This window comes from Salmo salar, unplaced genomic scaffold (genome assembly GCF_905237065.1).
Source record: "Salmo salar unplaced genomic scaffold, Ssal_v3.1, whole genome shotgun sequence".
In the NCBI taxonomy this organism is placed as follows: Eukaryota; Metazoa; Chordata; class Actinopteri; order Salmoniformes; family Salmonidae; genus Salmo; species Salmo salar.
In genome coordinates, this window is record NW_025550938.1 from 540,377 (window position 1) to 609,917 (window position 69,541).

Here is a 69,541-nt window from a genome sequence, read left to right on the forward strand (position 1 = left end):
CAAAAAGCTATTTTAAAATCGGACATAGCGATTATATAAAGGAGTTCTGTATCTATAATTATTAAAATAATTGTTAGGTATTTTGTCAATGTTTATTGTGAGTAATTTAGTAAATTCACCGGAAGTTTTCGGTAGGTATGCTAGTTCTGAACATCACATGCTAATGTAAAAAGCAGTTTTTTGATACAAATATGAACTTGATTGAACAAAACATGCATGTATTCTATAACATAATGTCCTAGGAGTGTCATCTGATGAAGATCAAAGGTTATTGCTGCATTTAGCTGTGGTTTGGGTTTATGTGACATATATGCTTGCTTGGAAAATGGCTGTGTGATTATTTGTGCCTATGTACTCTCCTAACATAATCTAATGTTTTGCTTTCGCTGTAAAGCCTTTTTGAAATCGGACAATGTGGTTAGATTAACGAGAGTCTTATCTTTAAAATGATGTAAAATAGTTGATTGTTTGAGAAAATTGAATTGTGGTATTTTAGTTGGTTTTGTATTTCATGCCATTGGCTGTTGGCTAGGGGTTCCGCAGGCGGAACGGGGTTCCGCTAAGCGGAATGTTTGTCCTCAACAATTTAAAGGCAATGCTACCAAACACTAATTTAGTGTATGTAAACTTCTGACCCACTGGGAATGTGATGAAAGAAATAAAAGCTGAAATGAATCTGTACTATTTTTTCTGACATTTCACATTCTTAAAATAAAGTGGTGATCCTAACTGACCAAAGACATTTTTACTAGGATTAAATGTCAGAAATTGTGAAAAACTGGGTTTACATGTATTTGCCTAAGGTGTATGTAAACTTCCGACTTCAACTGTACTCATCTGCCAAAACAGCAGCTTCAGATGCAGTCCGTATGATGGGTACAATAAACATCATACTCCAACTCATGGTGAGCGTTATCTGTCAATATTAATGAGACTACGACATATGGAAAAGTTAGACCAGACAGTAAGCCTACTTCAGGCTGGTATTTTATGTCTTCAAGAGATACTGGACTGACAGTATGATGGATGGAGTAAGAAAGCGGTGGATGGATTTGCTTTATTTTAATAAATGGTAGGGAGAGGACGTGTCGGGTTGCTATTTTAATTAAGCGGGATAGTGTGCAGAATATTAGGGAAGTGCACACGGGTAAGGGTAGGCTTTTGAATGTTTATGCACCTAATAATGAGATTGACCGAGCCGTGATTTTTCAGTCACTTGAGCAACATTGTGTGTGTAACTGTATATTGGTTGTGGGATTTTAACATTCGTTTGACTAAACTGGACACGTCAAGGAGTACATTGTTGTGCTCTGATCCGTCTAGGCTAGTCTTGCTGGGGGTAATGAAGGATCATTGAGTGATGCATGTCGGGGTATACATCCAGGTGAGAGCTTTCTCAAGGAGGCAGGTTGTTTTAAAACGGTCTCAGGCAAAGCCGCATTGATTATTGTTTAGCGGCTGTAAATGTGGTGCAATATGTTCACAAGAATTGGTATGATTTAAATTTTTTAAGTGATCACCCCTCTCTTGGGTTCCTGCTGGGTCATAGTGTGCCTACTAGAGGGGGTGGTGTACGGTGTTTGAATGCTGAGCTACTAAAAAAAGAAATATATATTAATATGATTGACGATTGTTTTAAACGTGTTTATATTGGATTGTGGTGGGAGGGTCTAAACGAGAAGATTAGAGGGTTGAGTGTTGACTATTCAAGACAGAGAAATTTTATTTTAAAGAGGGAGCGTATAGCTTTGAATAAACGACTTGACATTGAGCTGGAAAAAGTCGACACGGTGGAGGGTTATGATGTGGCAGGCTTTATGGAAGCTCAGGCTGCTGTACATAACTTTGAAAAGAGTGCATGTATGGGGGCAATGGGGGGGTGGCGATCAAGGCTGTAGTGTGGAGGTTTTAGGTTTTATTGATGCTAAATTATCTGATGCTGAACGAAAAATGTATGACAACGATATGACGGTGATTGAGATACGGGAGGCTGTCTTGGCCAGTAATAGGGAGAAAAAAAAAGTCTGGGGTCAGATGGGCTGAAAAGTGAGTTATCATCAATTTGTGGATAATTTAGCACCTGTATTGTTGGACGTGTACATGGAACGGGCACAGGTAGTTCCAGAATCATTGTCCACAAGATCGTTAAATATTATAAAACAAATTGAGCAGGGAGAAGCTGGAAAATTTTAAGCCTTTAAGTTTATGGAATACTGATAAGATTTTGGCCAGGGTTTTCGCTAACCGTGTTAATAAAGCGATGGGGAGTATCATATCTGAGTCAGACGTACAGTGTTCCTGGGAGGGATATTACTTGTACAATAAGGGATGTTGTGAGGCATAGTGCTTAGCCTAGATTTGAACAAGAAAACTAACTTGTGAATGTAGGCATGTGAGGGATGTAATGGAAATGCATGGATGAAGGTAAAATGTGTGTAAGTGTTAAAGGTGCACCTAATCAAAAACAATCAACCAGATCAAAACAAAATGGTGCTTGTGGAGAGAGGAGAGAGAGAGAGAGAGAGAGGCAGGACTGGGCATCAGGACCTTTTATCACCTAGTTGATCCCAAACCCAGGTGCAACTTGTCACCTTAATAACGACCCAATCAGCTCCACCTGTCCCCAATCTGCAAATATAAACACAAACACAGAGAAGGAGGCAAGGAAACCGAGGGGGTGTAACACCCCATCCTATGAAAATCAGGAACTAACAAAGCCCTGAAAACAAAACCCACAACCACACCAATACACCTTGTCAAAAACCATAACTAATAAAGGTTCATACACAAAATACTATAAAGGTAAGAGGCCCATCGGATTCCCACGGTACCTGGAAGCAATTTAAGAGAAAGAAATGGAGACCAAGTGACAGGAGAGTAGAAGCCAGAGCAACAGTGTTAGGTCGCGTCAATTCGAATCTGGTATCAGAACAAAATAGTCAGCACATAGTAACTTCTGATTTCTTTGTACTTTAATTAATGCAAACACATTTATGGTAAATATGATGTTCGTATATACGGGGTCGCTGTGTCACCACGCAGGGCAGACAGAGAACTGAGTTACACATCCTTTGCTTCTCATTAAATACTCTGACAGAGATAGTTCCCGATCACTGCTGGCCTGTCAGAGGGAGAATGAGCGTGGTTTAAACTTACTTATCCTACCGTTGGCGTGCAGGTTGGTCCCAACCTCGAGACGCCTCCTGTTGCCGGGCGTAGTTATTATCTTTGGCAGTCGATTTATCTTGTGACTTCGCTATGCACAGTTCTCTAAAACCCCGACACCCCTCCGCATATACATTTCGCCGTTATCTTTTAACAAGCTCTTCCACATCCCTGATTTACAGCATCTGCATTCTTTCCATATGACTCACCATCCCATGAGCCCCTTCCTCTCACACAGCAGTATGCTCTTATCATATAGAGTATAAACTTAATATTATAGCATAGCTTTTTTGGTATATTATATAGGTTATGCAAACAAATAGTTGGGCAAACCCTAACAACAGGAAGGACAAAATAAACCCTGTACAGACCACCAACCAAAAATGAAAACAAACAACGAAGGCGTCCGAAGATCGACTAAATCGGTGCACGGAAAGCACACCAGCCACCACATTATCCACACTTTTTACATGTCGTACATCCAAATGGAACGCCTGCAGGAACAAACACCAGAGCATAATCCTGTGATTTGGGCAAAGCATGGTGTGCAGGAAAGTAAGTGGGTTGTGGTAAGGGCAAGGGCAGACAGGTCTGGAATGAACCAAGGACTATAGCTATTCCTGGTTCTACATTTTTTGAATGGGGCATGCTTATTTAAGATGGTGAGGAAGGCACTTTTAAAGAATAACCAGGCATCCTCTACTGTCATTCCAGGATACCCCGGCCAGGTCGATTAGATAGGCCTGCTCGCAGAAGTGTTTTAGGGAGCGTTTGACAGTGATGAGGGGTGGTCGTAGACCCATTACGGATGCAGGCAATGAGGCAGTGATCGCTGAGATCTTGATTGAAAACAGCAGAGGTGTATTTGGAGGGCGAGTTAGTTAGGATGATATCTATCAGAGTGCCCGTGTTTGCGGATGTACCTGGTAGGTTCATTGATAATTTGTGTGAGATTGAGGGCATCAAGATTAGATTGAAGGATGGCTGGGGTGTTAAGCATGTCCCAGTTTAGGTCACCTAGCAGCATGAGCTCTGAAGATTGATTTGGGGCAATCAGTTCACATATGGTGTCCAGAGCACAGCTGGGGGCAGAGGGTGGTCTATATAGCAAGCGGCAATGGTGAGAGACTTGTTTTTAAAGAGGTGGATTTTTAAAAGTAGAAGTTCAAATTGTTTGGGTACAGACCTGGATAGTAAGACAGATCTTTGCAGTAGATTGCAACTCCGCCCCCTTTGAAAGTTCTATCTTGGCGGAAAATGTTATACACTGCTCAAAAAAATAAAGGGAACACTAAAATAACACATCCTAGATATGAATGAATGAAATAATCTTATTAAATACTTTTTCTTTACATAGTTGAATGTGCTGACAACAAAATCACACAAAGAATCAATGGAAATCCAATTTATCAACCCATGGAGGTCTGGATTTGGAGTGGGAACCACACTACAGGCTGATCCAACTTTGATGTAATGTCCTTAAAACAAGTCAAAATGAGGCTCGGTAGTGTGTGTGGCCTCCACGTGCCTGTATGACCTCCCTACAACGCCTGGGCATGCTCCTGATGAGGTGGCGGATGGTCTCCTGAGGGATCTCCTCCCAGACCTGGACTAAAGCATCCGCCAACTCCTGGACAGTCTGTGGTGCAACGTGGTGTTGGTGGATGGAGCGAGACATGATGTCCCAGATGTGCTCAATTGGATTCAGGACTGGGGAACGGACGGGCCAGTCCATAGCATCAATGCCTTCCTCTTGCAGGAACTGCTGACACACTCCGCCAAACCGGTCATGCTGGAGGATGTTGCAGACAGCAGAACGTTCTCCACGGCGTCTCCAGACTCTGTCACATGTGCACCTGCTTTCATCTGAAGAGCACAGGGTGCCAGTGGCAAATTTGCCAATCTTGGTGTTCTCTGGCAAATGTCAAACGTCCTGCACGGTGTTGTTCTGTAAGCACAACCCCCACCTGTGGACGTCGGGCCCTCATACCACCCTCATGGAGTCTGTTTCTGACCGTTTGAGCAGACACATGCACATTTGTGGCCTGCTGAAGGTCATTTTGCAGGGATCTGGCAGTGCTCCTCCTGCTCCTCCTTGCACAAAGGCGGAGGTAGCGGTCCTGCTGCTGGGTTGTTGCCCTCCTACGGCCTCCTCCACGTCTCCTGATGTACTGGCCTGTCTCCTGGTAGCGCCTCCATGCTCTGGACACTACGCTGACAGACACAGCAAACCTTCTTGCCACAGCTCGCATTGATGTGCCATCCTGGATGAGCTGCACTACCTGAGCCACTTGTGTGGGTTGTAGACTCTGTCTCATGCTACCACTAGAGTGAAAGCACCGCCAGCATTCAAAAGTGACCAAAACATCAGCCAGGAAGCATAGGAACTGAGAAGTGGTCTGTGGACACCACCTGCAGAACCACTCCTTTATTGGGGGTGTCTTGCTAATTGCCTATATTTTCCAATTCCATTTGCACAACAGCATGTGAAATGTATTGTCAATCAGTGTTGCTTCCTAAGTGGACAGTTAGATTTCACAGAAGTGTGATTGACATGGAGTTACATTGTGTTGTTTAAGTGTTCCCTTTATTTTTTTGAGCAGTGTATTTAGGGATGGAGATTTCAGGCTTTTTGGTGGTTTTCCTAAGCCAGGATTCAGACACGGCTAGGACATCCGCGTTGGCAGAGTGTGCTAAAGCAGTGAATAAAACAAACTTAGGGAGTAGGCTTCTAATGTTAACATGCATGAAACCAAGGCTTTTACAGTTACAGAAGTCAACAAATGAGAGCACCTGGGGAGTGGAGCTAGGCACTGCAGGCAGGACCTGGATTAACCTCCACATCACCAGAGGAACAGAGGATAAGGGTACGGCTAAAGGCTATACGAACTGGCCGTCTAGCACGTTCGGAACAGAGAGTAAAAGGAGCAGGTTTCTAGGAACAATAGCATAGATTCAAGGCATAGTGTACAGACAAAGGTAAGGTAGGATGTGAGTGCATTGGAGGTAAACCTAGGCATTGAGTAATGATGAGAGAGATATAGTCTCTAGAGACTTTTAAACCAGATGATGTCATTGCATATGTAGGAGGTGGAACAACATGGTTGGTTAAGGCATATTGAGCAGGACTAGGGGGCTCTACAGTGAAATAAGACAGTTATCACTAACCAGGACAGTAATGGACGAGGCATATTGATATTAGAGAGAGGCATGCATAGCCAAGTGAACATATGTGTCCAGTGAGTGGTTGGGCTGGCTGGGGACACGGCGATTCAGACAGTCAGCAGGCCGGTGCTAACAAGCTAGCAGTTAGTTGACCAGGGCTAGCAAGTTAGCAGAAGGGCCTTTGGGGGATGTCACGATGGAGGTAAGTCTGTTTTTGCCTCTTCGTGCGGTGACATCTATAGACCAGTCGTGGATTAGTAGGGTTCCAAGTAGCTACTGGTCTTCAGCAGACATTGCGCCTGAGGGGCCTGTTGAATCCTCAGGCAGATTATGCCGGTATTCCAGTCGTAGTGGATCGGCGGGGTTCCGTGCCCGTACCGGCAGTAGAAGAGGTCCGGATATTGTAGCTTCAGCGGTAGCCCAGGAGCCCAAGCCGGGCTAGCTTCAGGCTAATTGGTGCTTGCTCCGGGATGGAAACGCTAGCCAGGAGTAGTCACCCGGGATTGCGGTTAGCTAGTTGCGAAGATCCAGATGAAAATATTGAGTTTGCGGTAGGAATCCGGGGATATCGAGAGAAAAAAAGAGGTCCGTTATGCTCTGGTTTGAGTCACGTTGTACGAACTGGCGAGAGCTTTCCGAGCTAAAGTTTAGCTGATGACCGCTAGCAGGTAGGTAGATAAATTGGCTGGCTAGCTTCAGTTGAGGGATTCCAGATCCGAAGTAAATAGAAATACTTTAGGAAAAAAACTGATCCACGCCACATTGGGTGAGGCGGGTTGCAGGAGTGTATTTAGAAGTTGAGGTTTAAGAAAATATTTAAAAAGATATATACAAGGCACACAAAAAGACAAAGACGTCTGACTGCTACGCCATCTTGGAATGAATCTGGTCTTCCTGCTGTCAGAGTGCTTTTGAAAATGTGAAACTGCTTCTTAGCTCTGACCCTGTGTTGGCAGACCCATGATTGGAACTGCCTTCAGCCTATATGTGGATGCCAGTAACTTAGGTGTAGTGTTGCTTCAAGCAGATGGGGGTGTTGAACATCCTGTTAGCTGTTAAACTTTTGGGAGAAATAACTATCAGTTTAATTATTCAGTGGGGGAGAAGGAGGCCCTTGCTTTAATCTGGGCGTTGCAGCATATGTGTGGTCCCTATTGTGGTTTACACTGACCACAACCCACATACTTTCCTGCACACCATGCTTTGCCCAAATCACCAGATTATGCGCTGGTGTTTGTTCCTGCAGGCGTTCCATTTGGATGTACGACATGTAAAAAGTGTGGATAATGTGGTGGCTGATGTGCTTTCCCGTGCACCGATTTAGTCGATCTTCGGACGCCTTCGTTGTTTGTTTTCATTTTTGGTTGGTGGTCTGTACAGGGTTTATTTTGTCCTTCCTGTTGTTAGGGTTTGCCCAACTATTTGTTTGCATAACCTATATAATATACCAAAAAAGCTATGCTATAATATTAAGTTTATACTCTATATGATAAGAGCATACTGCTGTGTGAGAGGAAGGGGCTCATGGGATGGTGAGTCATATGGAAAGAATGCAGATGCTGTAAATCAGGGATGTGGAAGAGCTTGTTAAAAGATAACGGCGAAATGTATATGCGGAGGGGTGTCGGGGTTTTAGAGAACTGTGCATAGCGAAGTCACAAGATAAATCGACTGCCAAAGATAATAACTACGCCCGGCAACAGGAGGCGTCTCGAGGTTGGGACCAACCTGCACGCCAACGGTAGGATAAGTAAGTTTAAACCACGCTCATTCTCCCTCTGACAGGCCAGCAGTGATCGGGAACTATCTCTGTCAGAGTATTTAATGAGAAGCAAAGGATGTGTAACTCAGTTCTCTGTCTGCCCTGCGTGGTGACACAGCGACCCCGTATATACGAACATCATATTTACCATAAATGTGTTTGCATTAATTAAAGTACAAAGAAATCAGAAGTTACTATGTGCTGACTATTTTGTTCTGATACCAGATTCGAATTGACGCGACCTAACACTGTTGCTCTGGCTTCTACTCTCCTGTCACTTGGTCTCCATTTCTTTCTCTTAAATTGCTTCCAGGTACCGTGGGAATCCGATGGGCCTCTTACCTTTATAGTATTTTGTGTATGAACCTTTATTAGTTATGGTTTTTGACAAGGTGTATTGGTGTGGTTGTGGGTTTTGTTTTCAGGGCTTTGTTAGTTCCTGATTTTCATAGGATGGGGTGTTACACCCCCTCGGTTTCCTTGCCTCCTTCTCTGTGTTTGTGTTTATATTTGCAGATTGGGGACAGGTGGAGCTGATTGGGTCGTTATTAAGGTGACAAGTTGCACCTGGGTTTGGGATCAACTAGGTGATAAAAGGTCCTGATGCCCAGTCCTGCCTCTCTCGCTCTCTCCACAAGCACCATTTTGTTTTGTGATCTGGTTGATTGTTTTTGATTAGGTGCACCTTTAACACTTACACACATTTTACCTTCATCCATGCATTTCCATTACATCCCTCACATGCCTACATTCACAAGTTAGTTTTCTTGTTCAAATCTAGGCTAAGCACTATGCCTCACAACATCCCTTATTGTACAAGTAATATCCCTCCCAGGAACACTGTACGTCTGACTCAGATATGATACTCCCCATCGCTTTATTAACACGGTTAGCGCAAAATCTTATCAGTATTCCATAAACTTAAAGGCTTAAAATTTTCCAGCTTCTCCCTGCTCAATTTGTTTTATAATATTTAACGATCTTGTGGACAATGATTCTGGAACTACCTGTGCCCGTTCCATGTACACGTCCAACAATACAGGTGCTAAATTATCCACAAATTGATGATAACTCACTTTTCAGCCCATCTGACCCCAGACTTTTTTTTTCTCCCTATTACTGGCCAAGACAGCCTCCCGTATCTCAATCACCGTCATATCGTTGTCATACATTTTTCGTTCAGCATCAGATAATTTAGCATCAATAAAACCTAAAACCTCCACACTACAGCCTTGATCGCCACCCCCCCATTGCCCCCATACATGCACTCTTTTCAAAGTTATGTACAGCAGCCTGAGCTTCCATAAAGCCTGCCACATCATAACCCTCCACCGTGTCGACTTTTTCCAGCTCAATGTCAAGTCGTTTATTCAAAGCTATACGCTCCCTCTTTAAAAGAAAATTTCTCTGTCTTGAATAGTCAACACTCAACCCTCTAATCTTCTCGTTTAGACCCTCCCACCACAATCCAATATAAACACGTTTAAAACAATCGTCAATCATATTAATATATATTTCTTTTTTTAGTAGCTCAGCTTTCAAACACCGTACACCACCCCCTCTAGTAGGCACACTATGACCCAGCAGGAACCCAAGAGAGGGGTGATCACTTAAATGTAAATCATACCAAATCTTGTGAACATATTGCACCACATTTACAGCCGCTAAACAATAATCAATGTGGCTTTGCCTGAGACCGTTTTAAAACAACCTGCCTCCTTGAGAAAGCTCTCACCTGGATGTATACCCCGACATGCATCACTCAATGATCCTTCATTACCCCCAGCAAGACTAGCCTAGACGGATCAGAGCACAACAATGTACTCCTTGACGTGTCCAGTTTAGTCAAACGAATGTTAAAATCCCACAACCAATATACAGTTACACACACAATGTTGCTCAAGTGACTGAAAAATCACGGCTCGGTCAATCTCATTATTAGGTGCATAAACATTCAAAAGCCTACCCTTACCCGTGTGCACTTCCCTAATATTCTGCACACTATCCCGCTTAATTAAAATAGCAACCCGACACGTCCTCTCCCTACCATTTATTAAAATAAAGCAAATCCATCCACCGCTTTCTTACTCCATCCATCATAATGTCAGTCCAGTATCTCTTGAAGACATAAAATACCAGCCTGAAGTAGGCTTACTGTCTGGTCTAACTTTTCCATATGTCGTAGTCTCATTAATATTGACAGATAACGCTCACCATGAGTTGGAGTATGATGTTTATTGTACCCATCATACGGACTGCATCTGAAGCTGCTGTTTTGGCAGATGAGTACAGTTGAAGTCGGAAGTTTACATACACCTTAGGCAAATACATGTAAACCCAGTTTTTCACAATTTCTGACATTTAATCCTAGTAAAAATGTCTTTGGTCAGTTAGGATCACCACTTTATTTTAAGAATGTGAAATGTCAGAAAAAATTGTACAGATTCATTTCAGCTTTTATTTCTTTCATCACATTCCCAGTGGGTCAGAAGTTTACATACACTAAATTAGTGTTTGGTAGCATTGCCTTTAAATTGTTGAGGACAAACATTCCGCTAAGCGGAACCCCGTTCCGCCTGCGGAACCCCTAGCCAACAGCCAATGGCATGAAATACAAAACCAACTAAAATACCACAATTCAATTTTCTCAAACAATCAACTATTTTACATCATTTTAAAGATAAGACTCTCGTTAATCTAACCACATTGTCCGATTTCAAAAAGGCTTTAAAGCGAAAGCAAAACATTAGATTATGTTAGGAGAGTACATAGGCACAAATAATCACACAGCCATTTTCCAAGCAAGCATATATGTCACATAAACCCAAACCACAGCTAAATGCAGCAATAACCTTTGATCTTCATCAGATGACACTCCTAGGACATTATGTTATAGAATACATGCATGTTTTGTTCAATCAAGTTCATATTTGTATCAAAAAACTGCTTTTTACATTAGCATGTGATGTTCAGAACTAGCATACCTACCGAAAACTTCCGGTGAATTTACTAAATTACTCACAATAAACATTGACAAAATACCTAACAATTATTTTAATAATTATAGATACAGAACTCCTTTATATAATCGCTATGTCCGATTTTAAAATAGCTTTTTGGCGAAAGCACATTTTGAGTACATAGCTCGGCAATCACAGGCTAGCTAATTTGACATCCACCAAGTTTGGGGCTCACAACTCAGAATTACTATTAGGAAAATTGGATTACCTTTGCTGTTCTTTGTCAGAATGGACTCCTTCTACTTCAACAACAAATGTTGTTTTGGTTCCATAGTTATATCCAAATACCGCCGTTTTGTTCGTGCGTTCAGGTCACTAGCCGAAGGGTAACGCGCGAGCGCATTTCGTGACAAAAAAAATTCAAAATATGCCATTACCATACATAGAAGCATGTCAAACGCTGTTTAAAATCCATTTTTAGGCTATTTTTCTCGTGAAATAGCGATAATATTCCAACCGGGCAACGTTGTATTCATTCAAAGGCTGAAAGAAAAAAATGGAGAAGTCTCGTGAACGCGCATCTCAGTCTCACTGTCCCCAGGCTGACCACTTACAAACAGAGCTGTTGTACTTTGCCCAGAGACAGCAGACACCCCATTACACTTTCTGGTGGCTTTAGAGAGCCAATGGAAGCCTTAGAAAGTGTCACGTTACAGCACAGATGCTGTAATGTCGATAGAGATGCAACAGAAGGACAACAAATTGTCAGACAGGGCACTTCCTGTATGGAATCTTCTCAGGTTTTGGCCTGCCATATGAGTTCTGTTGTACTCACAGACACCATTCAAACAGTTTTAGAAACTTTAGAGTGTTTTCTATCCAAATGTACTAATTATATGCATATTCTAGTTTCTGGGCAGGAGTAGTAACCAGATTAAATCGGGTACGTTTTTTTATCCGGCCGTGAAAATACTGCCCCCTATCCCAAAGAAGTTAACTTGGGTAGCCTTCCACAATAAGTTGGGTAAATTTTGGCCCATTCCCCCTGACCGATCTGGTGTAAATGAATCAGGTTTGTTGGCCGCTTTCTCAGTTCTGCCCACAAATTTTCTAATGGATTATAAAACAATAAAATCAGGCCTCTCCTTCAACAGATCAGTCAGAGGTGCAACAACCATGGAGAAGTTGAAGCAAAACCGCCAATAATACCCAACCATACCTAGGAAGCGTTGCAGCTCCTCCTTGGTGGTGGGCGGTGGAAACAGATCGATAGCGGCCACTTTAGCCCGCACCGGGAGGACACGACCCTGCCCGACCACTCTGCCGAGGTAGGTCACTGTTGCCTGGGCAAACTCACATTTGGCTGAGACAGGCCTCAGTCAAACTTTCAAAGTGACACTATAAAACAACCACATCATCTAGGTAAACAGCACAGCCTTCAAGGCCAGATATCACCCTATTCATAAGACGCTGAAAAATAGCAGGAGGCGTTGCGCAGGCCTAAACTCCTGACCGTATAGGAGAAAAGACCTGAAGGAATAATAAAAGCAGATATTTCACGAGCTCTTGATGACAAAGGCACCTACCAGTAACCCTTCAGCAAATGAAACTTGCCGAAAAACTAGGCAGCCAACCTGGTAAACACAATCTTCCATCCGTGGGAGTGGATAACAGTCTGGTTGTGTCACACTAACCTTCCGGTAGTCAGTACAAAATCTCAGAGAACCATCTGGCTTGCTCACCAAGAGACACGGGGAGGCCCAACTGGAGAATGATGGTACACCGATATCATTAACCAGAATGTACTTAACTTCAAACTTGGCGTCCCGCTAGCGGGACAACTTCCGCTGAAACTGAAGGGCTCACAATTCAAATAAATAATCTTAAATTATGGATATTAAACATTTAGGTGCATACAAGTGTCTTATATTGGTTGAAAGCTTAAATTCTTGTTAATCTAACTGCACTGTCAGCTTTACAGTGAAAGCATGCCATGCGATTGTTTGAGGACGGCGCCCCACATCAAACAGCGATTAAATATTCACTTTTTGAAAATCTTCCTCTGATTTGTCATCCAAAGGGTCCCAGCTATAACATGTACTGTCCTTCTGTTAGATAAAATCCTTCTTCATATCACAAAAAGTCGATTTAGTTGGCGCCATCGATTTGAGTAATCCACTCGTTCAACATGCAGAGAAAGGAATTCGAAAATCTGCGGCTAAACACGTTTCAATTTAGTCCTCAGGTACCCTAAACTATAATATTTCATACGGAAAGAAGTATGTTCGTGTCCTCTTCAAAGCACGTGTAAACAAGGATTTCCAAACTGGTGTAGTTGTACTAAAACTCATATTTGTTATTCAAGTTACAAGCCTGAAGCCTTGACACCTAGCGGAAGCCATACAGGAGCTGGAATTGGATATGCCCCTATGCTTTCCATTGTAAGAGCATGGGCTCTCAAAAAAAATAATATTCAGGTTGGTTTTCCTTTGGATTTTCTCATACCATATCAATGTGTCAGCAAAGCAAAACTGATTTGATCACTGATTTTCAGTCAACTCTGCTTGACAATGAGACGGGTGACCCAAGGGACTCTGAATTCAACCTACCCTGCAAAATACCACCATCAGGGCCCGGCACCCCCTGTTCATCACACTGCATGTGAAGGTGAAGTGACTGACCTCAGATCAACGGATTCCACCAAAAGAACAGGACTAACCAAGTCAGTTTTAGCACATAGTTCTGCTTTAGTCAATTCAGAAGACAAACGAGCATAATGAGGCTATTACAAATTGACATAGCAGAGCTGATTTGCCTTTCTGCACTCAGGGGTAGCAATCAGATCGGACAATTGGCTGCTGAATTTGGCCTGAAAAGGAGAACCAACAATGGGCAGCAGAGCCAGAACCTGGTCCCCTGGACTAAATTGTCGCGGCTCAGCAACCTTCTCATCCTCACCTGAGAGGAAGCTAGTTTTTCTTTAGCCATTTCACAAGCTACATATGACAACACATTTGGGGGAGCCTCAACCACCTTCCAATCCTTCTTTAATACAGCAAGAGGGCCATGCACAGTATGACCAAAAACAAGGTCATTAGGACTGGAACAAGTGCTCTCGTGATACTTCTTTAACAGCGAGTAGCAACCAGCGTAACCCCTCTTCCCAGTCACGTTTTAATTCAGTGCAGTACACACGTAACAGTGACTTCAAAGTCTGATAAACACTCAAGGGCCCATTGACTCTGCACATAAGCACTGGCCTGATTATGTTTTAAACACAATTGTCACAAGACTTGTAAAAATATGTGCGAAGTGAAGTTGGAACCCTGATGGCTCTGAATCAACTGAGGTATTCCAAAAATGTAGATGAACGGTGACAAAGCCTTCACAACCGATTTAGTGGTAATGTTGCGAAGTGGATAGGCTGCAGGATCTCTTAGCCTGACACCACAGTTAACATGTAGGTGCTACCAGCTTTAGAACGGGGTAGGGGTCCAACACAATCAATAAGCAAATGCTAAAATGGCTAGCCTGTAACAGTAATAGGTTGTAGCGGGATGGGCCTTAACATCTGATTAGGCTTCCCAGTCAGCTGACAAACATGGCATGTTTTGATGTAAGCGGAAATGTCTTTAAACGAGGCCAATAAAAATGACGTACAATTGGATCATAGGTTTTACTAACCCCTAAGTGATCAGAAACGTCATGAGATGTTTTCAAAACTAGATCAAAGCTTAGAAGGAACCGCGATCTGAACAATAGCATCACCCACAACTTTTGCTGTGAGGCGTCCATTTCCTCATCAACAACTGATCTTGAACGTTGTAACCCTGGGCAATACTCCTTACCTCAACCGGAAGTACTTGATCAAATAAACCTTAAGGTAGGATCAGCGGACTGCTCCATCACAAGATCACTACAGGACATGGATAATCCATTAAATTATTAACCTTTGCCTAACTGTTCGGTTACGTGTTGTATAAATTCCGTTTTGACCGTAGTGTCAGCACCGCATGCAGAGAATACCTCCAGGATTCGCTGTACGTTTTCATCGATAATCCCTACATGGGATGGGGTATGAGATACCACCAGAGGAGGTACATCACTACAGGCAAAGTTGTTACGAAAATCACATTAATGGGCAAAAAGGGACACACCCAAAGGGAAACTTCACCTTGCACTAGGTCAGATATAAGTTTGACTTTGTGCAAGGGTACAGACAATGTATTCAAACCTATCCCTTGAATCAGGACACTGGTTCCTGTCTACAAAGAAAAAGGAAGAACAGACTCCAAAACAAACGATTCAGAGGCACCAGTGTCTCACAGAATCTTTACTGGCACATCACTTCCCAATAGTGAAACATAACCCTCTGTGACAAATGGCGAATAATTAGTACTAAAAATGTTTGGACAATTCTTGAGCTTGCACAACAGGATTAACATGAGGAACAGGCACAGCTAACGCAACAGGTTTTACGTTTGTGCTGGCCAATCTGCTGAGCTTTTACCAAGAACAGGACATTCATTCTTCCAGTGGCCTTTACCTTGACAATAATTACAGATTTTACTTACATCATTCTGTCCACATGAACCATGTTCGGATCTAGATGGAAATGCGTCATTACCAGAACCAAAGGAGTTTGCTCACCGAAATCCACTTGAACTGTCCTCTGCCCCCAATCTCGCATACGGGACCCTCCAAAACTGCCTTTGTGGGTCAGTACGTACAGTTGAAGTCAGAAGTTTACATACACATAGGTTGGAGTCATTAAAACTCATTTTTCAACCACTCCACAAATGTCTTGTTAACAAACAATCGTTTTGGCAAGTCGGTTTAGGACATCTACTTTGTGCATGACACAATATTTCCAACAATTGTTTACAGCCAGATTATTTCACTTATAATTCACTGTATCACAATTCCAGTGGGTCAGAAGTTTACATACACTACGTTGACTGTAGCTTTAAGCGGCTTGGAAAATTCCAGAAAATTATGTCATGGCTTTAGAAGATTCTGATAAGCTAATTGACATCGTTTGAGTAAATTGGTGGTGTACCTGTGGATGTATTTTAAGGCCTACCTTCAATCTCAGTGCCTCTTTGCTTGACATCATGGGAAAATCAAAATAAATCAGCCAAGAACTCAGAAACAAAACTGTAGACCTCCACAAGTCTGGTTCATCCTTGGGAGCAATTTCCAAATGCCTGAAGGTACCACGTTCATCTGTATAAACACCATGGGACCACGCAGCCGAGATGAACGTACTTTGGTGCGAAAAGTGCAAATCAATCCCAGAACAACAGCAAATGACCTTGTGAAGTTGCTGTAGGAAACAGGTACAAAATCATCTATATCCACAGTAAAACGAGTCCTATTTCGACATAACCTGAAAGGCCACTCAGCAAGGAAGAAGACACTGCAATCGTACATTTTGGAGAATTGTCCACTGGTCTGATGAAACAACAATAGAACTATTTGGCCATAATGACCATCGTTATGTTTGGAGAAAAAGGGGGAGGCTAGCAAGCTCCCCGAGGAACACCATCCCAACCATGAAGCACGCGGTGGCAGCATCATTCATTTTAATTTCACCTTTATTTAAACCAGGTAGGCTATTTGAGAAAAAGTTCTCATTTGCAACTGCAACCAGGCCAAGATAAAGCATAGCAATTCGACACATACTACAACAACAGAGTTACACATGGAATAAACAAAACAGAGTCAATAATACAGTAGAAAAAAAGTCTATATACAGTGAGTGCAAATGAGGTAAGATAAGGGAGTTATGGTGGCAAAGTAATTAAACACTGGAATGGTAGATGTGCAGAAGATGAATGTGCAAGTAGAGATACTGGGGTGCAAAGGAGCAAGAAATAAATACAGTATGGGGATGAGGTAGATGGGCTGTTGTCAGATGCAGTGAGCTGCTCAAAGCTAGTGAGGGAGATATGAGTCTCCAGCTTCAGTGATTTTTGCAGTTCGTTCCAGTCATTGGCAGCAGAGAACTGGAAGGAAAGGCGACTAAAGGAGGAATTGGTTTTGGGGGTGACCAGTGAGATAAGCATGCTACAAGTGGGTGCTGACGCTATGGTGACCAGTGAACTGAGATAAGGTGGGGCTTTACCTAGCAGAGACTTGTAGATAACCTATAGCCAGTGGGTTTGGCGACGAGTATGAAGAGAGGGCCAACCAACGAGAGCGTACAGGTCGCAGTGGTGGGTAGTGTATGGGGCTTTGGTGACAAAACAGATGGCACTGTGATAGACTGCATCAGATTTGATGAGTAGAGTGTTGGAGGCTATTTTATAGATGACATCGCCGAAGTCGAGGACCAGTTAGAAGGTCCGTTTTTCGAGGGTATGTTTGGCAGCATGAGTGAAGGATGCTTTGTTGCGATATAGGAAGCCGATTCAATTTTGGATTGGAGATGCTTAATGTGAGTCTGGAAAGAGTTTACAGTCTAACCAGACACCTAGGTATTTGTAGTTGTCCACGTATTCTAAGTCAGAGCCGTCTAGAGTAGCGATGCTGGACGGGCGGGCAGTGATCGATTGAATAGCATGCATTTAGTTTTACTTGCATTTAAGAGCAGTTGGAGGCCACGGAAGGAGAGTTGTATGGCATTGAAGCTCGTCTGGAGGTTAGTTAACACAGTGTCCAAAGAGGGGCCAGAAGTATACAGAATGGTGACGTCTGCGTAGAAGTGGATTAGAGAATCACATCATTGATGTATACAGAGAAGAGTCGGCCCGAGAATTGAACCCTGTGGCACCCCCATAGAGACTGCCAGAGGTCTGGACAACAGGCCCTCCGATTTGACACACTGGACTCTATCAGAGAAGTAGTTGGTAAACCAGGCGAGGCAATCATTTGAGAAACCAAGGCTGTCGAGTCTGCCAATAAGAATGTGGTGATTGACAGAGTCGAAAGCCTTGGCCAGGTCGACGAACACGGCTGCACAGTAATGGCAGTTATGATGTCGTTTAGGACCTTGAGCGTGGCTGAGGTGCACCCATGACCAGCTCTGAAACCAAATTGCATAGCGGAGAAGGTACGGTGGGATTCGAAATGGTCGGTAATCTGTTTGTTAACTTGGCTTTCGAAGACCTTAGAAAGACAGGGTAGGATAGATATAGGTCTGTAGCAGTTTGGGTTTAGAGTGTCACCGTGGCAGCTTTCCAATCTTTGGGAATCTCAGATGATAAGAGGTTGAACAGGCTAGTAATAGGGGTTGCAACAATTTCAGCCATCATTTTAGAAAGAGAGGGTCCAGATTTTCTAGCCCGGCTGATTTGTAGGGGTCCAGATCTTGCAGCTCTTTCAGAACATCAGCTATCTGGATTTGGGTGAATGAGAAATGGTGGGGGCTTTGGCGGGTTGCTGTGGAGGGTGCCTGGCAGTTGACCAGGGTAGGGGTAGCCAGGTGGAAAGCATTCTCAAATATAGTGGATATATCGGTGGTAAGTGTTTCCTAGCCTCAGGACAGCTGGGAGGAGATGCTCTTTAGTGTCCCAGAACTTTTTCGAGTTTGTACTACAGGATGCAAATTTCTGTTTGAAAAAGCTAGCCTTAGCATATTTGTTCCTAACTTCCCTGAAAAGTTGCATATCATGGGGGCTATTCGATGCTAATGCAGAATGACACAGGATGTTTTTGTGCTGGTCAAGGGCAGACAGGTCTGGAATGAACCAAGGACTATAGCTATTCCTGGTTCTACATTTTTTGAATGGGGCATGCTTATTTAAGATGGTGAGGAAGGCACTTTTAAAGAATAACCAGGCATCCTCTACTGTCATTCCAGGATACCCCGGCCAGGTCGATTAGATAGGCCTGCTCGCAGAAGTGTTTTAGGGAGCGTTTGACAGTGATGAGGGGTGGTCGTTTGGTCGCAGACCCATTACGGATGCAGGCAATGAGGCAGTGATCGCTGAGATCTTGATTGAAAACAGCAGAGATGTATTTGGAGGGCGAGTTAGTTAGGATGATATCTATCAGGGTGCCCGTGTTTGCGGATGTACCTGGTAGGTTCATTGATAATTTGTGTGAGATTGAGGGCATCAAGATTAGATTGAAGGATGGCTGGGGTGTTACCTCTTGGGGCTAGGTGGGACGCTAGCGTGCCACCCGTGGTGCACTCCATCAACAGCAGGTGCATTTCAAGAGCGGCAAATTTGAATCCAAATAAATGTCAAAATTCAAATTTTTCAAAAATACAACTATTTTACACCATTTGAAAGATAAACATCTCCTTAATCTAACCACGTTTTACGGCGAAAGCATACATTTAGAGTATGTTAGGACAGTACATTTACAAGAGTTGTGTGTAATGTTTTGTCAAGTCAAAGACATGGTCACCAAAATCATAAAACCAGCTAAAATGATGCACTAACCTTTTACAATCTCCATCAGATGACACTCCTAGGACATTATGTTAGACAATGCATGCATTTTTAGTTCTATCAAGTTCATATTTATATCCAAAAACAGCGTTTTACTATGGCATTGATGTTGAGGAAATCGTTTCCCTCCAATAACCGGCAGTCAAGTCAGCGTCACAAATTAAATAATTAAAATTAGAAAACATTGGTAAAATATTATATTGTCATTTAAAGAATTATAGATTTACATCTCTTGAACTCAATCAACTTGCCAGATTTAAAAATAACCTTACTGGGAAATCACACTTTGCAATAATCTGAGCACTGCGCCCAGAAAAATACGCGTTGCGATACAGACTAGACGTCATGTTGGGGAGATCTAAAATCGAAAATACTATGTAAATAATCCATTACCTTTGATTCTCTTCATCAGATGTCACTTCCAGGTATCACAGGTCCATAACGAATGTAGTTTTGTTCAAAAAAGCTCATCATTTATGTCCAAAAATCTCCGTCTTGTTAGCACATGATCTAAGCCAGCCGGACTTCTCGTCATGAACGAGGGGAAAAAATATATTTACGTTCGTTCAAACATGTCAAACGTTGTATAGCATAAATCATTAGGGCCTTTTTAACCAGAACATGAATAATATTCAAGGTGGACGAATGCATACTCTTTTATAACGTATTGGAACGAGGGTACCCAACATGAACTCGCGCGCCAGGTGTCTAATGGGACATCATCGTTCCATGGCTCTTGTTCGGTCAGATCTCCCTCCAGAAGACTCAAAACACTTTGTAAAGGCTGGTGACATCTAGTGGAAGCAATAGGAAGTGCCAAAATATTCCTCAGCCCCAGTGTTTTTCAATGGGATAGGTTTAAAGTCAATACAACACATCAGGTATCCACTTCCTGTCAGAAAATGTCTCAGGGTTTTGCCTGCCAAATGAGTTCTGTTATACTCACAGACACCATTCAAACAGTTTTAGAAACTTTAGAGTGTTTTCTATCCATATATAATAAGTATATGCAAATTCTAGTTACTGGGTAGGATTAGTAACCAGATTAAATCGGGTACATTTTTTTTATCCAGACGTGCAAATGCTGCCCCCTAGCCCTAACAGGTTAAAATCCCCACCCACCACTAGAGGATCCCTCCCTAGCATGTGGGACTGCAAATCTTCTAAAAGTGTGCACCGGTCATGTTTGTCGTTAAAACCATACACATTTAGCATGTTAAAATCTCTCCCCATAAAAGTACAATTGGCTAAAAGAGCACGCCCACCTACCACCACCGTGCTCCCCCTCACCACCACCTGTGGGGTCTTGATTAAAATGGCAACACCATCGTTTTTATTAAAATTTGAGCCACTCCAAATGGAGGGCCCATGCTGCCACTTGTCCTCCCATTTCCTATAAGAGGATAAAAAGGGTAGACCACACTCCTGTAATAAAAACACATCTGAGTTAAACCTTTCTAAAAAGGATAAAACCGACTGAGCTCTTCTTTCTGTTTTTATGCTTCTCACATTTATAGTGGTGATGTTAAAAGCCATAGAAGGGGTGAGTAAAAACAGTGCTTAAAATAAAAGGCATTTAAACAGTTAAAAGGGGGTTACTTTTCTAGTGCCTCCTCTCTCTCCCGCCGGGGTAACGGGGGATGGCAGGGAGAGGAGGTTAAAACAGGACTTAAAAAGGAGATTGTGTTGGGGGAGTTGGGGGGGAAGGTTCTGGGTTCTTCCTCCCCCAGGGAGCTCTCCCATTCCACCTTGCCCTTTTTCTCGTCGCCTTGTTCGGGGTCGGAGAGCTCCTCCGCATTTCTTTTTCGTGGGGGGAGGTGTTCCTCCAGAATCTCCACCCCCTCTCCCATATCTCTCTCCGACACAGTCTCCATACTGTCTGACCCACTTGGGGAGTTCTCGCTCAAGATCTCTCCGGGACCGTCTTTCTCGGCCCTTTCTCCTTCAGGGGTCACATTAATCTGGGGCAGGGGGATTGGGGTTGTCCTCTCCTCCCACTTTTTCCACCACTGCACCTTCCGCGCCCTCCACTACCACCGGCTCCACCACTACTTCCTCAACCACCACCGGCTCCACCACCACCTCCTCGGCAACTGCCGTTCCCTCCCCTTGGCGCTCAGAAGCCCGGTCCGCGGCCGCCGTCTCCCTCTCCCTCCTTTCGGCCCTGACCTTATTGGCCCAGGAGAAGGGGCAGCCGCGGATGAGGTGGGACCGCTCGCCACAGAGGTTGCACGACCTTCCGTTCGTGCACTCCTCGTAGCGGTGGCCCACCTCCCGGCACTTCATGCAGACGACCTTTTTACAGGCCTCGGCCAGGTGGCCATGTTCACCACACTTACGGCACAGCTTGGGCTGGTCCTGGTAGTGAACATGGCCTCTATTCTCTCCGAGGACTATGGTGGATGGGATGGCTTTCAACCCACCATAGCCCCCAGGGTCCTCCCTCTGCTGGACAGTAACCCTCCAGGCCCCCTGTCCAGATCCCATCGGGATCCTGGACCAAGGGCCCCTTCACGTTGCAGTACCTGCCCAGCCATACTGCAACGTCCTCCGGCTGTACGGTTTCATTATACATACGGATAATAACGGTTTTAATGCTATTATCCGTCAGCTTGGTCACCTCAAACATGGCTGTGAGGGACCCCTGGATGTTCAGGGGAGTTCTGGAGTTTCCCCAGAACTCCCGCAGGAAGCTGGCGTTGGCAAAACTGACATCGAAGCCCTTCCCATAGGAGGGGAATTTTTTGTTTTATATTTTCCACAAGGGGGGAGGCACAAAAGGGAGAGACAAAATGAACCACACAACCAAACTAAGGCTAGAAAGCTAGCAGGCCCCGCCGGCAGGCCAGGCAGGCCAGTCACCCTCCACCAGCTGTTGAGGGGCTGATGAAAACAACGAGGACAAGGGCGTTCTTCTTTCCCCCATCACACGCTTGGCCACCCCTCCACACCCCCCCTCCCTATCACAGCCTGTCGAGCACACCCTCCTCTTCCCTTTCTTCTTTGGTGTTTGAGGTAGCGGGGAGACACCACCCCTCTTTCCCGCCATCTCCTCCACCATTCCCCGCATCTCTTCAACGAGGGCGCTCGACAAGCTGTCCCCCCCCACTCCTTCCTTCTCCGCTCCTTCTTCTGGTCCCGTCTCTGCTTCTCCTTCCATTCCCGCCACCGTTCCCTCATCCACCTCCTCTCTCGCCACTGTCCCAGTCTCCTTCTTCTCTGTTCCTTCCGCCTCCTTCCCCTCCTCTCCTTCCGTTCCAGCCTCCTTCCTCCCGTCCTTCTCCTTCCGTGCAGTCTTTCCCCCTGTGCAATTACCTTCATCCGGGCCCTTACTTACCTTTCTCCCCCATCCCCCGTTCCCCCTCCAGCTGCAGACGCGCATCGACCTCTGACGAGCCGGGCACTCACGCCACAGGTGTGCTGACGAGCCACACCCGTGGCAAGCCTTGGGCTCGTCACAATCCCTGGCCTCGTGCTCTCCCGACCCACAGAACTTGCATTTTCTGGTGTTGCACGAGGCCAGGATATGACCGTAGGCCATACAACGCCTGCAGAACGGGGGCTGACGGGCATAAAACAATGTCCCCCTGTCAGCCCCCAGGGAGAACATCGCCGGGGATGGAGGTAGCCACCCAAACCCTTCGGGTCCTCCCTGAGAAGTACCTGGAACCCTCTCCTCCCGTTCCAGAATCCCAGGGAGTCCCTGAGGTGCCTAGCTGAGGAGACATTGTCAACATATCTCCCCAGAAAGGCCCTCACCTCCTCATCCTTTACATGCGGATTGTACATGGTGACGGTGACCACCCTGAAATTGTTCCTCGCCAGGCTGGTCACCTGGTAATGGCACAGGGGTCTTGCTCCTTTCCCTTCCCTCACCTTCTTCATAATGTCATCATGCTTCTCCTCCACATGAAACATCACATCAAATGCTTTCTCCATCGGGTTTCCTTGAAGGCAGAAAACATCTTTGACCTGTAGTTTTAGGCACCCAATCAGGATATTTCTCCCAAACGTCTCTCTTCCCCACGGCTCCATCTCCTTTTCCGTCCATGAAAACCTCACCGTGTTGGCCAAACCAATCCCTGGTAGTGCTCTGCTTGATTTTTCCTGCTTCATCTTTTTCCAAAAACAGCTCTCTTGCACAAGAAGCCAAAAAAATGGAAAATCGGAAAATCCGATTCCCTCCAAAAAATAATGAAAAAAAATTCCTGCCTTCCTTCGACCTTCTGGCTCAGCGGGCTTTGGGGCACCTCGGTACCAAGCTTGATCTGGGCCGAGAAGCGATAACCCACAAATTGACCCCTGCACCCGCCGGGCCCCCGGGGGCCTCGGCAGACCTCATCGGTTTGGCAAAAGTTGGCTCCTCCTCACCCAACGCTTCCCTGGTGACAGGCGGGTGTGTTTTTTTTTAAAAGTCGCTAATGCGTCGTTAGGTCACTAGCTCTTTAATCCTATTGCGACTATTTGTTCAATGCCCGGCAAATACACCAGTCATCGTCGGGCTTGAACTCAATTGCCCGAGCGACTACTTTGAGTGGAAAAAATACGCCGGTCGGTCAGCCGGCTTCAAGTCAAACGCCTGAGCAAAAAGTCTCGGCGTCATCTCTGTCAATTTCTCTTGAAACAAGATACCGGGCTCTGCCAGAAGCAAAGCCCTTCCAAAAATACGTTGAACTCGTAAGTGTTCCTCTCCACGGAAGTCTTTAGTAAAAGGCGAAAGGCTTGTGCGTAATGAAGAGAAACCAGAGTCGTATGGAAGTCAGAGGTCGGGGCCCGAGACACACACGGTGCACTCTAGGCCGGGTCCCCGCGGGTGGTCCCCGAACCCACTCTTCCAAGTTTTCGAGGGCTGTGGGTAAAAAGTCACAGACAGACAGACAGACAATCCTGGTGAAGTGATTGTATTTTTGGGGGGGGCTCAAAAACACACACACACACACACACACAATCCTGGTGAAGTGATTGTATTTTTGGGGGGCTCAAAAACACACACACACACACACACACACACACACACACACACACACAATCCTGGTGAAGTGATTGTATTTTTGGGGGGGGTCTCAAAAACACACACACACACACACACACAATCCTGGCCAATGTTTTTTTTTTTGTAAAATGGCGGGAAAACGGGGGACCCCCATGAAGGGGGCTTCGCACTTGTTTCAGTTTGGATGATTCTTTTTTCATTCCTTCTCTTCTTCTGCTAGCTGTTTTACATAGCTTGGTGTATTTCTTTTTCCTTGACAATGGGAGAAAAGTGTTGCACCGTTCCCGGAGGTACTGCAATACCGGGTCGATGCGTGGAGCGGACGGAGCAAGCCCCATTTCCGACTCCCTGTTCGAAAAATCCATTTAATATGTAGTCCCCCGATGGGGGACGTATCAGATATTAACCTCTTGGGGCTAGGTGGGACGCTAGCGTGCCACCTGTGGTGCACTCCATCAACAGCAGGTGCATTTCAAGAGCGGCAAATTTGAATCCAAATAAATGTCAAAATTCAAATTTTTCAAAAATACAACTATGTTACACCATTTGAAAGATAAACATCTCCTTAATCTAACCACGTTTTACGATTTCAAAAAGGTTTTACGGCGAAAGCATAAATTTAGAGTATGTTAGGACAGTACATTTACAAGAGTTGTGTGTAATGTTTTGTCAAGTCAAAGACAGGGTCACCAAAACCATAAAACCAGCTAAAATGATACACTAACCTTTTACAATCTCCATCAGATGACACTCCTAGGACATTATGTTAGACAATGCATGCATTTTTAGTTCTATCAAGTTCATATTTATATACAAAAACAGCGTTTTACTATGGCATTGATGTTGAGGAAATCGTTTCCCTCCAATAACCGGCAGTCAAGTCAGCGTCACAAATTAAATAATTAAAATTAGAAAACATTGGTAAAATATTATATTGTCATTTAAAGAATTATAGATTTACATCTTTTGAACGCAATCAACTTGCCAGATTTAAAAATAACCTTACTGGGAAATCACACTTTGCAATAATCTGAGCACTGTGCCCAGAAAAATACGCGTTGCGATACAGACTAGACGTCATGTTGGGGAGATCTAAAATCGAAAATACTATGTAAATAATCCATTACCTTTGATTCTCTTCATCAGATGTCACTTCCAGGTATCACAGGTCCATAACGAATGTAGTTTTGTTCAAAAAAGCTCATCATTTATGTCCAAAAATCTCCGTCTCGTTAGCACATGATGTAAGCCAGCCGGACTTCTCGTCATGAACGAGGGGAAAAAATATATTTCCGTTCGTTCAAACATGTCAAACGTTGTATAGCATAAATCATTAGGGCCTTTTTTAACCAGAACATGAATAATATTCAAGGTGGACGAATGCATAGCCTTTTATAACGTATTGGAACGAGGGTACCCAACATGAAGTAGCGCCAGGTGTCTAATGGGACATCACCGTTCCATGGCTCTTGTTCGGTCAGATCTCCCTCCAGAAGACTCAAAACACTTTGTAAAGGCTGGTGACATCTAGTGGAAGCAATAGGAAGTGCCAAAATATTCCTAAACCCCTGTGTTTTTCAATGGGATAGGTTTAAAATCAATACAACACATCAGGTATCCACTTCCTGTCAGAAAATGTCTCAGGGTTTTGCCTGCCAAATGAGTTCTGTTATACTCACAGACACCATTCAAACAGTTTTGGAAACTTTAGAGTGTTTTCTATCCATATATAATAAGTATATGCATATTCTAGTTACTGGGTAGGATTAGTAACCAGATTAAATCGGGTACATTTTTTTTATCCAGACGTGCAAATGCTGCCCCCTAGACCCAACAGGTTAAACTGATAAGAACAGATTTTTTTTTTTAGAAAAAATAATTTATTACTCTCAATACCATTCATTCTTTACAAACTCATAATTCATTCAAAATCAATTAATAATGGTATTTTAATTTATAAAGAAAACAAAAACCACAAAACAATAACTCAGGGGAGCATCATCCCTCCCCGTCATCCTACATACTAACTCTCCCCATCCCTATTCTAAAATAACCCCAGCCCTAATCCCCCCTTCCATCTCTCCCGAGCAGCGTGCTGCCCCCACTTCCTCTCCTCCCTCTTCATCCTCCCTCTCAAATCTCCTTCCACCCTCCTCACTATCCCTTCCACCCCCCAATCTCTCCCTGTCTTGACCATGTTCTGCCTGGCTTCCCACAGCCCCCTCTTAAAGAGGCTCATGAGAAGCCAGAGCAGAAACCTATCCCTATCCGTCCCCCTCGCTCTCCCTACACCTCTCTCTAGCCTAGCCCAAGTTAATACAAAATCACCTCTAACCCTTCCTAACAACACCCGTGCCTTTGCCCATACTACTCCGGCAATGGCACAGTCCCAAAAGACATGGCGCACAGTCTCCTCCCCGCCACAAGAAGGTCTTGGGCAGGTGGGGGGATCGCGCCAAGCTATGCCGGTACATGGTGGAGCGCACCGGCAAACACTTGTGGAGGCTCAACCAATTCAGGTCCTTGAGCCTGTTGTCCAGACCCCGCGCCTGCACTCCTTCCCAGACCACCGCCGGGATGCCCACTACAGGTGCTGGACTTACTGCCCGTCTGACCTCCTCGTACAGGTGCCTGTGGTCTAAACCTACTCGGGCGACTTCAACCTCGGGTGTGCACGCAGCCACTTGGCCGCATGGCCAAAGTGCCACGGCAGCTGTTCCGCCCGAGGACCCGTGTTAGACCACACCATTACGCTTCTCGCCTGATACGAGAAGAACACCCGCAGGAGGTAACCGGACGGGTGTAGTACTGGCTGAGCAAGCTCCGTCAACAAAAAAGAAACAAAAATTGCATCCAGCTTGAGGGGGAGATGTGGTACCCCCCTACCTCCCTCCCCGATGGGACAGAGCATGCGTGCCCTGGCGACCCACTCGTACCTGCCACCCCACATGAACTGAAACACCAGCCTCACTAGAGGCCTCCTCAGACAAGCCGGCAATGGGTAGATGTACGCCAAATACAATAGAGATGGCAATACATCCACCTTGAGAACCAGGACCTTGCCTAAAAAGGACAACGACCTAGCCCTCCACATCGCTAGCTTCTTCTGTACCACTGCGATGCCCATGTTCCAGTTCAGCGTCGCTGAGCCGGAGGTCTCAAAATGGACCCCGAGTATCCTCAGGGCCCCGTTACAGAGAGATAACCCTCCGGGCACATCCGTCCTACCACTCCATCTTCCGAAAAACTTAACGGAAGACTTCGCGTGGTTAAGAACCGCCCCGACGCTCGGGTGAAGTCCCCAATGATGGCAAGGGACCTTGTCAGGCACGAGTCCTTGCAAAGCAGCAAGGATGTGTCGTCGGCGTACTGTGTCAACTTTACACGGAGACCGCCACTTCCAGGGATCAGCAAGCCCTCCACCCCTGTGTCCGCCCTAATGGCAGCCCCCAGAGGCTCCATGTACAGAACGAAGAGGAGAGCCGAGAGCGGGCATCCCTGCCTGACCCCAGACGAGAGGTCAAAAACATCACCTAAGTGACTGTTTACGCTGACCCGGCACCCCGCTCCGACATATAAAGTACGGATCCATCCTATAAACTTTTCCCCCAATCCTAATCTACCTAACACCCTGAATAGAAAGGATCTATTCACGCGATCAAAGGCTTTCGCCTGATCAAGCGCTGCTACCATTAAAGGCAGCCCTCTGTCTTCTACCCAAGCGATGGAGTCCCTGATCAACTGTAGGTTCCACCTAATAGAGCGGCCCTCTACCCCGCACGTCTGATCCTCATGGACGACGTAGGGAAGGGCTGTGCGTAACCGGTCCGCTAAGACCTTTGCTAACAGCTTATAGTCTACGCACAGCATGGTCAACGGCCTCCAGTTGCCAAGGTCTGTTACTTCCCCCTTCTTGTAAAGAAGTGACAGCACACCAACAGCCATTGATCCCCCCGGGACCCCCGTCTCGAGGATGGCCTTCAAGACTTCAAGGACCACTGGTCCAAGTATCCCCCAAAACTTGAGGTAAAACTCGGCCTGCAGCCCATCCATCCCAGGCACCTTCCCTTTTCCCATCCTCCTGAGAGCACTCTCAACCTCTTCGAGGGAGATCTGAGCCTCCATCACATCTCTAATGTCCTCCGGCAATCGCCGGGACAAGTGTTCTAAAAACACATTTCCCTGCTCTACATCTATTTCCTTCTCCTTAAATAAACCTCGGAAATGATCAGTTGTCACCCTGACCATCTCCTCCGGTTTTCTAACTATACTACCATCTTCTTCCCTCACCCCATGCATTATCTTCCTACTCTGTCTGGCCCTAACCGACTTAAAGAACATAGCGGAACAAGTCTCATTATGTTCTAGAAAGCCATTATGCGCACGCTCCAGGAAAACTCGAACATTCCGCTCCTGCAGCTCCCTGAGCTGCGCCTTCAGGGCTGTGGATCTCTCCCAGTCAATTGACCCGCCGAGGTTGCCTGCCTCGTACTCGAGTTCAATCAACCTTTGGATACGATCCACCTCCCTCCTTTCCTCCCTTTTTGCCCTCCTACAATATCCTATTATAAAAGCCCTAATCCTTACCTTAACTAAATCCCACCACTCTAACACCCCTCGCACATGGACCGGAGGCCTTCAAGCCCCGAAAGAAACCAAAAAGGCGTCAACGAAAGCTTGCTCCTCCAGCACATCCCGATCTAATTTCCAGTACCCCCCTACCGAAGAGGCAGACTGGCGGCCCCACCTGCAGGAGCACCCCGTCGTGATCTGAGAAGAACACAGGCAACAGCCGCCCAGACAACTGACCCAAAGACCTAGATAGAAAAATATAGTCGAGCCTCCGCGCAACCCCCCGAGAGTTGCGCCATGTGGGACCAGCCATTGTCGGAGTAGTGTGCAGGCCTCCATCAACCAGACCATGGCAAGCCATAAGCCCGTTGATGGCGCCTGCACTGCTATCCCCCGCTAACCCTAAATCTATGTTAAAATCCCCACCTATCACCAAGTGCCTATTTGTGACACACAGGGGCGCCAGACAGTCCACCATCTCCCTCCTGTCTGCCGCCACCTGTGGCCCATACACCACCACTAATCTATATTTATTATCCCTTAAAGTGATATCTACCCCCAAAACCCTCCCCTGCATAACAACAAAAGTGTCCTCTACCTTCACCTCCCTATTCCCAAACAAAATCCCCACCCCCGTTGAATGGACCCCACCTATACCCCAAACTGACTCCCCCTTATCCCACTCTCTACTAAATCTAATGATATCCCCTCCATCCCTCAGGTGAACCTCCTGTAAAAAACAAACATCAAAACCCACCCCTTCCAAAAAACTAAAAACCGCCCTCCTCTTAACAAAGTCCCTCCAACCCCTTACATTTAAACTAAAAAAATTTACAGAAAGTGTAATTATAAATAAAACAACCCCTTAATTCAACCAATTTAACCCAAAATAACAAAAAACAGGAGACTCACCCGATGCTCCCCTGCTTCAGCTCATCCGGCGGGGACGTCTTCTCTCCTGACGTCCCCCCGTCCTCCTTCATCTCCCCAACCCAGGATGCAGGCATGGTGTTAGGCCTTGGAGTGCCCTGCATCCTGGGTTCCCCACAAACACCCTCCGTTCCTCTCTCCCTGTAGGCTGCTGGACTGAGGTCGAGAGCAGGGGACCCCAACTCCCCAAGCAGGAGTTGAGATCCCCCCTCAGACACCCAGCCCAGCGCAACGCCCTGGGAGTCTCCCTCCACCAGATGCTGAGGGGCAGGGGAGAACAGGGAGGACAAGGGCGTTCTTCCCTCCCCCATCACTCGCTTGCCCCCCTCCTCCCCCCACAGCCTGTCCAGCCGCTCCTCCTCTTCCCTTTCTTCTTCGGTGTCGGAGGCAGCGGGGAGACACCACCCTCCCTCCCCGCTAGCTCCTCCACCATTACCCTCATCTCTTCTACGAGGGAGCTCGCCATACTGTCCCCCCACTCTCTTACCCCTCTCCCCCTCCTCCCCTCCACAGTCCCTGCCACCGGCACCTCCTCCACTGTTGCTCTCTCTTGCTCCTCCATTCCTTTGCTTCCTTCTACCTCTTCTCCTTCTGGTCCTTCTTCTTCCTTTCTTTCTCTGTCCCCCTCGCCTCCTGCGGTCACCTCTTTCTCCTCCTCCTTCCGTTTGTCCGTCTTCTCTGGGGCTGTGTTCCCGGCCTTTTCCTCTTTTTCTTCTCCCCTTCCTCTTCTTCCCCATCCCCCGCTGCTGTTCTCCCTCCAGCTGCAGACGCGTATGACCGCTGACGAGCCGGGCAATCACGCCACAGGTGCGCTGTAGAGCCACACCCGTGGCATGCCTTAGGCTCGTCACAGTCCTTGGCCTCGTGCGCCCCGATCCACAAAATCTGCACTTTCTAGTGCTGCACGAGGCCAGGATGTGCCCATAGGCCATACAGCGTCTGCAAAACGGGGCTGACGTGCATAATACAATGTCCCCCTGTCAGCCCCCAGGGAGAACATAGCTGGGGGATGAAGGTACCCACCCATCCCCTTAGGGTCCTCTCTGAGGAGGGCCTGAAAGCCCCTCCTTCCGTTCCAAAACCCCAACGAATCCTTGAGGTGCCTTGCTGAGGAGACATTGTCCATAAATCTCCCCAGAAAGGCCCTCACCTCCTCATCCTTTACATAGGGGTTGTAGATGTTCACTGTTACGATCCGAAAATTGTTTTTCGCCAAACTCTTGACCTCGTAATGGCACATCGGCCTTGTCTCCCACTGCTTTCGCCTTCTTAAGGATCTCGTCATGCTTTACTCTCCGTGTAGAAAGCGACGTCAAAAGCTCCCTCCAAAGAGTTGCCTTGTAGGCAAAAGACGTCCTTGACTGTCAGCTTGAGACTCCCAATCAGGATGGTCCTTCCGAATGTCTCACGTCCAAAAGGCTCCATCTCTTTCTCTTTCCATGAGCAAATCTAAGGGTATTCGCCAGCCCGACGCCTGGGACCGACCTACTTTGAAAGTTTTCGCCATTCTCCGCAATGAGATGAGTCAACTCCTCTCCACTCGCTCTCTTCCAGGAAAGGGAGAGAAAGAAAAAATTATAATAAAAGCCCAAAAACAAAAACGGCTGAGATTTTCCAATAACGCAAAATAACAAAACTTTGTACCGCTCTCCGGCCTTCGGCTTCCAGCTAAGCGAGCTTTGGGGCACCGCAGTACCAAGCTTGATCTTAGCCGGAAGGCCGAGAAGCGATAACCCACAAATTGACCCCTGCACCCGCCGGCCCCGGGGGCCTCGGCAGACCTCATCGGTTTGGCAAAAGTTGGCTCCTCCTCACCCAACGCTTCCCTGGTGACAGGCGGGTGTGTTTTTTTTTAAAAGTCGCTAATGCGTCGTTAGGTCACTAGCTCTTTAATCCTAGTGCGACTATTTGTTGAATGCCCGGCAAATACACCAGTCATCGTCGGGCTTGAACTCAATTGCCCGAGCGACTACTTTGAGTGGAAAAAATACGCCGGTCGGTCAGCCGGCTTCAAGTCAAACGCCTGAGCAAAAAGTCTCGGCGTCATCTCTGTCAATTTCTCTTGAAACAAGATACCGGGCTCTGCCAGAAGCAAAGCCCTTCCAAAAATACGTTGAACTCGTAAGTGTTCCTCTCCACGGAAGTCTTTAGTAAAAGGCGAAAGGCTTGTGCGTAATGAAGAGAAACCAGAGTCGTATGGAAGTCAGAGGTCGGGGCCCGAGACACACACGGTGCACTCTAGGCCGGGTCCCCGCGGGTGGTCCCCGAACCCACTCTTCCAAGTTTTCGAGGGCTGTGGGTAAAAAGTCCGACAGACAGACAGACAGACAGACAGACAATCCTGGTGAAGTGATTGTATTTTTTGGGGGGGCTCAAAACACACACACACACACACACACAATCCTGGTGAAGTGATTGTATTTTTTTGGGGGCTCAAAACACACACACACACACACACACACACACACACTCTCCTGGCCAATGTTTTTTTTCAATTTTTTTATAATTTTTTTTAAAGTAAAATGGCGGGAAAACGGGGGACCCCCATGAAGGGGGCTTCGCACTTGTTTCAGTTTGGATGATTCTTCTTTTTCATTCCTTCTCTTCTTCTGCTAGCTGTTTTACATAGCTTGGTGTATTTCTTTTCCTTGACAATGGGAGAAAAGTGTTGCACCGTTCCCGGAGGTACTGCAATACCGGGTCGATGCGTGGAGCGGACGGAGCAAGCCCCATTTCCGACTCCCTGTTCGAAAAATCCATTTAATATGTAGTCCCCCGATGGGGGACGTATCAGATATTAAACTGATAAGAACAGATTTTTTTTTAGAAAAAAATAATTTATTACATTCAATGCCATTCATACAATACAAAACAATACAAACTCATACATTCCATCCAAACACAAATAATAATGGCATTTTTAATTCAAAAACCAAACGAAAACCCAAAACAAAAACTCAGGGGAGCATCATCCCTCCCCGTCATCCTAAACACTAACTTTCCCTATCTTCCTGTCCCTAATCTAAAATAACCCCAGCCCTAATCCCCCTTCCATCTCTCCCCGGGCAGCATGCTGCCCCCACTTCCTCTCCTCCCTCTTCATCCTCCCTCTCAAATCTCCTTCCACCCTCCTCACTATTCCTTCCACCCCCCAATCTTTCCCTGTCTTAACCATGTTCTGCCTGGCTTCCCACAGCCCCCGCTTAAAGAGGCTCATGAGAAGCCAGAGCAGAAACCTATCCCTATCCGTCCCCCTCGCTCTCCCTACACCTCTCTCTAGCCTAGCCCAAGTCAAAACAAAATCCCCTCTAACCCTTCCTAACAACACCCGTGCCTTTGCCCATACTACTCCGGCAATGGCACAGTCCCAAAAGACATGGCGCACAGTCTCCTCCCTGCCACAAGAAAGTCTTGGACAGGTGGGGGATCGCGCCAAGCTATGCCGGTACATGGTGGAGCGTACCGGCAAACACTTGTGGAGGCTCAACCAATTCAGGTCCTTGAGCCTGTTGTCTAGACCCCGCGCCTGCACTCCTTCCCAGACCACCGCCGGGATGCCCACTACAGGTGCCGGACTTACTGCCCGTCTGACCTCCTCGTACAGGTGCCTGTGATCTAAACCTACTCGGGCAACTTCAACCTCGGGGTGCGCACGCAGCCACTTGGCCGCATGGCCAAAGTGCCACGGCAGCTGTTCCGCCCGAGGACCCGTGTTAGACCACACCATTACGCTTCTCGCCTGATACGAGAAGAACACCCGCAGGAGGTAACCGGACGGGTGTAGTACCGGCTGAGCAAGCTCCGTTAACAGAAAAGAAACAAAAATTGCGTCCAGCTTGAGGGGGAGATGTGGTACCCCCCTACCTCCCTCCCCGATGGGACAGATCATGCGTGCCCTGGCGACCCACTCGTACCTGCCACCCCACATGAACTGAAACACTAGCCTCACTAGAGGCCTCCTCAGACAAGCCGGCAATGGGTAGATGTACGCCAAATACAAAAGAGATGGCAGTACATCCACCTTGAGAACCAGGACCTTGCCCAAAAAGGACAAAGACCTAGCCCTCCACATTGCTAGCTTCCTCTGTACCACTGCGATGCCCATGTTCCAGTTCAGCGTCGCTGAGCCGGAGGTCTCAAAGTGGACCCCGAGAACCCTCAGGGCCCCGTTACAGAGAGATAACCCTCCGGGCACATCCGTCCTACCACTCCATCTTCCGAAAAATTTAACGGAAGACTTCGCGTGGTTCAGAACCGCCCCCGACGCTCGGGTGAAGTCCCCAATAATGGCAAGGGACCTTGTCAAGCACGAGTCCTTGCAAAGCAGCAAGGAGGTGTCGTCGGCGTACTGTGTCAACTTGACACGGAGACCGCCACTTCCAGGGATCAGCAAGCCCTCCACCCCTGTGTCTGCCCTAATGGCAGCCCCCAGAGGCTCCATGTACAGAACGAAGAGGAGAGCCGAGAGCGGGCATCCCTGCCTGACCCCAGACGAGAGGTCAAAAACGTCACCTAAGTGACTGTTAACGCTAACCCGGCACCCCGCTCCGACATATAAAGTACGGATCCATCCTATAAACTTCTCCCCAAATCCTAATCTGCCTAACACCCTGAATAGAAAGGATCTATTCACGCGATCAAAGGCTTTCGCCTGATCAAGCGCTGCTACCATTAAAGGCAGCCCTCTATCTTCTACCCAAGCGATGGAGTCCCTGATCAACTGAAGGTTCCACCTAATAGAGCGTCCCTCTACCCCACACGTCTGATCCTCGTGGACGACGTAGGGAAGGGCTGTGCGCAACCGGTCTGCTAAGACCTTTGCTAAGAGCTTATAGTCTACACACAGCATGGTCAACGGCCTCCAGTTGCCCAGGTCAGCTGCTTCCCCCTTCTTATAAAGAAGTGACAGCACACCGACAGCCATTGATCCCCCCGGGACCCCCGTCTCAAGGATGGCCTTCAAGAACCACTGGTCCAAGTATACCCCAAAACTTGAGATAAAACTCGGCCGGCAACCCATCCATCCCAGGCACCTTCCCTTTTCCCATCCTCCTGAGAGCACTCTCAACCTACTCGAGGGAGATCTGAGCCTCCATCGCATCTCTAATGTCCTCCGGCAATCGCCGGGACAAGTGTTCTAAAAACACATTTCCCTGCTCTACATCTATTACCCTCTCTTTAAATAAACCTCGGAAATGATCAGTTGTCACCCTGACCATTTCCTCCGGTTTTCTAACTATGCTACCATCTTCTTTCCTCACCCCATGCATTATCTTCCTACTCTGTCTGCCCCTAACCGACTTAAAGAACATAGCGGAACAAGTCTCATTATGTTCTAGAAAGCCATTATGCGCACGCTCCAGGAAAGCTCGAGCCTTCCGCTCCTGCAGCTCCCTGAGCTGCGCCTTCAGGTCAGTGGATCTCTCCCAGTCAATCGACCCGCCGAGGTTGCCTGCCTCGTACTCGAGTTCGAGCAACCTTTGGATACGATCCACCTCCCTCCTTTCCTCCCTTTTTTTCCTCTTACAATATCCTATTATAAAAGCCCTAATCCTTACCTTAACTAAATCCCACCACTCTAACACCCCCTCGCACATGGACCGGAGGCCTTCAAGCCCCGAAAGAAACCAAAAAAGGTGTCAACGAAAGCTTGCTCCTCCAGCACATCCCGATCTAATTTCCAGTACCCCCTACCGAAGAGGCAGACTGGCGACCCCACCTGCAGGAGCACCCCGTCGTGATCTGAGAAGAATACAGGCAACAGCCGCCCAGACAACTGACCCAAAGACCTAGATAGGAAAATGTAGTCGAGCCTCCGCGCAACCCCCCGGGAGTTGCGCCATGTGGGACCAGCCATTGTCGGAGTAGAGTGCAGGCCTCCATCAACCAGACCGTGGCAAGCCATTAGCCCGGTGATGGCGCCTGCACTACTATCCCCCGCTAACCCTAAATCTATATTAAAATCCCCCCCTATCACTAAGTGCCTATTTGTAACACACAGGGGCGTCAGACAGTCCACCATCCCCCTCCAACTGCGGCCCATACACCACCACTAACCTATACCTACTATCCCTAAAAGTGACATCCACCCCCATAACCCTCCCTTGCATCACAACAAACGTGCCCTCCACCTTCACCTCCCTATTCCCAAACAAAATCCCCACCCCTGTAGAATGCACCCCACCTATACCCCAAACTGACTCCCCCTTATCCCACTCCCTCCTAAACCTGATGACATCCCCTCCATCCCTCAGGTGAACCTCCTGTAAAAAACAAACATCAAAACCCACCCCTTCCAAATAACTAAACACCACCCTCCTCTTAACAAAATCCCAAAAAAACCCTTACATTTAAACAAAAAAATTTAACAGAAATTTTAATTTAAAAACAAAAAAACCCTTATTTCAACAGACTTAAAACCAACAAAAAACAGGAGACTCACCCGATGCTCCCCTGCTTCTCCTCCTCCGGCGGGGACGTCTTCTCCTCTCCTGACGTCCCCCCGTCCTCCTCCATCTCTCCAACCCAGGATGCAGGCATGGTGTTAGGCCTTGGAGTGCCCTGCATCCTGGGTTCCCCACCAACCCCCTCCGTTCCTCTCTCCGGCTGCTGGACTGAGGTCGAGAGCAGGGGACCCCAACTCCCCAAGCAGGAGTTGAGATCCCCCCTCAGACACCCAGCCCAGCGCCACGCCCTGGGAGTCTCCCTCCACTAGATGTTGAGGGGCCGAGGAAAACAGCGAGGACAAGGGCGTTCTTCCCTCCCCCATCACTCGCTTGCCCCTCTCCTCCCTCTCACAGCCTGTCGACCCGCTCCTCCTCTTTCCTTTCTTTTTTTGTGTTGGAGGTATCGGGGAGACACCACTCCCCCTCCCCGCCAGCTCCTCCACCATCCCCCTCATCTCTTCAATGAGGGCGCTCGACATACTGTCCCCCCACTCCTCCTCTCTTCTCAGCTCCTTCTTCTGGTCCCATCTCCTCCATTTCCGTCGCCGTTCCCTCCTCCCCCTCCACTCTCTCTACTGTCCCAGTCTCCTTCTCCTCTTCTCCTTCACCTCCTTCCCCTCCTCTCCTTTTGTTCCAGCCTTCTTTTGTCCTTGCCTCTCTCCTCTCGCAGCCTCCTTCCTCCCGTCCTCTTCCCGTCCAGTCTTTTCCCCTGTGCCATCACCGTCATCCGGGCCCTTACTTTCTTTTCATCCTCCGTTCTCCCTCCAGCTGCAGACGCGTATGACCTCTGACGAGCCGGGCACTCACGCCACAGGTGTGCTGACGAGCCACACCCGTGGCAAGCCTTCGGCTCGTCACAATCCTTGGCCTCGTGCTCTCCCGACCCACAGAACCTGCATTTTCTGGTGTTGCACGAGGCCAGGATATGACCGTAGGCCATACAACGCCTGCAGAACGGAGGCTGACGGGCATAAAACAATGTCCCCCTGTCAGCCCCCAGGGAGAACATCGCCGGAGGATGGAGGTAGCCACCCAAACCCTTCGGGTCCTCCCTGAGAAGGACCTGGAACCCTCTCCTCCCGTTCCAGAATCCCAGGGAGTCCCTGAGGTGCCCTACTGAGGAGACGTTGTCCACATATCTCCCCAGAAAGGCCCTCACCTCCTCATCTTTTACATGCGGGTTATACATGGTGACGGTGACCACCCTGAAATTGTTCCTTGCCAGGCTGGTCACCTCGTAATGGCACAGGGGTCTTGTTCCTTCCGCTTCCTTTACCTTCTTAATAATTCCATCATGTTTTTCTTCCTTGTGGAACGTCACGTCGTACGCCCTCTCCATCGGATTCCCTTGGAGGCAGAGAACATCTTTCACCTCAATCTTGAGGCATCCCATCAGTATGGTCCTTCCAAAGGTTTCTCTCCCCCACGGCTCCAAGTCCTTGTCCTTCCAGGCAAATCTCAAGGTATTCGCCATACCAATCCCCGGCACCGACCTGGTCTGCTTTTGCTGGGCCATCTTGAAAAAAGCTCTCTTCACACAGAAGCCAAAAAAGAAAATCGGAAAACGAAAACCGATTCCTGGTGGGAAAAAATTCTCCTCCCTCCTGCCTTCCTTTGACCTTTTGGCTCAGCGGGCTTTGGGGCACCTCGGTACCATGCTTGATCTGAGCCAAAAGGCCGAGAAGCGATAACCCACAAATTGACCCCTGCACCCGCCGGGCCCCGGGGGCCTCGGCAGACCTCATCGGTTTGGCAAAAGTTGGCTCCTCCTCACCCAACGCTTCCCTGGTGACAGGCGGGTGTGTTTTTTTTAAAGTCGCTAATGCGTCGTTAGGTCACTAGCTCTTTAATCCTAGTGCGACTATTTGTTCAATGCCCGGCAAATACACCAGTCATCGTCGGGCTTGAACTCAATTGCCCGAGCGACTAATTTGAGTGGAAAAAAATACGCCGGTCGGTCAGCCGGCTTCAAGTCAAACGGCTGAGCAAAAAGTCTCAGCGTCATCTCTGTCAATTTCTCTTGAAACAAGATACCGGGCTCTGCCAGAAGCAAAGCCCTTCCAAAAATACGTTGAACTCGTAAGTGTTCCTCTCCACGGAAGTCTTTAGTAAAAGGCGAAAGGCTTGTGCGTAATGAAGAGAAACCAGAGTCGTATGGAAGTCAGAGGTCGGGGCCCGAGACACACACGGTGCACTCTAGGCCGGGTCCCCGCGGGTGGTCCCCGAACCCACTCTTCCAAGTTTGAGGGCTGTGGGTAAAAAGTCACAGACAGACAATCCTGGTGAAGTGATTGTATTTTTGGGGGGGCTCAAAAAAACACACACACACACAATCCTGGTGAAGTGATTGTATTTTTTGGGGGGGCTCAAAAAACACACACACACAATCCTGGTGAAGTGATTGTATTTTTGGGGGGCTCAAAAACACACACACAATCCTGGCCAATGTTTTTTAAAGTAAAATGGCAGGAAAACGGGGGACCCCCATGAAGGGGGCTTCGCACTTGTTTCAGTTTGGATGATTCTTCTTTTTTCATTCCTTCTCTTCTTCTGCTAGCTGTTTTACATAGCTTGGTGTATTTCTTTTTCCTTGACAATGGGAGAAAAGTGTTGCACCGTTCCCGGAGGTACTGCAATACCGGGGCGATGCGTGGAGCGGACGGAGCAAGCACCATTTCCGACTCCCTGTTCGAAAAATCCATTTAATATGTAGTCCCCCGATGGGGGACGTATCAGATATTAAACTGATAAGAACAGATTTTTTTTTTTTATTACTAAAATATATTTATTACCATCAATTTCCATACAAATACCTTAAATGTTCCAAACCAAATCAATTATATAACAAAAATCCAAATTAATATTTCAAAACTAATAACCAAAACTATAAACAATAATCATAGGACCATCTTCCCTACCCATAACCACCCCAAAGAAAAAAATCTCACCCTACTGACGAGGACTTCTTCTCCCCCCCTTCAACCACCATACCCTCACCCTTAGATGCAGGACCGACACCTGCGCACCCCGCATCATGTGCTTTACTCCAAAATCCACCACCCTGCTTCTCTCTGGGCTCTTGACCTAGGACTCCGCACCCCCAAACAGGAAACTTGGTCCCCCCTCCATTGCCCAACCCTGGGCCATCCCTGGAAGGTCTATCTCAGACAAGGGTATAATAGAAGGTGAAGAGGGGGCCACCCAGGGCCCTGAACCTTCTCCCTCCCCCACCTCCAGCTTTTCCACCCTTATCTTCCTTCTCGGGGGAGACCGCGGTAAGGGAGAAAACCTATCCCCCCCCACCAGCTCCTGTTTAGCCTCCCCCCCCCTTTACCACCCCCTCTCCACCTGTTGTCAAAACGCCCCTTCCTCCTGTTTGGAGGGGGGTCAAAAACACACACACAGAGAGACACACAATCCTGGCCAATTTTTTTTACAATAAAATGGCGGGAAAACAGGGGACCCCATTTTACTTATAAAAAAAACATTGGCCAGGATTGTGTGTGTTTTTGACCCCCCCCCCAAAAATACAATCACTTCACCAGGATTGAGTTCAAGCCCGACGATGACTGGTGTATTTGCCGGGCATTGAACTAATAGTCGCACTAGGATTAAAGAGCTAGTGACTTAACGACGCATTAGCGACTTAAAAAAACACACCCGCCTGTCACCAGGGAAGCGTTGGGTGGGGAGGAGCCAACTTTTGCCAAACCGATGAGGTCTGCTGAGGCCCCCGGGGGCCCGGCGGGTGCAGGGGTCAATTTGTGGGTTATCGCTTTTCGGCCTTTTGGCTCCGATCAAGTGTAGTTACCTTGTCAGTGCTGCACTTGATCAGAGAAGCGATCGCAGGCCGGAGGGCGCCCGGAAAATAGTGCTATTTATTTTTGTTAAATCATCATTTGTTGTTTTTTTGTCTCACCCTTGTTTATTCTTTGTCCTGGGTTAGGTGGTGGTCTTGGACTACAGGTGCACCAGCACCTGTAGGGTGAGTTAAAGGCCCTCTGGTCCTTTTTCTTTAGTTATTTAATTTATTTTGTGTTTTTCCCCCTGCTTGTCCTGTTTTGCATCTCTCCTCCCCCGTGTATCCTATGGTCCCCTCCTTAGCTCCTCCCATTGTCTTCAGTTGTGTGTTGTCTGCTAGCTTTAGCTTAGCCTGGCCCCTTAGGCGTGGCAGGCATTGTTTGACTGTCTTTTCTTTGTTCCCATCCACCTTGCACCCTTAGTTTATCTCCCAAATTGCCTTTTGTTCAGTTTCTTGTTGTTTGTGTTGCCAACTGAGGGACCTTTTGCTGGCTAGCCTGCTAGCTGGTTAGCTTAGCCTGGCCTGCTAGCCTTCTTGTCCCTCAAGTTTGGGCAGGTGTTTGTTAGTCAGTGTGTCCTTGTTCCCCTTTTACCTTAAATTATTTTGTTTCATTAGTCTTACCCCCTAGTTCGTCGCCCTTTTGGTTGTTTGTTTTTGTTGTGAGGCCTCTTGGCTGATGGGCCTGCTAGCTGGCTAGCCTGGCCTGGCCTGCTGGTGAGGCATGCTAGCCTTTTTGTTCCTCATGCTTGGTAGGTGTTGTTAGTCAGTTTGTCTTTTTGTTGTTGTCATCCCTTCACTTCCCTTTTACCTTAATTAATTTGTTTTGTTAGTCTTACCCCCTAGTTTGTGTGCCTTGTTTGTTTTTGTTTTGAGGCCTCTTGGCTGGTGGGCCTGCCAGCTGGTAGGCTTAGCCTGGCCTGCTAGCATTCTAGCCTTTAGTTTGTTTGTGTGGTTTATTTTTGGGTCCCCCCCTTTGTGGAAAACAAAAATTCCCCTCCTAGTGTTCCTTCCCATGGTTAATAAGATTAGTTGGGTGCTGTGCTAGTTTGTTGTGTGTTCCGTGGTGCTGGTAGGCCCTGCCAGCTTCCTCGGTTGTCTTTCACCCCTTCCCTTTTTCCCAACCCCCACTCCCAACACCCTTTCCCTTCCCCCACCCCCCTTCCTTCCTTTCCCCTTCCCCTCCCCCCTTTTTCACTGGTGTTGGGCTGTAAAGGGATTGGGCCTCCATCATGTCAGCAGCACAGGTTGGCATGAGGAGGCACCATGCAGTGCGCCTCCTCTTAAAGGAGAAGGGAGGAAAAATAATGGAGTTATCCCGATTGGATTTCTCCAGAAAATTCCTCCAGAAAGAGCTCGGTTTCCATCCCGCGCAGGTAAACTGCAGCTTTGCTAACGCCAGCTTCCTGCGGGAGTTCTGGGGGCAACTCCCTGAACACCCAGGGGTCCCTCACAGCAATGTTTGATGTGACCAAGCTGACGGACAATAGCATTAAAACCGTTATTGTCCGTATGTACAATGAAACCGTACAGCTGGAAGACGTTGCAGTATGGCTGGGCAGGTACTGCAATGTGAAGGGGCCCTTGGTCCAGGTGAAGGATCCCGATGGGATCTGGACAGGGGCCTGGAGGGTTACTGTCCAGCAGAGGGAGGACCCTGGGGGCTATGGTGGGTTGAAAGCCATCCCATCCACCATAGTCCTCGGAGAGAATAGAGGCCATGTTCACTACCAGGACCAGCCCAAGCTGTGCTGTAAGTGTGGTGAACATGACCACCTTGCAGAGGCCTGTAAAAAGGTTGTCTGTATGAAGTGCTGGGAGGTGGGCAAGAATGGAAGGTCGTGCAACCTCTGTGGCGAGCGGTCCCACCTCATCCGCGGCTGCCCCTTCTCCTGGGCCGAAAGGAGGGAGACGGCGGCCGCGGACCGGGCTTCGGAGCGCCAAGGGGAGGGAACGGCAGTTGCCGAGGAGGTGGTGGTGGAGCCGGTGGTAGTCGATGGCGCGGAAGGTGCGTGGTGGAAAAAGTGGGAGGAGAGGACAAACCCCCCCCCCAATCCCCCTGCCCCAGATTAATGTGACCCCTGAAGGAGAAAGGGACGAGAAAGACGGTCCCGGAGAGATCTTGAGTGAGAACTCCCCAAGTGGGTCAGACAGTATGGAGACTGTGTCGGAAAGAGATATGGGAGAGGGGGTGGAGATTCTGGAGGAACACCTCCCCCCACGAAAAAGAAATGCTGAGGAGCTCTCCGACCCTGAACAAGGTGACGAGAAAAAGGGCAAGGTGGAATGGGAGAGCTTCCAGGGGGAGGAAGAACCCAGAACCTTCCCCCCCAACACAATCTCCTTTTTAAGTCCTGTTTTAACCTCCTCTCCCTGCCATCCCCCCGTTACCCTGGCGGGAGAGAGGGGAAGCACTAGAAAAGTAACCCCCTTTTAACTGTTTAAATGCCTTTTCTTTTAAGCACTGTTTTTACTCACCCCTTTTATGGCTTTTAACATCACCACTATAAATGTGAGAAGCATAAAAACAGAAAGAAGAGCACAGTCGGTTTTATCCTTTTTAGAAAGGTTTAATTCAGATGTGTTTTTATTACAGGAGTGTGGTCTACCCTTTTTATAGGAAATGGGAGGACAAGTGGCAGCATGGGCCCTCCATTTGGAGTGGCTCAAATTTTAATAAAAACGACGGTGTTGCCATTTTAATCAAGACCCCACAGGTGGTGGTGAGGGGGAGCACGGTGGTGGTGCTCTTTTAGCCAATTGTACTTTTATGGGGAGAGATTTTAACGACAAACATGACCGGTGCGCACTTTTAGAAGATTTGCAGTCCCACATGCTAGGGAGGGATCCTCTAGTGGTGGGTGGGGATTTTAATTGTGTTTTAAATAGAGCAGACAGGAGAGGGGCGGGAGAGGATTTTAAGGTAGATAGGTCAAGTGTTTTATTGCAAGGGCTGTGCAGGGATTTTAAACTGACTGACTGTTTTAAAACCCTGCATCCAAGAGAGGAGGGCTTCACCTGGACCAGTGGTGACGGCACCAGAGCCTCTCGCATTGACTATCTGTTTACCCGGGACTGCCCCCCAACTGATGCTAGAATAACCCCTGCCTTTTTCTCAGATCACGTAATGCTGACGTGCACCCTTTCACTAACTTCGGGTGTGACTGTGGGAAGAGGGCCCTGGAAATTGAACTGTTCCCTTTTAGAAGATGATAGAGTAGTTAGCCAGTACAGGGAGCAGTTCAGCCAGTGGCAGACGCTACAGGACTTCTTTGACACACGAGCACAATGGTGGGAAATGGTAGGACGAGGACTTTCTTTAGAGAGATAGGAAAGAAGAAAAGTAAAGAAAAAGATAGATGCATGGTGGGACTGCAAAAGCGACTGGAAAGGTATTTTAATCTAGGCCAACAGGGCTTTGATTTTAACCACGAAATTAAACAAGTTAAAAAGGAAATGGCACTTTTAGCAGAACAAAAAAGCAAAGGGGTTATTTTAAGAAGCAAGGAAAGGGAACTAGAAGAGGGGGAGAAGTGCACAAGGTACTTTTTTAAGAAAATAGTTAGTTAGGGTAGGATAATGATGGGTTTTTAAAAACAGACACAGAAGGAATGGGAAAAGTAGTCGAGGATTTTTATGGGGAACTGTTTGGGGTAAAAGATGTATGCGAGGAAACAATGGGGGACGTTTTAACATACATTGACAAGACCTTACCCAACACAGACGACCTGACAGAAATTGACCAAGGACTGAAGCATTTTAAGAGGGGTAAGTCACCGGGGGAGGACGGCCTGACCTTTTGGGATGTTTTAGCCGACAAACTTTTGACTGTTTTTACTGACTTTGAACACCTTGACAGACTACCTGACAGTTTTAGAGTGGGGATCGTGACTCTTTTATATAAGAAAAACGACAGGACGGACCTGGAGACCGATAACCCTTTTAAATTTTGATTGTAAACTTTTTACCAAGGTTTTAACACTCAGAATGTCTTCTGTTTTAGGGGAGGTGATCCACCCGGATCAAGCCTGTGCCATTCCCGGACAGAAATATGCGGCTTGTAGTCCTAAATTTAGATTTTGAAAAAGCCTTTGATCGGGTCTCGCACCAGTACCTCTTCAAGGTACTGCAAAAAATGGGTTTCCCGGACAGGTTCTTAGCTTGGGTGGGACTGCTGTACGGGGACATCACCAGCAAAATCCTTGTAAATGGGCATCTGTCAAAAGCAGTGGGAGTACACTGCGGCGTCCGTCAGGGCTGTCCGTTATCTCCCCTTCTGTTTGTGGCCTGTATCGAACCACTGGCACAGGTCTTGAGAAGGGACCAACGGATCCGGGGAGTGGGGGGATGACCGCCAAGTGCGTATTTTACATGGACGACGGCAACATTTTATCCGTCGACAGGACCCTGGACAGGACTGACTGGTACGGACGAGCGTCTGGGGCGAGACTGAACAGAGACAAGACAGAGGCCCAATTTTTCGGACCGTGGGCAGACCCAGACTTGACCAGACTACCACTGACTGTGAAAACGACGGACATAAGGGTACTTGGGGTAAAGTTTGACCAGGAGGGAGGAGGGAGAGGTAATTGGAGTGGGATCCTGGGGACAGGAAGACGGATTTTGGGGACTACGACAGCTGACTTTTGAGGGCAAGGTTTTAATCATTAAAGCAGTGATTTTACCTGTGCTTTTATTAATCAGTTCTGTTTTTATCCCCCCTAGGAGAACTATTTTAGCCCTGGAGCGGATGCTGTTTTACTTCTTGTGGGGGAGCAAGTGGGAGGGGCTGAGGAGGGAGGTGGTCAAGAGGCCCAGGTCCAAGGGGGGGAAAGGCTTGCCTGACCTCTACTTGTTCCTGGGCAGCCGCTACACAGCGTTACACCTTACTCTTGCCACCTCCCCGGCCACCAATAAGACTCAGGCCCTCGCACGGTTCTGGCTGGGATCTTACCTCAGGACTCTGAGGCTGATCCCAGTCGACCTGCGAGCCCCAGTCTCTTTCCTGCTCCCCACACACTACGCCCAGCTCCAGAAGTTAAGAAATTTTAAATTGGAAAAAGAAGCAGTCACAGTTTTAACTAAACACGGCTCTCGTCTCTCTCTTGTGCAGGATCGGGAACCAGTGCGCGGTCGGGCGAGCCCACAACGGTTTGGCGTAATGTGGCCCATCCTGCTCTCCTGAATCAGCACCGGGACCTGTCCTGGATGGTCGCCCACAAGATCCTCCCGGTCAGGGCCATTATGCACTCCCGGGGCATGGCGAGGACATCCGCGTGCCCCCGACCAGGCTGTGGCCAAGAAGAGTCGGTGAGGCACTTGCTCTGGGAGTGCAGAGCCGCCAGGGACCTGTGGAAGGAAGTAGGCCCCCTGATCTCCTCGTGTCTGCCAGCAGGGGAGGACCTAACGCCCCAGCTCGTGCTGGATGGGGTGGGCCGAAGGCCCATTCCATCAAAGGCCTTCACCAAGCTCTGGTCCACCCTCACGTGTCTGAAGGCAGCACTGTGGTCCTCACCGCAACCTGCTGGTAGCGAAACAGGTTGGCACCACCCCCAGGCAGTGGCCATGGTAGCCACAGAGGCCCTGGGGTGGTACAGAAGGAAGGGGGCCTCGACCCCAGGCGAAGGGTCCCCCACAACACCCAAGGTCCCTGCGGCCATGGCCTGACAGCGCTGCGGCGCCTAGGGCGACGCACCTAGGGGAGGGATCTCCTCTGGGCGGGACGATGACTGATTCGGAAGAGCAGGAGGAGGCAAGTTTGATAAGGACTCACCCCGCCCCTGTACAAAGGACCGAAAACAGCTTTTTAACAAGTGACTTTTTAAACACATTTTTTGTCTTAAAAATGTTTTTCCTTTTTAAATCATTTGTACACATTTTAAATGGCCTTTACAGATTTGATGTTTTATACAACGAAAAGTACTTTCATTAATGGTTGTTTTTATTGGTGCAAACAACATGTACTTTTTAACAAATTCAAATGTAACTCAAATGCTGTGTTTTATGCCTCCATGCTGTTTGTTTGTGCATAAATGATGTAAAAATATAAATATGAGCTGTTTTTAAAGGAACTGTGACAATAAAACTTTTCCAAAAGAAAAAAATCTGTTCTTATCAGTTTAATATCTGATACGTCCCCCATCGGGGGACTACATATTAAATGGATTTTTCGAACAGGGAGTCGGAAATGGGGCTTGCTCCGTCCGCTCCACGCATCGACCCGGTATTGCAGTACCTCCGGGAACGGTGCAACACTTTTCTCCCATTGTCAAGGAAAAAGAAATACACCAAGCTATGTAAAACAGCTAGCAGAAGAAGAGAAGGAATGAAAAAAGAAGAATCATCCAAACTGAAACAAGTGCGAAGCCCCCTTCATGGGGGTCCCCCGTTTTCCCGCCATTTTACTTTAAAAAAAATAACATTGGCCAGGATTGTGTGTGTGTGTGTGTTTTTGAGCCCCCCCAAAAAATACAATCACTTCACCAGGATTGTGTGTGTGTGTGTGTGTGTGTGTTTTGAGCCCCCCCCAAAAATACAATCACTTCACCAGGATTGTCTGTCTGTCTGTCTGTCACTTTTTACCCACAGCCCTCGAAAACTTGGAAGAGTGGGTTCGGGGACCTCCGCGGGGACCCGGCCTAGAGTGCACCGTGTGTGTCTCGGGCCCCGACCTCTGACTTCCATACGACTCTGGTTTCTCTTCATTACGCACAAGCCTTTCGCCTTTTACTAAAGACTTCCGTGGAGAGGAACACTTACGAGTTCAACGTATTTTTGGAAGGGCTTTGCTTCTGGCAGAGCCCGGTATCTTGTTTCAAGAGAAATTGACAGAGATGACGCCGAGACTTTTTGCTCAGGCGTTTGACTTGAAGCCGGCTGACCGACCGGAGTATTTTTTCCACTCAAAGTAGTCGCTCAGGCAATTGAGTTCAAGCCCGACGATGACTGGTGTATTTGCCGGGCATTGAACAAATAGTCGCACTAGGATTAAAGAGCTAGTGACCTAACGACGCATTAGCGACTTTTAAAAAAAAACACACCCGCCTGTCACCAGGGAAGCGTTGGGTGAGGAGGAGCCAACTTTTGCCAAACCGATGAGGTCTGCCGAGGCCCCCGGGGCCCGGCGGGTGCAGGGGTCAATTTGTGGGTTATCGCTTCTCGGCCTTTTGGCTCAGATCAAGCTTGGTACCGAGGTGCCCCAAAGCCCGCTGAGCCAAAAGGTCGGAGGTAGGAGGGCGAAACGGTTTTTTGTTTTGAATTTTTCCAAGTATTTTTTTGAGAGCACAATTATCCAGGAGGAGATGGCGCTCAATCCATCAAGAAGGTCGGTCCCAGGGATGGGATTAGCAAATACAGTGCGTTTTGCTTGGAGGGATAAGGAGCTGGAGCCATCGGGGAGAGAAACCTTCGGGAGGACGGTCCTAATGGGAGTGCTGAAGCTGTCAGTGAAGGACGTTTTTTGTCTACAGGGGAACCCAGTGGAGGGTGCTTTCGACGTGACCTTCTACACGGAGGGGAGACATGACGAGGTCATGAAGATGGCGAAAGAAGTGGGAGGAGACGATATGAGCCACTATGAAGTCACAAGCCTGGCGAGGAGCAACTTTAGGGTGGTGACAGTGAACCTGTACAACCCGCATGTGAAAGACGAGGAGGTGAGGTCTTTCCTCGGGAGGTATATGGACAATGTATCAACAGCAAGGCTCCTAAGGGACTCCCTGGGCTTCTGGAATGGGAGGAGGGGATTCCAGGCTTTGCTCAGGGAGGACCCTAAGGGTTTGGGTGGTTACCTCACCTCCGGTTCTCCCTGGGGGCTGACAGGGGGACGTTATTTTACGCCCGTCAGCCTCCATTCTGCAGGCGTTGTATGGCCTACGGTCATACCGTGGCCTCGTGCAGCACTAGGAAGTGCAGATTCTGCGGATCGGGTGAGCACGAGGCCAGGGACTGTGACGAGCCCAAGGCGTGCCACGGGTGTGGCTCGTCTGCGCACCTGTGGCGGGACTGCCCGGCTCGTCACAGGTCATACGCGTCTGCAGCTGGAGGGAGAGCAGGGGATGGGGGAAGAGGAGGAAAAGAGGACCAGGACACCGGAGCGGGCCCGAGTGGAGAGACACCAAGGGAGGAGACGGCGGTCCCGAGAGGAGAGGGGCAGAGGAGAGAGAAGGTCAGAGAAGATGGGGAGAAGGGGAAGGAAGAGGACGGAGTCAAGGGAGCGGCGAGGAAGGAGACGGCGACAGCAGTGGGAGAGGAGGTGGAGAAGGACAAGAAGGAAGGCCCAGAGGGGGATTTGGAGAGGGGGGAAGGTGGGAAGGAGTGGGGGGACAGTGACATGTCGAGTGCCCTGGTGGAGGAGATGAGGGGAATGGTGGAGAAGCTGGCGGGGAGGGGGGGCGATGTCTCCCCTGTGACGCCCACACCGAAGAGGAAAGCGAAGAGGAGGGGGAGCTACAGGGAAGGCAAGAAGGAGAGCGGTGGGGGGAGGAGGGGGAGGCCAAGAGAGCAATGGGGGAAAAGGGGAGTAAGGCCGGAGATGCCTCAGCAACCTCATTGGCTCCCCCGGACTCTGATCTGCGGGGGGAACTGGATCACACAGGTGGGGCTCAGGAGAGGCCGCTTGGGGGAGTCGCAGCCCCCTTTCAGTGATACAGGGCCCCTTTTTTCTGCCCAGAAAGCAGTGGGGAGGGGGAAATGGAGGAGTTGGGAGACCAATCCGGGGTGCAGGGCACTCGGGTGCCCAACACCATTCCCGCATCCTGGATTGGGGAGATGGAGGAAGAGGGGGCGACGCCAGGAGAGGAGAGGACGTCCCCGCTGGATGAGATGGAGCAGGGGAGCATCGGGTGAGCCTCCTCTTTTAATTTTGTGTTTTGGGGGTGAGGGTTTCTTTGTTTTATTTTATAATGAATATTTCTGTTACTTTTCTTAGTTTAAATGTAAGGGGTTTAAGGGATTTTGTTAAAAGGAGGGCGGTTTTTAGTTATTTAGAGGGTGTGGGGTTTGATTTCTGTTTTTTACAGGAGGTTCACCTGAGGGATGGAGGGGACGTAAATAGATTTAGGAGGGAGTGGGATAAGGGAGAATCATATTGGGGTATAGGAGGGGTGCACTCAACAGGAGTAGGGATTTTGTGTGGGAATAGGGAGGTTAAAATAGAAAGCACTTTTTGTATAATGCAGGGGAGGGTGTTGGGGGTAGATGTAACATATAGGGAGGGTAGATATAGGTTAATTGGGGTGTATGGGCCACAGGTGGCGGCAGACAGGAGGGAGATGGTGGACTGTCTGGCGCCCCTGTGTGTCACAAATAGGCACTTGGTGATAGGAGGGGATTTCAATATAGATTTAGGGTTAGTGGGTGATAGTAGTGCAGGCGCCATCACCGGGCTAATGGCTTGCCATGGTCTGGTTGATGGAGGCCTGCACTCTACTCCGACAATGGCTGGTCCCACATGGCGCAACTCCCGGGGGTTGCGCGGAGGCTCGACTACATTTTCCTATCTAGGTCTTTGGGTCAGTTGTCTGGGCGGCTGTTGCCTGTGTTCTTCTCAGATCACGACGGGGTGCTCCTGCAGGTGGGGTCGCCAGTCTGCCTCTTCGGTAGGGGGGTACTGGAAATTAGATCGGGATGTGCTGGAGGAGCAAGCTTTCGTCGACACCTTTTTGGTTTCTTTCGGGGCTTGAAGGCCTCCGGTCCATGTGCGAGGGGTGTTAGAGTGGTGGGATTTAGTTAAGGTAAGGATTAGGGCCTTTATAATAGGATATTGTAAGAGGAAAAAAAGGGAGGAAAGGAGGGAGGCGGATCGTATCCAAAGGTTGATTGAACTCGAGAACGAGGCAGGCAACCTCGGCGGGTCGATTGACTGGGAGAGATCCACAGCCCTGAAGGCGCAGCTCAGGGAGCTGCAGGAGCGGAAGGCTCGAGCTTTCCTGGAGCGTGCGCATAATGGCTTTTTAGAACATAATGAGACTTGTTCCTCTATGTTCTTTAAGTCGGTTAGGGCCAGACAGAGTAGGAAGATAATGCATGGGGTGAGGAAAGAAGATGGTAGCATAGTTAGAAAACCGGAGGAAATGGTCAGGGTAACAACTGATCATTTCCGAGGTTTATTTAAAGAGAGGGTAATAGATGTAGAGCAGGGAAATGTGTTTTTAGAACACTTGTCCCGGCGATTGCCGGAGGACATTAGAAATGTGATGGAGGCTCAGATCTCCCTCGAAGAGGTTGAGAGTGCTCTCAGGAGGATGGGAAAAGGGAAGGTGCCTGGGATGGATGGGCTGCCGGCCGAGTTTTACCTCAAGTTTTGGGGGATACTTGGACCAGTGGTCCTCGAAGTCTTGAAGGCCATCCTTGAGACGGGGGTCCCGGGGGGATCAATGGCTGTCGGTGTGCTGTCACTTCTTTATAAGAAGGGGGGAAGTAACAGACCTTGGCAACTGGCGGCCGTTGACCATGCTGTGCGTAGATTATAAGCTGCTAGCAAAGGTCTTAGCGGACCGGTTACGCACAGCCCTTCCCTACGTCGTCCATGAGGATCAGACGTGCGGGGTAGAGGGTCGCTCTATTAGGTGGAACCTACAGTTGATCAGGGACTCCATCGCTTGGGTAGAAGACAGGGGGCTGCCTTTAATGGTAGCAGCGCTTGATCAGGCGAAAGCCTTTGATCGCGTGAATAGATCCTTTCTATTCAGGGTGTTAGGTAGATTAGGATTTGGGGAAAAGTTTATAGGATGGATCCGTACTTTATATGTCGGAGCGGGGTGCCGAGTCAGCGTAAACAGTCACTTAGGTGATGTTTTTGACCTCTCGTCTGGGGTCAGGCAGGGATGCCCGCTCTCGGCACTCCTCTTCGTTCTGTACATGGAGCCTCTGGGGGCTGCCATTAGGGCAGACACAGGGGTGGAAGGCTTGCTGATTCCTGGAAGTGGCGGTCTCCGTGTAAAGTTGACACAGTACGCCGACGACACCTCCTTGCTGCTTTGCAAGGACTCGTGCCTGACAAGGTCCCTTGCCATCATTGGGGACTTCACCCGAGCGTCGGGGGCGGTTCTTAACCACGCGAAGTCTTCCGTTAAGTTTTTCGGAAGATGGAGTGGTAGGACGGATGTGCCCGGAGGGTTATCTCTCTGTAACGGGGCCCTGAGGGTTCTCGGGGTCCACTTTGAGACCTCCGGCTCAGCGACGCTGAACTGGAACATGGGCATCGCAGTGGTACAGAGGAAGCTAGCGATGTGGAGGGCTAGGTCTTTGTCCTTTTTAGGCAAGGTCCTGGTTCTCAAGGTGGATGTACTGCCATCTCTATTGTATTTGGCGTACATCTACCCATTGCCGGCTTGTCTGAGGAGGCCTCTAGTGAGGCTTTAGTTATGTGGGGTGGCAGGTACGAGTGGGTCGCCAGGGCACGCATGATCTGTCCCATCGGGGAGGGAGGTAGGGGGGTACCACATCTCCCCCTCAAACTGGACGCAATTTTTGTTTCTTTTCTGTTAACGGAGCTTGCTCAGCTGGTACTGCACCCGTCCGGTTACCTCCTGCGGGTGTTCTTCTCGTATCAGGCGAGAAGCGTAATGGTGTGGTCTAACACGGGTCCTCGGGCGGAACAGCTGCCGTGGCACTTTGGTCATGCGGCCAAGTGGCTGCGTGCACACCCCGAGGTTGAAGTTGCCCGAGTAGGTTTAGATCACAGGCACCTGTACGAGGAGGTCAGACGGGCAGTAAGTCCGGCACCTGTAGTGGGCATCCCGGCGGTGGTCTGGGAGGGAGTGCAGGCGCGGGGTCTAGACAACAGGCTCAAGGACCTGAATTGGTTGAGCCTCCACAGGTGTTTGCCGGTACGCTCCACCATGTACCGGCATAGCTTGGCGCGATCCCCCACCTGCCCAAGGCTTTCTTGTGGCAGGGAGGAGACTGTGCGCCATGTCTTTTGGGACTGTGCCATTGCCGGAGTAGTATGGGCAAAGGCACGGGTGTTGTTAGGAAGGGTTAGAGGGGATTTTGTTTTGACTTGGGCTAGGCTAGAGAGAGGTGTAGGGAGAGCGAGGGGGACGGATAGGGATAGGTTTCTGCTCTGGCTTCTCATGAGCCTCTTTAAGCGGGGGCTGTGGGAAGCCAGGCAGAACATGGTTAAGACAGGGAAAGATTGGGGGGTGGAAGGAATAGTGAGGAGGGTGGAAGCAGATTTGAGAGGGAGGATGAAGAGGGAGGAGAGGAAGTGGGGGCAGCATGCTGCCCGGGAGAGATGGAAGGGGGGATTAGGGCTGGGGTTATTTTAGATTAGGGACGGGAAGATAGGGAAAGTTAGGGTTTAGGATGACGGGGAGGGATGATGCTCCCCTGAGTTTTGTTTTGGGGTTTTTTGGTTTGTTTTATAAATTAAAATACCATTATTTGAGTTTGAAGGAATATATGATTTTGTAAAGAATGAATGGTATTGAACGTAATAAATTATTTTTTCTAATAAAAAAAATCTGTTCTTATCAGTTTAATATCTGATACGTCCCCCATCGGGGGACTACATATTAAATGGATTTTTCGAACAGGGAGTCGGAAATGGGGCTTGCTCCGTCCGCTCCACGCATCGACCCGGTATTGCAGTACCTCCGGGAACGGTGCAACACTTTTCTCCCATTGTCAAGGAAAAAGAAATACACCAAGCTATGTAAAACAGCTAGCAGAAGAAGAGAAGGAATGAAAAAGAAGAATCATCCAAACTGAAACAAGTGCGAAGCCCCTTCATGGGGGTCCCCGTTTTCCCGCCATTTTACGTAAAAAAAAATAAAAAAAACATTGGCCAGGAGTGTGTGTGTGTGTGTGTGTGTGTGTGTGTTTTTGAGCCCCCCCCAAAAATACAATCACTTCACCAGGATTGTGTGTGTGTGTGTGTGTGTGTGTGTGTGTGTGTGTGTGTGTGTGTGTGTGTGTGTGTGTGTTTGAGCCCCCCCAAAAAATACAATCACTTCACCAGGATTGTGTGTGTGTGTGTGTGTTTTTGAGCCCCCCCCCAAAATACAATCACTTCACCAGGATTGTCTATCTGTCTGTCTGTCTGTCTGTCTGTCTGTGACTTTTTACCCACAGCCCTCGAAAACTTGGAAGAGTGGGTTCGGGGACCACCCGGGGACCCGGCCTAGAGTGCACCGTGTGTGTCTCGGGCCCCGACCTCTGACTTCCATACGACTCTGGTTTCTCTTCATTACGCACAAGCCTTTCGCCTTTTACTAAAGACTTCCGTGGAGAGGAACACTTACGAGTTCAACGTATTTTTGGAAGGGCTTTGCTTCTGGCAGAGCCCGGTATCTTGTTTCAAGAGAAATTGACAGAGATGATGCCGAGACTTTTTGCTCAGGCGTTTGACTTGAAGCCGGCTGACCGACCTGCGTATTTTTTCCACTCAAAGTAGTCGCTCGGGCAATTGAGTTCAAGCCCGACGATGACTGGTGTATTTGCCGGGCATTGAACAAATAGTCGCACTAGGATTAAAGAGCTAGTGACCTAACGACGCATTAGCGACTTTTAAAAAAAAAACACACCCGCCTGTCACCAGGGAAGCGTTGGGTGAGGAGGAGCCAACTTTTGCCAAACCGATGAGGTCTGCCGAGGCCCCCGCGGGGGCCCGGCGGGTGCAGGGGTCAATTTGTGGGTTATCGCTTCTCGGCCTTTTGGCTAAGATCAGGTTGTGTACCGAGGTGCCATAACACTCTTAGTCCAAAGCCGATGGCCGGAGGGCAGGATCCACAGTCAGCCAGAGGGGCTGGACTGCGCAATACGTTGCAGTTCGTTTGGAAGAACAAGGGCAAGCAAATTGGCAATAGAGAATGGTTCATCAGGACGGTGATCATTGAAGGGTTAAAGGTGGACCCAGGGCAAGTTTTCTGCTTGCAGCGGAACATGGCGGCGGAGGGCTACGACCTGTCTCTAAATGGCGAGGCCTTGTACAGGCGGTGTATGGACACCTGCAAAGAGAAGGAAGCCAGTGAGCCATTCTCAAACTTTCAGGTTGTCCCCTTGTGCCGGTTGGATCTAAAGGTGATTGCCGTGCATATCTACAATCCCTATGTGGGGGATGACAGCATCGTGGCGTTCCTAGGCCGGTTTGGGAAAGTGAGTCCCGGGTGCGGTACCTAAGGGACGGGTATGGGATCTGGTCAGGGAGGAGGCAATTCCGTGTCGCACTGAACAGAGATCCGGAAGGAGCAGATAAGTTGGTGCACCCACCAGCCTATTTCTCCATTGGAGTGGACCGGGGGTACCTTTTTTATTCAGGCCAACCAAGTTTTTGCAGGCACTGCCGTAGCTTCGGTCATTTGGCCACGGGGTGCAATCTGCTGAAGTGCAGAAACTGCGGGAAACCAGGTCACGGGGCAGCCAACTGCAGGGAGGCTCGAGTATGCAATGGCTGTGGGAAGCAGGGCCACTTGTTTAAAGACTGTCCAAATAGGCAACGGACCTATGCGGAGGCAGCCGGTGATGGCCCCGAGGAAGGTGCTGCGGGCTCTCCCCTCCGGCCAATAGAGGAGGTCTTTGAGGAAATCCGAGCGGCAGCAGAGGAGGTGGCGAAAGCCCCAGGGGAAAGTAAAGTAAAGGAGGGCAGTCCGAAGGGGACTGTGGAGGAGATGGAACTGCTGACGGGAGCCTGGGAGGATAGTATACTGAGTGAGATGTCAGACGACTCGGCTACCCGAACCCTCTCGCGGAAGATGAGGTCGTCTTCGGGGGGCGGGTCGACTGGATCGGCATCTTCAGACAATGGAGAGTCCGGGAAGGTGTACAAGGGGAAAAGAAAGAAGAGGAGGAGGGTCGCTGGTCGGGTAGCGATGGAAGAACACAGGAGGCCTTTGGTGGCCATCTCCAACCGGTTCACAGTGCTGAATCCTGATACCGGGGATGAAGGGTCAGATGTGGGGGCCGAGACACAGGATTCTGTTATCTTGAAGGTTCCTGCATTAGCAGCCTCTGAAGCCTCGGTGGGGAGGTCTAGGGAGCAGGTCCAGGGGATCTGCTTGGTTCCTGCGCTTCCTGGGACAGGCACCACGGAGATGGACACCAATCCCGAGGAGGCCTCAATGGACTGTGCACAGGTACTGTCAGGGGGAGACCACACTTCCAGTCCTGGGGAAGAGTCGTTGGTCTGCGGACAGGTATCAGCCTGTGTGAACTTTTCCAGCCCTGAACGCTCTTTCGTGGCACCAGGCACGCCGAACAGTGACCGGTACCTGGAAGGGGTGAGTGACAGCGGGATGGGGGAGGCTCCTATCTGACAGACTGTATGGAGACGCTGGGTGATCTTGCTTATTTCCTTGTTTATTTCTTATGGCACTTTTCACAGTAATAACAGTGAATGTAAGGGGATTAAGGGATATGGGGAAGAGAGGAGGGGTGTTTCAGTACCTTTCCTGTGTCTCCTTCCAGGTTTGTTTTCTACAAGAAGTTCATTTAAGGGATATGGGGGATGTTCCTGTTTTTCAAAGGAGTGGGCGAAGGGAGAGTCCAGATGGGGGATGGGGGGGTGCACTCCTCTGGGGTGGGGATTTTGTTTGGGGATAGGGACTTTTGTGTGGTGGGTTCCTTTTCTGTTATACAGGGGAGGGTTTTAGTGGTTGATGCAGATTGGAGGGGGGCGAAGTTTCGTTTTATTAACATTTATGCACCTGCAGAGCCTCGAGGTAGGAAAGATCTTTTTTTTGGCTCTGCCAGATATTTGTGTTACTAACCGAACTGTGGTTTTGGGCGGGGATTTCAATGTCTCTTTCGAAGGTACGGGGGACTTTAGCCTTCCCTATTTGGTTTCTGTGGTTAAAGATTTTTCTTTTAGGGACTCCTTCAGAGTCTGCGACCCCAAGGGGAGGGTATGACATGGGCAAATTCAAGGGGTTCCCGTAGTCGTATAGATTTCATTTTTTTACCTGTATCTGTGCCAATATCGCAAGTCACTGTTTCTCCGGTCTGGTTTTCTGACCATTGCCAAGTCCAGGTAGTGTTCTCGGTAGACGTGCCAATATTTGGAAGAGGGTTTTGGAAATTAAATTCCCAAATTTTGGCGGATCTTTCCTTTAGGGAGGCTTTTAGATCCCATTATGAGCTATGGGGGGAGTGCGTAAAGCGCAATGTGCGCACCCTGGCTATTTCGCACTGTGTCGCTAAGGCCCGAGCAGACAGGGAGGTTTTTCGGCGGCTTCAGGGGGAGCTGACTGCTTTGGTGTCAGCCGAGAATAAGGGTGAGGGGAGGGATGTGGAGAGGATGGAGGTTTTAAAAAGTAAGTTGGGCCTGTATTTTCAGGGTAAGGCCAGGGACTTTCTCTTTAGGTGTCAACGAGATAAGTTCGAGTTTGGTGAGGCTAGCAGTTCATATTTTTTCAAACAGGTAAAAGCTGCCCATGCCAAAGCAGTTATTGCTCAGCTGCGAACAGAAAAGGGGGGAATGGTATCGGACCCAAAGGGGATGGTGGAAGCAGCGTCATCTTTCTACCAAGAGTCCTTTAGGGAAAAGGACATAGATGGGTCGAAAGAACACGTCTTTCTGGGGTTTTTGAGGGAAAAGGTTCCCCCGGAGGAAGCCTCTGATCTCGATCGCCCTTTCGAGGTTGAGGCTGCTTTGCGGGGTTTACCAACCAACAAAGTGCCAGGTTGCGATGGGCTTCCCCGGGAGTTTTATGTTACCTTTTGGGAGATTTTGGGCAGAGATTTTCTGTTGGTAGATAAGGCGGTATATGATTCAGGGCTCCTGGGGTCTTCAATGAGGGAGGGGATTTTGACGCTGCTTTACAAGAAAGGGGAAAGGGATAACCTGGGGAATTACAGGCCCATTACGCTACTGTGTGCAGACTATAAGGTGGTAGCCCGTGTCCTTGCGGGCCGCCTAAGGAAGGCTCTGCCCCATGTCATACATGAGGACCAGACCTGTGGGGTGGAGGGGAGGTCCATACAATGGAACCTGAGTCTGGTGAGGGACTGTATTGCTTGGGCCCAGGACAGAGGGGTGCACCTCATGTTGGTGGGCTTAGACATGGAAAAAGCTTTTGATAAGGTGCACCATGGGTTCCTCTTTTCAGTGTTGGAAAGGATGGGTTTTGGGGCTGGGTTTATGAGGTGGGTGGAGATTCTATACACTGCAGTGGGAAGTAGGGTTTTGGTAAATGGGCATGCAGGAGAGGTGGTTCCTCAGCAGACTGGGGTACGTCAAGGCTGCCCGTTGTCTCCACTGCTCTTTGTGTTGTACATGGAGCCGCTGGCAGCAGCCATTCGGGCAGATGCACGTATTAGGGGCCTCCGGCCCCCTGGTGGGGGCTCTTCAGAGGTCAAGATCTCCCAGTATGCGGACGACATGACTTTGTTTCTGACATCCGAGGGGAGTGTCGCCAGGGCGGTGGAGGTCCTGGGGGAGTTCGGACTGGCATCCGGGGCTAGGGTCAACCTGGGGAAATCCTCAGTCAAGTTTTTTGGACCATGGGCAGGGAGAGAGGAAGGCCTCAGTGGTCTCCCGCTCTGCTCGGGGCCTATGAGGGTCCTGGGAGTGGATTTTGAAGTGACAGGTAGTGAGGGAATTAACTGGGGGCAGAGGATCGCGAAAGTGCGCACCAAGGTGGGCCTCTGGAAAGCTCGTCGGCTCTCTATGAGTGGACGGGTTCTAGTCATTAAAGCAGACATTCTTCCGTCCTTGGTTTATTTGGCCTATGTTTTTCCTTTACCTCCTCGTTACAGGAAGGATTTAGTGCGAACCATTTTTTCTTTTGTTTGGGGGGGCTATGAGTATATAAAAAGGGACTGGATGGTGCAATCAGTGGAGGAGGGAGGAAGGGGAGTTCCTGACATCCCTCTGAAGTTAGACACTATTTTCTTTTCTTCAATATGTAAAAGTCTGGTTAACCCTTGTAACCATGGTTACAAGGCTTTTGCTTTGTTTTGGCTATCTTTCCCTCTGCGGAGGTTGATAGCCTGGGACAACTCTCGACCTAAGGCGGAATCCCTCCCGGCTCATTTTGAACATGCGGTGAAGTGGAGCAGAAGGCACACTGAGTGCCAGGAGGGTCTGCTCTGCATGGACCACAGGGCTTTATACAGGACCTTGGTGGCTAAGCGGGGTCCTGTCGGTGTCTATGGGGTAGGGCCGGTGGTATGGCAGGCAATTCAGCAAAAGGGTCTCTCTAACAGGTTGAAGGATCTAAATTGGTTGTGTATACATGGGCGTCTGCCAGTTAGGGAGGTCCTTTACAGGCACGGCCTGTCAAAGGTCAAGATATGCCCAAGGGAAGGGTGTGAAGGCGAGGAGACGCTCCGTCACACTTTTTGGGAGTGCTCCTTTGCCAGGAGGGTTTGGGGGATTTGGGCTCCTTCTTCCAGATGCTGGGGATTCTATCCTTTGATGCAATTATGTTGAGGAGGGGTTTGGGGATCAGGAGCGGGAGGGGGATCCTTTTTAATCTGGCTCTTGATTTCCTTGGGGAAGGTAGCTCTGTGGGATTCAAGGGCGGTTTTGGTTAAATCCAATGTGGACTGGGGAGTGGGTGGAGTGGTAAGTAGGGTTAGAGCTGACCTGAGGAAAAGGTTTGATTTCGATGTGGACAAATATGGCTTCCATGCCTCTAAGGAACGCTGGAAGTACCTTTATGAGTAAGAGGCCTTGTTGCAGTGGTTGGCCAAAGTGTATGTACTGTTTGCTTGATTATGTGGTTTTTTTCCATGTCCCGGTTTTGAAATGTCCAGTATTTTGGGAAATGTAAAGTGTTTACAATGAATGGTTTGGTTAAATAAATAAAAAATAAAAAAAATAAAAAATCTGTTCTTATCAGTTTAATATCTGATACGTCCCCCATCGGGGGACTACATATTAAATGGATTTTTCGAACAGGGAGTCGGAAATGGGGCTTGCTCCGTCCGCTCCACGCATCGACCCGGTATTGCAGTACCTCCGGGAACGGTGCAACACTTTTCTCCCATTGTCAAGGAAAAAGAAATACACCAAGCTATGTAAAACAGCTAGCAGAAGAAGAGAAGGAATGAAAAAAGAAGAATCATCCAAACTGAAACAAGTGCGAAGCCCCCTTCATGGGGGTCCCCCGTTTTCCCGCCATTTTACTTTAAAAAAAACATTGGCCAGGATTGTGTGTGTGTGTGTTTTTGAGCCCCCCCCAAAAATACAATCACTTCACCAGGATTGTGTGTGTGTGTGTGTGTGTTTTTGAGCCCCCCCCAAAAATACAATCACTTCACCAGGATTGTCTGTCTGTCTGTCTGTGACTTTTTACCCACAGCCCTCGAAAACTTGGAAGAGTGGGTTCGGGGACCACCCGCGGGGACCCGGCCTAGAGTGCACCGTGTGTGTCTCGGGCCCCGACCTCTGACTTCCATACGACTCTGGTTTCTCTTCATTACGCACAAGCCTTTCGCCTTTTACTAAAGACTTCCGTGGAGAGGAACACTTACGAGTTCAATGTATTTTTGGAAGGGCTTTGCTTCTGGCAGAGCCCGGTATCTTGTTTCAAGAGAAATTGACAGAGATGACGCCGAGACTTTTTGCTCAGGCGTTTGACTTGAAGCCGGCTGACCGACCGGCGTATTTTTTCCACTCAAAGTAGTCGCTCGGGCAATTGAGTTCAAGCCCGACGATGACTGGTGTATTTGCCGGGCATTGAACAAATAGTCGCACTAGGATTAAAGAGCTAGTGACCTAACGACGCATTAGCGACTTTTAAAAAAAACACACCCGCCTGTCACCAGGGAAGCGTTGGGTGAGGAGGAGCCAACTTTTGCCAAACCGATGAGGTCTGCCGAGGCCCCCGGGGGCCCGGCGGGTGCAGGGGTCAATTTGTGGGTTATCGCTTCTCGGCCTTTTGGCTCAGATCAAGCTTGGTACCGAGGTGCCCCAAAGCCTGCTGAGTCAAAAGGTCGAAGGTAGGAGGGCGATAGAAAGTATTTTTGAATATTTTTGTAAAAATATCACAATTCTGCCATTTTGTGTTTTTTGTTATAATTTTTTCTTTTTTCTGGAAGACAGCAAGAGAGGAGCGGAGTCGAGAGTGTCATTCTCCTTGCGGAGATGACGCAAAATTCTGCAAATAGGTCGGTCCCAGGGATCGGACTGGCGAATACCATCAGGTTTGCATGGAAAGAGAAGGATGTTGATCCATTTGGAAGGACAATCCTGATGGGAATACTAAAGCTGACGGTACGGGACGTGTTTTGCCTCCAAGGCAACTCGTTGGAAGGAGCTTTTTTCACGGAAAGTAAGCACGATGAGATCCTTAAAAAGGTGAGAGCGGTGGGAGATACGAGGCCGATGTGCCATTATGAGGTGAAGAGTTTGGCAAGAAACAATTTCCGGGTTGTAACTGTCAACATTTATAACCCATACGTGAAGGATGAGGAGGTGAGGGCCTTCTTGGGGCGGTACATGGACAATGTATCGTCGGCAAGGCACCTCAAGGATTCTCTTGGGTTTTGGAACGGGAGGAGAGGTTTTCAGGCCCTCCTCAGGGAGGATCCTAAAGGACTGGGTGGGTACCTTCATCCCCCAGCTATGTTCTCCCTGGGGGCTGACAAGGGGACATTGTCTTATGCACGTCAGCCCCCGTTCTGCAGGCGCTGTATGGCCTATGGACACATCCTGGCCTCGTGCAGCACTAGAAAGTGCAGATTTTGCGGATCTGGGGAGCACGAGGCTAAGGATTGTGACGAGCCGAAGGCTTGCCACGGGTGTGGCTCAACAGCGCACCTGTGGCGGGAGTGCCCGGCTCGTCAGCGGTCATACGCGTCTGCGGCAGGAGGGGGAGCAGGAGCGGGGGATGGAGGAAGAAGAGACAGGGGAGGTGACAAAGACCCAAGCACAGGCCCAGAGAAGACGGCCACACGGAAGGAGGAGGAGAAGGAGGTGGCAGCAGGAGGCGAGGGAGGAAGAGAAGGCACGGGAGCAGAAGAAACAGAAGGACAGGAAGAAAAAGAGTAAGAAGGAAGCAATGAGCAGGCGAGAGCAACAGTGGAGGGAGAGGGGGTGGGGGGTGAGCCAGGGGTAGGGATTGGGGGGAGGGAGGAGGGGGGGAGAGGGTGTGAGGGAGTGGGGGGGCAGTATGTCGAGCTCCCTCGTGGAAGAGATGAGGGTAATGGTGGAGGAGCTAGCGGGGAGGGAGGGGGGTGTCTCCCCGCTGCCTCCAACACCGAAGAAGAAAGGGAAGAGGAGGAGCGGCTCGGCAGGCTGTGGGGGGGAGGAGGGGGGCAAGCGAGTGATGGGGGAGGGAAGAACGCCCTTGTCCTCGCTGTTCTCCTCGGCCCCTCAGCAGCTGGTGGAGGGAGACTCCCAGGGCATGGCGCTGGGCTGGGTGTCTGAGGGGGGATCTCAACTCCTGCTTGGGGAGTTGGGGTCCCCTGCTCTCGACCTCAGTCCAGTAGCCGACAGGGAGAGAGGAACGGAGGGTGTTGGTGGGGAACCCAGGATGCAGGGCACTCAAAGGCCTAACACCATGCCTGCATCCTGGGTTGGAGAGATGGAGGAGGACGGGGGGACGTTGGGAGAGGAGAGGACGTTCCCACCGGATGAGACGGAGCAGGGGAGCATCAGGTGAGCCTCCTGTGTTTTTTTGTTGTTATGGGTTTATTTGTGCTGAAGTAAGGATTTTTGTTTTATAAATGATACATTCTGTTAAGTTTTTTAGTTTAAATGTAAGGGGTTTGAGGGACTTTGTTAAAGTGTGCCGAGTTTGTATTCAGCCTGGCCACGTAGTCCGGAACTGCCATGATTTTTTATGCCGGCGATGCAGAATACAAGGGCATTATGTGAGAGTGCGTCGCGAAAGCGGAAAGACCTTGCAATGGCTGTGGTGAGTGCGGCATCCGCTGCATGTGTACTGGGCCGACAGACGGTGTTGACATTGAACAACAGGAGGAGGTGGTAGAAGAGAGTGTGACAGAGGAGAGGACGGGAGGGAGAAAAAGGAGGCCAGGATGGTGAAGGAGAAGAGGGTGATGAATCTACTGTGGCAGATGGAATTGGGTCTAGCATGAACGGAGAGTTCTTGGACGCCGTCATCGAAGATGGAAAGGAGCCTGAGGGTGGAGGAGGAGTGTTGGCCAAGGATCCGTCTGAAGGTGCAGGAGGTGAAGGGTGAATCCTCTTAGAGGAAGGACTCTGTACGTGACGTGTCGACAGATTGAAGTCCAAAGAGTGAGGAAAGAAGCGAAGGAAAGGAGACTGGTCAAGCGGTGGATGGATTTGCTTTATTTTAATAATGGTAGGGAGAGGACGTGTGGGGTTGCTATTTTAACTTCTTGGGGCGCTAGCGTGCCACCCGTGGTGCATTTCAAGAGCAGCAAATTTGAAACCAAATAAATGTAAAAATTCAAATATCTTACACCCTTTGAAAGATAAACATCTCCTTAATCTAACCACGTTGTCCGATTTCAAAAAGGTTTTACGGCGAAAGCATAAAGTTAGATTATGTTAGGAGAGTACATTGACAATAGCTGTGTGTAATGTTTTGTCAATTCAAAGACAGGCGTCACCAACACCATAAAACCAGCTAAAATGATGCACTAACCTTTGACAATCTCCATCAGATGACACTCCTAGGACATTATGTTAGACAATGCATGCATTTTTAGTTCTATCAAGTTCATATTTATATCCAAAAACAGCGTTTTACTATGGCGTTGATGTTCAGGATATCGTTTCCCTTCAATAACCGGCAGTCAAGTCAGCACCAGAAATTAAATAATTAAAATTAGAAAACATTGGTAAAATATTATATTGTCATTTAAAGAATTATAGATTTACATCTCTTGAACGCAATCGACTTGCCAGATTTAAAAATAACCTTACTGGGAAATCACACTTTTCAATAATCTGAGCACTGCGCCCGGAAAAATACGCTTTGCGATACAGACAAACGGCCATGTTGGAGAGATCTAAAATCGAAAATACTATGTAAATAATCCATTACCTTTGATTCTCTTCATCAGATGTCACTTCCAGGAATCCCAGGTCCATAACGAATGTAGTTTTGTCCAAAAAGCTCCGTGTTGTTAGCACATGATCTAAGCCCGCCGGACTTCACTTCATGAACGAGGGGAAAAAAATATTTACGTTCGTTCAAACATGTCAAACGTTGTATAGCATAAATCATTAGTGCCTTTTTTAACCAGAACATGAATAATATTCAAGGTGGACGAATGCATTTTCTTTTAAAATGTATTGGAACGAGGGTACCCAACATGACCTCGCGAGCAAGAGTCTAATCGGCCATCACCGTTCCAAGGCTCTTGTTCGGTCAGATCTCCTAGTAGAAGATTCAAAACACTTTGTAAAGGCTGGTGACATCTAGTGGAAGCAATAGGAAGTGCCAAAACATTAATCAGCCCCTGTGCGTTTCAATGGCATAGGCTTAAAGGTAATTCAACACATCAGGTATCCACTTCCTGTCAGAAAATGTCTCAGGGTTTTACCTGCCAAATGAGTTCTGTTATACTCAGACACCATTCAAACAGTTTTAGAAACTTTAGGGTGTTTTCTATCCATATATAATAAGTATATGCATATTCTAGTTACTGGGTAGGATTAGTAGACAGATTAAATCGGGTACGTTTTTTTATCCAGCCGTGAAAATACTGCCCCCTAGCCCCAACAGGTTAATAACGACCCAATCAGCTCCACCTGTCCCCAATCTGCAAATATAAACACAGAGAAGGAGGCAGGGAAACCGAGGGGGTGTAACACCCCATCCTATGAAAATCAGGAACTAACAAAGCCCTGAAAACAAAACCCACAACCACACCAATACACCTTGTCAAAAACCATAACTAGTAAAGGTTCAGACACAAAATACTATAAAGGTAAGAGGCCCATCGGATGCCCACGGTACCTGGAAGCAATTTAAGAGAAAGAAATGGAGACCAAGTGACAGGAGAGTAGAAGCCAGAGCAACAGTGTTCGGTCGCGTCAATTCGAATCTGGTATCAGAACAAAATAGTCAGCACATAGTAACTTCTGATTTCTTTGTACTTTAATTAATGCAAACACATTTATGGTAAATATGATGTTCGTATATACGGGGTCGCTGTGTCACCACGCAGGGCAGACAGAGAACTGAGTTACACATCCTTTGCTTCTCATTAAATACTCTGACAGAGATAGTTCCCGATCACTGCTGGCCTGTCAGAGGGAGAATGAGCGTGGTTTAAACTTACTCATCCTACCGTTGGCGTGCAGGTTGGTCCCAACCTCGAGACGCCTCCTGTTGCCGGGCGTAGTTATCTTTGGCAGTCGATTTATCTTGTGACTGCACAATGCACAGTTCTCTAAAACCCCGACACCCCTCTGCATATACATTTCACCCATATCCTGCCGTTATCTTTTAACAAGCTCTTCCACATCCCTGATTTACAGCATCTGCATTCTTTCCATATGACTCACCATCCCATGAGCCCATTCCTCTCACACAGCAGTATGCTCTTATCATATAGAGTATAAACTTAATATTATAGCATAGCTTTTTTGTTATATTATATAGGTTATGCAAACAAATAGTTGGTCAAATCCTAACAACAGGAATGACAAAATAAACCCTGTACAGACCACCAACCAAAAATGAAAACAAACAACGAAGGCGTCCGAAGATCGACTAAATCGGTGCACGGGAAAGCACATCAGCCACCACATTATCCACACTTTTTTACATGTCGTACATCCAAATGGAACGCCTGCAGGAACAAACACCAGCGCATAATCCTGTGATTTGGGCAAAGCATGGTGTGCAGGAAAGTAAGTGGGTTGTGGTCAGTGTAAACCACAATAGGGACCACACATATGCTGCAACGCCCAGATTAAAGCAAGGGCCTCCTTCTCCCCCACTGAATAATTAAACTGATAGTTATTTCTCCCAAAAGTTTAACAGCTAACAGGATGTTCAACACCCCCATCTGCTTGAAGCAACACTATACCTAAGTTACTGGCATCCACATATAGGCTGAAGGCAGTTCCAATCATGGGTCTGCCAACACAGGGTCAGAGCTAAGAAGCAGTTTCACATTTTCAAAAGCACTCTGACAGCAGGAAGACCAGATTCATTCCAAGATGGCGTAGCAGTCAGACGTCTTTGTCTTTTTGTGTGCCTTGTATATATCTTTTTTAAATATTTTCTTAAACCTCAACTTCTAAATACTCTCCTGCATCCCGCCTCACCCAATGTGGCGTGGATCAGTTTTATCCATTTACTTCGGATCTGGAATCCCTCAACTGAAGCTAGCCAGCTAATTTATCTACCTACCTGCTAGCGGTCATCAGCTAAACTTTCGCTCGGAAAGCTCTCGCCAGTTCGTACAACGTAACTCAAACCAGAGCATAACGGACCTATTTTTTTTCTCTCGATATCCCTGGATTCCTACCGCAAACTCAATATTTTCATCTGGATCTTCGCAACTAGCTAACCGCAATCCCGGGTGACGACTCCTGGCTAGCGTTTCCATCCCGGAGCAAGCACCAATTAGCCTGAAGCTAGCCCGCTTGGGCTCCTGGGCTACCGCTGAAGCTACAATATCCGGACCTCTTCTACTGCCGGTACGGGGCACGGAACCCCGCCGATCCACTACGACTGGAATACCGGCATAATCTGCCTGAGGATTCAACAGGCCCCTCAGGCGCAATGTCTGCTGAAGACCAGTAGCTACTTGGAACCCTACTAATCCACGACTGGTCTATAGATGTCACCGCACGAAGAGGCAAAAACAGACTTACCTCCATCGTGACATCCCCCAAAGGCCCTTCTGCTAACTTGCTAGCCCTGGTCAACTAACTGCTAGCTTGTTAGCACCGGCCTGCTGACTGTCTGAATCGCCGTGTCCCCAGCCAGCCCAACCACTCACTGGACACATATGTTCACTTGGCTATGCATGCCTCTCTCTAATATCAATATGCCTCGTCCATTACTGTCCTGGTTAGTGATAACTGTCTTATTTCACTGTAGAGCCCCCTAGTCCTGCTCAATATGCCTTAACCTACCATGTTGTTCCACCTCCTACAAATGCAATGACATCATCTGGTTTAAAAGTCACTAGAGACTATATCTCTCTCATCATTACTTGATGCCTAGGTTTACCTCCAATGCACTCACATCCTACCTTACCTTTGTCTGTACACTATGCCTTGAATCTATGCCATTGTTCCTAGAAACCTGCTCCTTTTACTCTCTGTTCCGAACGTGCTAGACGGCCAGTTCGTATAGCCTTTAGCCGTACCCTTATCCTACTTCTCCTCTGTTCCTCTGGTGATGTGGAGGTTAATCCAGGTCCTGCAGTGCCTAGCTCCGCTCCCCAGGTGCTCTCATTTGTTGACTTCTGTAACCGTAAAAGCCTTGGTTTCATGCATGTTAACATTAGAAGCCTACTCCCTAAGTTTGTTTTATTCACTGCTTTAGCACACTCTGCCAACGCGGATGTCCTAGCCGTGTCTGAATCCTGGCTTAGGAAAACCACCAAAAACCCTGAAATCTCCATCCCTAAATACACTGCTCAAAAAAATAAAGGGAACACTTAAACAACACAATGTAACTCCATGTCAATCACACTTCTGTGAAATCAAACTGTCCACTTAGGAAGCAACACTGATTGACAATAAATTTCACATGCTGTTGTGCAAATGGAATTGGAAATTATAGGCAATTAGCAAGACACCCCCAATAAAGGAGTGGTTCTGCAGGTGGTGACCACAGACCACTTCTCAGTTCCTATGCTTCCTGGCTGATGTTTTGGTCACTTTTGAATGCTGGCGGTGCTTTCACTAGAGTGGTAGCATGAGACGGAGTCTACAACCCACACAAGTGGCTCAGGTAGTGCAGCTCATCCAGGATGGCACATCAATGCGAGCTGTGGCAAGAAGGTTTGCTGTGTCTGTCAGCGTAGTGTCCAGAGCATGGAGGCGCTACCAGGAGACAGGCCAGTACATCAGGAGACGTGGAGGAGGCCGTAGGAGGGCAACAACCCAGCAGCAGGACCGCTACCTCCGCCTTTGTGCAAGGAGGAGCAGGAGGAGCACTGCCACAGGGTTCAATTCTCGGGCCGACTCTTCTCTGTATACATCAATGATGTCGTTCTTGCTGCTGGTGATTCTCTAATCCAGTTCTACGCAGACGTCACCATTCTGTATACTTCTGGCCCCTCTTTGGACACTGTGTTAACAAGACATTTGTGGAGTGGTTGAAAAATGAGTTTTAATGACTCCAACCTATGTGTATGTAAACTTCTGACTTCAACTGTACGTACTGACCCACAAAGGCAGTTTTGGAGGGTCCCGTATGCGAGATTGGGGGCAGAGGACAGTTCAAGTGGATTTCGGTGAGCAAACTCCTTTGGTTCTGGTAATGACGCATTTCCATCTAGATCCGAACATGGTTCATGTGGACAGAATGATGTAAGTAAAATCTGTAATTATTGTCAAGGTAAAGGCCACTGGAAGAATGAATGTCCTGTTCTTGGTAAAAGCTCAGCAGATTGGCCAGCACAAACGTAAAACCTGTTGCGTTAGCTGTGCCTGTTCCTCATGTTAATCCTGTTGTGCAAGCTCAAGAATTGTCCAAACATTTTTAGTACTAATTATTCGCCATTTGTCACAGAGGGTTATGTTTCACTATTGGGAAGTGATGTGCCAGTAAAGATTCTGTGAGACACTGGTGCCTCTGAATCGTTTGTTTTGGAGTCTGTTCTTCCTTTTTCTTTGTAGACAGGAACCAGTGTCCTGATTCAAGGGATAGGTTTGAATACATTGTCTGTACCCTTGCACAAAGTCAAACTTATATCTGACCTAGTGCAAGGTGAAGTTTCCCTTTGGGTGTGTCCCTTTTTTGCCCATTAATGTGATTTTCGTAACAACTTTGCCTGTAGTGATGTACCTCCTCTGGTGGTATCTCATACCCCATCCCATGTAGGGATTATCGATGAAAACGTACAGCGAATCCTGGAGGTATTCTCTGCATGCGGTGCTGACACTACGGTCAAAACGGAATTTATACAACACGTAACCGAACAGTTAGGCAAAGGTTAATAATTTAATGGATTATCCATGTCCTGTAGTGATCTTGTGATGGAGCAGTCCGCTGATCCTACCTTAACCTGTTAGGGCTAGGGGGCAGCATTGACACGGCTGGATAAAAAACATACCCGATTTAATCTGGTTACCACTCCTACTCAGTAACTAGAATATGCATATACTTATTACATATGGATAGAAAACACCCTAAATTTTCTAAAACTGTTTGAATGGTGTCTGTGAGTATAACAGAACTCAAATGGCAGGTCAAAACCTGAGAGATTCCTTTACAGGAAGTGGCCTGTCTGACCATTTCTGGAACTTCTTTGCCATCTCTATCATTTACTAAGGATCTCTGCTCTAACGTGACACTTCCCACGTCGTCCATAGGCTCTCAGAGCCCGGGAAAAAAGAGAATGTCGTCATTCCAGCCCCAGGCTGAAACACATTATCGCCTTTCTCAAGTGGCCCATCAAGAGACACTAGCTTATGCGCGTGACCCCGACCGCCCCCGCCTTTGGGATTTTTTCCTCTGTTTGCCGAAAAGGAGATTCCCTGTCGGAATTTTATCGCTTTTCTACGAGAAAAATGACGTAAAAATTGATTTTAAACAGCGGTTGACATGCTTCGACGTACGGCAATGGAATACTTTGAATTTTATTGTCAGGAATTGCGCCAAGCGCGCGACACTTCTTTACTATTTCGGATAGTGTCTGGAACGCACGAACAAAACGCCGCTATTCGGATATAACGATGGATTATTTTGGACCAAACCAACATTTGTTATTGAAGTAGACGTCCTGGGTGTGCATTCTGACGAAGACAACAAAAGGTAATGACATTTTTATAATAGTAAATATGATTATGGTGAGTGCTAAACTTGCCGGGTGTCTAAATAGCGAGCCCGTGATGCCTGGGCTATGTACTTAGAATAAGTGCTTTCACCAAAAAGCTATTTTAAAATCGGACATATCGAGTGCATAGAGGAGGTCTGTATCTATAATTCTTAAAATAATTGTTATGCTTTTTGTGAACGTTTATCGTGAGTAATTTAGTAAAATGTTAGCGAATTCCCCGTAAGTTTGCGGGGGGTATGCTAGTTCTGAACGTCACATGCTAATGTAAAAAGCTGGTTTTTGATATAAATATGAACTTGATTGAACAAAACATGCATGTATTGTATAACATAATGTCCTAGGGTTGTCATCTGATGAAGATCATCAAAGGTGAGTGCTGCATTTAGCTGTCTTCTGGGTTTTGGTGACATTATATGCTGGCTTGAAAAATGGGTGTCTGATTATTTCTGGCTTGGTACTCTGCTGACATAATCTAATGTTTTGCTTACGT

General features: G+C 48.2%; 7 non-coding genes and 5 pseudogenes across 7 annotated transcripts; 6 read left to right on the top strand and 6 right to left on the bottom strand.

The window, feature by feature from the left end:
- Nucleotides 1–24,088: 24,088 nt before the first annotated feature.
- Nucleotides 24,089–24,205, bottom strand: LOC123740580 (U5 spliceosomal RNA). The gene has a single exon (XR_006768458.1). It is a non-coding gene; the product is annotated as a U5 spliceosomal RNA (small nuclear RNA).
- A 510-nt stretch (nt 24,206–24,715) lies between these two features.
- LOC123740412 (uncharacterized) lies at nt 24,716–24,879 on the bottom strand (annotated as a pseudogene).
- A 7,148-nt stretch (nt 24,880–32,027) lies between these two features.
- LOC123740581 (U5 spliceosomal RNA) lies at nt 32,028–32,144 on the bottom strand. The gene has a single exon (XR_006768459.1). It is a non-coding gene; the product is annotated as a U5 spliceosomal RNA (small nuclear RNA).
- A 468-nt stretch (nt 32,145–32,612) lies between these two features.
- Nucleotides 32,613–32,787, bottom strand: LOC123740614 (uncharacterized; annotated as a pseudogene).
- Nucleotides 32,788–38,431: 5,644 nt separating this feature from the next.
- LOC123740583 (U5 spliceosomal RNA) lies at nt 38,432–38,548 on the bottom strand. Its single transcript, XR_006768461.1, has one exon. It is a non-coding gene; the product is annotated as a U5 spliceosomal RNA (small nuclear RNA).
- Nucleotides 38,549–39,000: 452 nt separating this feature from the next.
- Nucleotides 39,001–39,180, bottom strand: LOC123740360 (uncharacterized; annotated as a pseudogene).
- A 7,095-nt stretch (nt 39,181–46,275) lies between these two features.
- Nucleotides 46,276–46,451, top strand: LOC123740353 (uncharacterized; annotated as a pseudogene).
- A 428-nt stretch (nt 46,452–46,879) lies between these two features.
- On the top strand, nt 46,880–46,996 carry LOC123740584 (U5 spliceosomal RNA). Its single transcript, XR_006768462.1, has one exon. It is a non-coding gene; the product is annotated as a U5 spliceosomal RNA (small nuclear RNA).
- A 5,637-nt stretch (nt 46,997–52,633) lies between these two features.
- Nucleotides 52,634–52,813, top strand: LOC123740300 (uncharacterized; annotated as a pseudogene).
- A 554-nt stretch (nt 52,814–53,367) lies between these two features.
- Nucleotides 53,368–53,484, top strand: LOC123740585 (U5 spliceosomal RNA). The gene has a single exon (XR_006768463.1). It is a non-coding gene; the product is annotated as a U5 spliceosomal RNA (small nuclear RNA).
- A 5,440-nt stretch (nt 53,485–58,924) lies between these two features.
- LOC123740363 (U2 spliceosomal RNA) lies at nt 58,925–59,118 on the top strand. Its single transcript, XR_006768298.1, has one exon. It is a non-coding gene; the product is annotated as a U2 spliceosomal RNA (small nuclear RNA).
- A 421-nt stretch (nt 59,119–59,539) lies between these two features.
- On the top strand, nt 59,540–59,656 carry LOC123740415 (U5 spliceosomal RNA). Its single transcript, XR_006768308.1, has one exon. It is a non-coding gene; the product is annotated as a U5 spliceosomal RNA (small nuclear RNA).
- Nucleotides 59,657–69,541: the final 9,885 nt, after the last annotated feature.